Source organism: Lichenostomus cassidix, chromosome 5 (genome assembly GCF_008360975.1).
Source record: "Lichenostomus cassidix isolate B80296 chromosome 5, HeHo_3.0, whole genome shotgun sequence".
Classification (NCBI taxonomy): domain Eukaryota; kingdom Metazoa; phylum Chordata; class Aves; order Passeriformes; family Meliphagidae; genus Lichenostomus; species Lichenostomus cassidix.
This window is the reverse complement of record NC_139486.1, coordinates 8,494,767-8,566,855: the sequence shown is the minus strand read 5'-3', so window position 1 is coordinate 8,566,855 and position 72,089 is coordinate 8,494,767. Positions and strand designations below refer to the sequence as shown.

Here is a 72,089-nt window from a genome sequence, read left to right as displayed (position 1 = left end):
TCCATGCCAGGCAACATGATTGCTTGGGGAAATGAGAGGAGAGGCCAAATTTCCAAAATCCTCAGAGTCATGAGCACCCTCAGGCTTCTGGAGGTGGGTAAATAAACAAGTGAAACCAATCTTAGAGCACTGATTTATGTGCTTGTCCTTGAAACATGAATTAGAAGGAGACAGCATTGTAGAGAGAAGGAAAAGAGTGACTGAGACTGGAAAATCTTCATTTCCTTTCTGGCACAAGCTATGGTGCCACAACACTGCTAGAATTTCCTGCAGGAGGACAGGAGCAGAAAATCCCTAGACTAAGGCTCTGCTCACACTAGGAAACTAACTCAGGAGAGGACATATCTGGAGCTATCAGAATGTTTCTCTTTAGAAGACAGTGCTGATAATATGAACTACGAAGATGCGACAACCGGAAAAATAGACTACTAAAAAAATTTTCCAGGTTCTTATTACTTTAATCTTATGACATTTATAGATTGTCCTGTGACTATTAAGTGCCTGAATTTAGCAGTATTCCTCAAGGTCAGAACTCCTCAGTTGACAGATATTTCAGACTTTTCTTTATTGATGACATTTCTGCCACCAGGACACCTGAGATGGAAACACCAGAGAGAAAAAGATAAGCATGAATAGATAATGCAAGCCTGCTTTTTTCATTATTTTTAATCACTTTTTAAAAACTTTATTATAACAAGGAAAACTCTGATTTTTATGTATTGTACATCAAACTGGTAAAAGCTACCAAAATGAGTGTCAGGAAAGATCACCTTACTGCTTTCATAGGAATTAATGTTATAAACAATTGTAGTGGAGGAGTGAAATTAAGCTGAAAAGTTGTCCTACCAGGGACACCTTCCCCAAACAGTACAATGTGAGTTGTCCTGAAGTTTTGTAGAAGAGAATTGAAACCAAATCGGAACAAATTCAAGCTGCAGCAGAACACAAACCAGAACTACACCAGAAAACACTTACTGTGCCCATTCTGGTTTACCAGTCATCACCCATCCTGACCAGAGAAAAGCAGGAGTGGACAGACAGCCATCCATCACTCATGCACACACACAAACACACACAAACAACTGGGTTATTTTCAGAGCAAATTTTTCCTGTGTGAAACACTCCTTAATAAGTTTCCCAAAAGGTCATCCTATTCCTTATGAGACTTTCACTGTTTACTTGGCATTCAGGGCCATGTAGTGATTTGTTAATGTATAGATCTGTCACAACTAATAAATCTTTACAGTGTTATGGATGAAGTTATTATTTTTGATCAAGATTACAGCATTGGCTGGCTGATGTGGTTGATAGCAAGGCTTACAGGATATCACCTACTCCCTGAATATTAGCTCAAAAAAAAACCCCAATATAATTCAGAGCATGGATCCATTTAAATATTAATGACACAATGATATTGATGGCAACAGTATTCCTGCAGAGGCTGCAGCAAACCACGTTCTCCTCACATGCATTCATGGCATCAGGCAGCTGAAAGAGCACTTGCAGGGGGCTGGCAGCTGATTGCAATGCAGAAACATTCATGTGCAGCTGCTTGTGGGAGGAGGTCGAGGGCAGGAGGGAAACTGGTTCACATATAAGTGTGAATGCAAACACACAAATTGAGTTCCTAGAGCAGAAGTGGAATAAATCCAAATTCACTTGCTGTACTGTGCTGAGGTGACATGTAAGGCTTAAAGAAAAAGACACAACATAAAGCAAAAAATAAAGTAGTGTACAACATAAATAGCATATGTGCCAAATGAATTCTATAATAAAGCAGATGCAGCAAATTATATTTAATAATGTTTGACAATTCCCTTTGCAGCTAATGGTTTGTTAGAAATTAGTCCCTAATGTTTTAGGGACTGCTGGCATTTACAGTCATTTGCTTTGTCTTAATTTACAGTGTTTGTGCTCTGTGCTGTTTAGCCTGCTCCTTCCAGTTTTATGATCTTTCTTGGCTTGTTGGGATTTCAAATTGTGTTATTAGAGTAGCTAGTGTGTTAAAACAACATGTTCATGGGAAGAATTTCATAAAAATACCTTTTTAGGGGTTCATTCCCATTTTTTTTTCTCTTCATTATGAAATGAAAGCCCATTCTGCTCTGACATCCAAACTCCTGTGAGACCTACTTGTTGCCAAATATGAAACTTCTAGTCCCAGATTTCATGGTGTGAGCAAATAGAAAGGGAATGAATTGTGCCAGACTCAAAAGGCAATTCAGATTGCACTGAGCATCCTGCACCAGCAGATTCAAGTGGTACAGCAAACCCATTTTAGCCATAAGTGCCCTTTCATCCAACTGTTTAAATACTCCTCAAAAGCACATGAAATTATTTTGCATCTTTCTGGAAAAATAACCCTACCATCAGGATTGCATCCATTGTCCAGGAGGATGAATTAAGCCACATAAATGAATCTGTAAGCATTACTCACAATGCCAGACACTCCACAGAGAACTGAAGACCAAAAGTTCATTGCTTTTCTTCTAATTCTCCCAACTGTTCAAAATTAAAAGAAATTATCTCTTCCTACAAACTTCAGCTTGACTAAGAAATGGAAAGCATGAGAGCATGGGATCCTCATGCATTGAATCTGGAGTGGAGGGGAGGCACAGGCCATGTTGGCTCAAAAAATAAAAGAAATTGAAAGCCTGATTTCTCCTTGGGAGCACTTTAGCTCTGCTCAGGTTTCCTTGTCTGCCAGAGAGATGACACAGACTCTGGAAGGAGGACACTGCAGAATGCCAGAGGTGCTCCAGGATTGCAGCCATGGCAGGGAGACGCTCTGTGCCAAGGGACAGCCTTGTCTGCCTGACCTCTGAGTGATCAAACAATTATTTTAGATCACAGTTTTCAAAAGTCTGAAGTATGCAATAGCAGGAAAATTAATTTTTTTTTTTTGTCAGCATGGGCTTGTTGAGACCAAACCTCAGTCTCATTCTCAATCTGGAATGCAGCTCTTTCTTAACATTTACCTATATTTCTTTCTCCTGCTAGTTCAGCAGTGCTTGTAGCTGGAGCCAGCAAGCCTGAAAATGGAAATAGGCTAAACCTCAAGGGCTCACAGCTTGCTGGCAGCCAGCACAGCCACTGTGTAGTATTGATTAAGGATAGGGAACCTGCTCAAGTCCTGCAGACTTCTCATAATCTCCTCAAGTCTCCCAGCAAGAAAAATACGAAGCTCAGATCATTGGTAAAATGAAGACAAAACACTTTAGTGCTGGTTATGAATGAATGTGGCTTCTAAGAGGGGAGATAAATGAATGTCTCAGTGGAACTAGACAAATCTGAGTTGACTAACTAGTGTATAATAATAATTCATTCTTCAGTGAAATGGAAAGAGGATCAGACTCTGGTGTGAATTAGTCCAATCCTGACTAAAACAGCTATTTACAATGTAAAATACTCACAAAACCAGAGAAGATGTCAGATTTTGGCTTTGGATTTTTTTTTTTTTTTTTTTTGATTTTTGTAGAGTTCACGATAAAAAGACAAAACACGTTTTGTGCTTGAGAAAAAAAAGAAAAAATGCACCTTGGTGCCCCTTCTCTGTGTGAAGGAGACCACTGCAATTTGTCAGGATGTGGCTGAGTTCAAAGTATTTGAGTGTGAAAGGTAGATGATCTTGATGTATACAGTGAAGCTTCACAGGGGACACATTCCCAGGATATAAGTCAGACTGGCTGCCATCTCAAGCACAGTTTTGATCCACTTGCATATACATTTTAAAGGAGGCATGAAATTCATTCACATACTGGGCTGCTTGAAGGAAATGGATTTAAATGTGGTAGCATAGTGAAAGGTAGAAAGATCTGTCATCTGGAAAGGTGCTTATATCAAGAAAGGTGTCAGCTCAAAAAGGCAAAATCTAGAAGGAGATAAAAATTGCAGAAGAGATAAAGATGCCATTCTGTCCCTCTGAGCAGCTGATGGCTGAGGGGAAGTCCTATTTGATTTTACACCATAGACTTTTCCTTTCCCTCTGAGAGCTGACATGGTGTAATTAAACACCAGTAACTCCAAAGACCTTGACTGTTTAAGTTACATATTGTCTAATTATTTACTCCTTTAGCCCTACCTGGACTGCAGCTCTGAGTCAGATTTTATTCAGCAATCCTCTTCCATCAGCTTTTTGTGCAGAGCCACCACAATCCAGGTTTGAGGTGTAAAGCATTTAATGAACAGTAGAAAGGGAAGTTGTCACTGGCTCAAAACCCCTTCAAGAAAGTTGTTTTTCGAAGTCCAGATCTCTGGGGAACACCAGTTTCACTCAATCTGTTCCTTACTATAACTCTAATTTGAAGCACTGAACATTTATTGTAGCAAACCACCCTGCTAAAAGATGACAGGAAAATTCAATCCCTGCCAATGTCACTGGGGCAACACAATTATCAAGGCTGTGCCTCGACTTACACAAAGAAAGCTCAACTGAGCTTTCTGAAGGATACTACTGCTGCTTAGTTTTCAATTCCCAGGGTCTATCACACTATCTTGATGCTCAAAGACCTTAATTCATCTTGCTGTCATATCCACCCATCACCTATGAGGCTCTTTTCAAATGAGGTTCATCCTGCCTGCTAGCATAACACAGTCATCATCTGTCCTGTCATCTGAAAAATATAAATGTTTCATGCTCCACTAATAAATCTGCTACAATATTTGCTGTTGCCAGTGCAATCCAGGGCCCTGTTTCATGGAATATTTATAAATCACTTGCCTGATGATAATGTTCATTGCTAATTGTGAGCATCTCCCTGCCTCCCGCCCCAGTGTGGATCTGAGCTGCCTCTCTTCCCACTGCCTTTCCTACCCCAGCAGTGTGGAAGAGGGAAAACCTACCGTGTGCAGATAAAGGCAACATCAAAATCTTTTTACCTGATTTCATATTTAATGAGAGAAACTGAAGGAGGAAGATTGCAGAAGAAAACTGTGTGTGATTATTATTAATGACAAAAAGTTACACTTTTTCACCCCCCCCACCTTTCTTCCACCTGGGTGCTGCCTTTAAATGGTCCTGAAAAGCCAGTTACACTGCCTTGCATATTTTCCTTTGTCCTGTGTACATATTTTTCTCTGTCCAAAATCTTGTGGTTTGGTGGTTTGCACGAAAAAAGTTCAAACAGGTCATGAGAAGTCACTGCTTGCCAAAGGGAGCTTCGGTTCAAATAAGTCATCTACTTGTTGGAAAGTAAAAATACTGGGAAAGCTGGGACTGTGAAAAGATAGAATTATGATTGCCTATTTCATTTTGCATTTTTGCCAGAGCTGGAGAAATGCCCTCTGCCCTGCAATTATGTCAGGTGAAGCGTCAGAATTTCCTTTTTGCTTGGAGGTGGTGTGGAGAGAAGGGAGTGAGGAAGCTGGACAGCTCATGAACACACATCATCCATATTTCCATGGCACTCAGATACTTTGGCCAGGATAGAGTTCCTTGGCCCTAATACTGTAGCTGAAAACCTTTGATTTCTTCCCAAATTGCTTAGACCCAAAATGGGCAAGACTGGCCAGGAAAAGGGAGGTTAGGACCCTGAGTAGTCAACTTCTCATGCTCATTATTGCCTAGTATTGCATGAAATAAAAACTTGGGCTGAGCTATGGCCTGAGCTCAAGCCAAACAAGGGCTGTGAGCAGCTCCCCATGGAGGGACAAATCTGAAAATATGCTCCAAGAATTTTGAAGAAACCCCTGCTGGTGCAAGCAGGTGGTGCCTGGCATCCTCAAGTGTGTTTCCAAACTACACCTCTTATTTTCACAGAAATTCTCAGACCCCAATAGCTTTAACATCTTCCACACTGGCTGAAACCTGTCTAAAATATGGTTGAAATTGAGTAGCAGAGTCCATCAGAGAGGCAGGCACACACAACATGAAAAACATCGTTTCCTAGAGAAAACCAAATCAAAAAGGAGCCTGCAACCATCAGTCCCTCCTTTCTTTTGACCAAATCAATGCATCCCTTGGTAGAGCTGAGTATTGATCTATTTTATGCAAACAGTGGAGTTTGAAGTCTTAGATTTATGCTCCCTGCCCAAAGACAAGCTCATGTCTGAAAGAGCACAAGTTGGTGCACTGACTAATGGCTCTTGCTCAAGTCACTAATCATCCCAGTTCTTAAAGATTTTTAAGTCAACCATTGACCTATATTATTCCGCCTTGAAAGAAATTGTTATAAGCTGTACAACAAATTAGGGCAAAAAAGCCTAATCAAGAATGGTTTAAACCTCCAAATCTTCCCATTAAGAGCTGCTTCTGTTTCCTATCATTCATTGTTTCAGGTAAAGAATGTTCATGAGGTATTGGGCTTTTTATCAGTTTCTCCTCCATTTTAATTTTCATTGTTGCACATTTGAGTGATAAAAGATCATGAACCCTTTTTCCCAAGTTATTTATTAACACTCATTATAAAGGGGAATTGAGGGGAAATGATGTGAAACTAAATGGCCCAGATTTTTTCTTCCAGCAGGACCTGCACTGGAATCTATTTTTCACTGCTGACAGGCAGTACACAGCCAACTCTCGCACAGACATCAGGAAAATTCAGGCCCAAAAGTGACAAAAGACTACTGAATCCATCATTATTTTTCCACTTCACCTAGCTAACTCAAAAATCACTGGCTGCTCACTTCAAAGTCAACACAGCTGCAAAATGATGCAAATACCATTAGCTACAAGATGACATTTCTTTCATTCATTTATTTATTTATTTTTAGATAGAAAGTTTGGCACACTGCAAAATCAGGCTACAGGTGCAATGAACTGATGTTGCATCTCACAGGCTCTAGGATAGGGAGATACTGGTGGTGTAGAGTGAATTTCTGCACTGTTAGGAGATGGTTAAACTGATAAAAATGTATTTACAAATATTTCATACTGAGGTGTTATTAATTCTTTATACTGGAAGTTTTCTCTGATAACTATGAATCTTTGTTTTGCTCTTAGGAAATGTTTATTACTGCATAGTAGATGGATGTGTGTTTGCATCTCTTAAAGTGTTAATTGGCTATATGGTGGCTGTTTTAAAAAACATTTAGTGAAATAGATAATATACCCACATCTCAGAAAACCACAGACACACTCAGAGTTGGCTTGTCTGTGTTGTAGGAGCTTTTGTTTAAACATCCATACATCCACATTATTTTGCAGCTGCATTTACAAAAGCTTTTGCTGCTGCAAATATGTCGATCCATACTTCCTAGGAGTAGCTCTGTGATTCATGGACACACACCTCTACATGCTAAGCAGGTTCTCAGATTTATTTTAAGCAGAATCAAGCTTGGAATGGCTGGAAATGATGCCATGAAATGGAATAGAGTAATTTTACAAGCTGCATTTGACATGCCATTACCAGAAATTTGCTCAAGCTTTTAAAAACAAGAAAACCTTCTGGTTTCTCATTTTTCTATCTTGCTAAATTCCCTAACTCAACCCAGAAAAATCATGCTTTCCAAGAAGCTTTGTTCTGAGGCAGTCCAAGTTGTTTGAAACAGCTTCAAATTAAGAAGCAGCAGCATCCCTGAAAATGCATTTCTTGAAACAAAAGAAAGTGACATGAATATTATGGAATTTTGCAAATTTGTTGAAAGAGTCTCTAAGCTTCTTCTGCAGGAATTAATCCATGTGTTTGGTAAATTTCTGTAATTTTGCTGTCTTACACTCCTACTCCTTCTGAGTTGCAATGAATTTCTGAAAATTCCCATTCAGTGCTCTGTATGCTACCTCTGACTAGGAGACAAGAACTGAAGGTCTCAAAACAATTGTTCCTGGCTATTAATGGGTTGCATTTTTCAGGAAGCCAGCTGAAGGCAGGATGAATTTTTTCTCTACCTTCTCCCTGTTATGACTCACACCATGAAGAACCCTTGGGATGGATTAGAGTGAAATGATTCTGCGTGATCAGAGTTCATAAATATATATGCATGTAGGGTTTATTTTAGAACAATTTGGGTGCAAAGGAAAGTGGGTACATAGCCATTTTGATTATTAGTATCCACAGTAATACAGCAATGCAAAAGCATCAAAGGAACACTTGGGAAAAGGTATAAGGAAAAGAAAGAGGAGGGAAGAAAGGATAAGGTCAGAAAAGATCTCACCACCTGTGAGATGACACTTGGTTGTTGCAATCTTTATGTCTGTTGGTTGAAGTGATGATCACAGTCTTGTAGACATGCTGGAGAAAGTCCACAAAACACCAAAATTCCGTGGGGTTTATATTAGGCTTAGGCTGGATGGCAGAGAATTGTGAGTGCAAATTACAGAGAACACACTGTACAATTTCTCCAGTAATAATCAGTCTTTTGTGTTAATGATGGAAAAAAACAACCAAACAAACAGAAAAAGCCTTGGAAAACAGATGAAGTGCATGAACAGTGTTTTGAATTCATTCCACAGTACTCCTCATACACAGATTCCAACTGGGAGGTGTCTCACCACCCTTGTAAAGACAGAGCTGCTAGTACACACCATATCCTGTAGAAAATGGAGTGTAAATGGTTCAGCTGCTGGCACCAACCACCCTCAGCTTCTGGAGATGTCCATACAGCATAGAACTGCCCTTGGCTTCAAAAGCACCCTTTCTGATTTTCCAAGGCCAGTGGCAGGTCACATTCCCACTGTCTGAGCAGCTGCATTGCATGTCAGTCTCACACATGAAATGGCAAAATCAAGCAGTCAGATGTCACATCTTGGCACTACAAAACCATTCATCATTATCAGCAAATGCAAATATGGGGACTTGAAAGGAGAGATGAGCCTGAAGCCTTTTTTCTGAAAATCGAGATTATTCATTGGAGGTCCCCTCCCCCCATAGCAAATTGCACCTCACTCAATATATTGACCTTGGATGGATAGATGAATCTCTTATTGCTCTCATAAGCTTCATTTACATTTCAGTAGGTGTTAAACAATTAAGGCATTTTGGGATACAACTCTGCACATTATTTATGTGTCTCTCAGTGTCCTTCCACAGCAAAATTCTAGGACTTCAAGAAAATAAATAAGACCCACGAGATGAGAAAAATCCATACCTTTTTCTTTTTTTTAATTCACTCTAAGGTACAGCGAGTACTTTTTTTTTAACCCTGAGCATAGCAGGGTTTTTGAATGCTGTGGAAAAGAGGCAGAGTGAGTAAAATATATTTTTCAGATTTCACAAAGGAAATTATCACAATAAAGTAAGGATTTTGCAGGTGCTATTCTATAATCCCACACTGGTAACTTCAGCTCACTAAAAGTGCTCATTTGCTAGCATCTTTCATGGGTGCAGTGAACGAAGTGATCAGGATCCACAAAGATGCAGCTTCAGAAATAGCCTAGGCAGAGATATGCAGGCAATGTTTGTGATTGTGCACCAACAAAGCAGAATCACGGCCAGAAGAGCAGAAGATACACAGTGCCTGGGAACTTGGTGTTGAACCTGTCATATGCATCGTCTCAAACATAAGAAATATTTTTATATTTTCTCAATTGAGATGACACAATGCGCTGCTTTCACTGGACTTTCAGGGGTCAGTTCAGGCACAGTCATAAAAGAAATGGTCCCCGGAATGCACTGCTTGTATCAGCAATCCTCTTTGGCATTAGGAAAGCAGCCTTGGAGATGATGTGTTGCCTGACTTTAATCCAATAACTCTATTGAATTTGTTGTTTGACCTTTTCTTTCCTTTGGATGGCATCATCCATGGAGTAGTATATCATCATCATCATCCTCACTGAAATGATGCATTTCACTAATAGATCATTAGAAAGAAAGCTCACTCTGAAGATATACAGGTACAATAGATCACGACGGAAAAGGGCGTCCTGTTGATGTACTACCCAAAGGATGGCACAGTCCAACAAGGAGGAGGTCCAAGAGGAAGTGTGTTTAATTGAGAAAGAATGACTGCACCACAATAAAAAGCCTTTAATACTTCCTTACTTTGCATTAATGAAATCAGTCACGGTGGATACGTAACGCTTCTTGCTTCTCTCAGCATGAAAGAACCAAAAAATTAATTTCTTTTTTTCCATCCTGTTTCACATTCTGGTCCTTGCACATGAACGCACAGGGACCTGTGGCTCTTCATCAGCTCAGAGCTGTCTCACAGGCTCAGCCACGCAGTGCAGCTAGAGGATGGCAATGCCAGGGCAGGGAGCAATGCACAGCACAAGTCCTTAATGGGAAGGACAAGAAAATCCAGTGAGTCAACAAAGACATCTACAGTGATCAGTCCTACGGGAGAGCTGTGTGAACCCCTGCATTGTAATTGAAGCTGTGACCACATAGATTCCTGCTCATGAATGACTGCCAAAGTCCCTGCTTCCTCTGAGGTTCCAGGTAAGCATCTCCTGGCTTTTGGTCACCTGAAGATTTTGTCACATTGTAGGGTCAGAAGTGTTAAGAACCCTTCCAAGTGAGAGGCATTTGTCTTTGCCTATATGCATTGCTTTTTTGCGCATCTTGATCTCATCTTTCTCAATGTCTCCAAAACCTACCTTCAACTTGACTAAGATCTATATTTTGGTCACAATTTCCCCAAAAACATTTCTAAGATGTTGCTGCCTTGCATGTTTCCAAACAACCATTTATATTTGGAAATCTGTGACTTGGTGCAGGAAAATATCCAAAACACATATCCTCAAATTTTTCCCTGCAAAACTACCCCCTCTCATGTAGAACCCATCTGCCTCTTTCAGCATCATGAACAGGTTTGGAAGCAAAAGGGGCTTTGGTGCCCAGCCTGAAAGCCTTCACATTGGATGTGAGTGTCCCCCCACTGTCATTAGCTCTTTGCCTGCTTAATTATCTCCTCCAGGCTGGAGAGGGACACCTGCAGGGCTGCAAGGGGACAGTGCTCACACAGTGCCACACCCCCAGCCCCTCTGCTGTCAGCGGTAATTTTGCTCCCTACCGTCAAGAAGCCTATCAGGAAAGTAAAACACAATTAATTGTGGTGCCAAATAGTAGCTTAATGCTTAATTGCACAACTCACAATGAGGTCACAATTACTGGGCGATCAGATAAGCTTTCACAGATGTATTATATAATCCATGGGCTTAATTCCTCCAGAGGTAGTCAGAAAATTACTGTTCATTAACAAAGTGGTTCCATTATCTGAAAACTTATTTAAATCCTCATTTTTTTCCATTCTGAAAATAATGCCATTTCTTCTTCAAAGGATAAATATACTTTTAAGAAAAGCTTCAGCTGGAAACTGCCATCCCTAATAAATCCAATGTCAGATGTTTAATGTGTCCATTTTATTCCCCACAAATAACAAAGACAAGAAAAAAATATTTTGAGCCCCATCAGTTTATATCTCATGAAGTACGAAGGCAAGTTGTAGAGATTTGAACTGTTGTTCCCCTCATGGTCACAAGGAAATTCTGCAGATTTTTCTGTGGCATGTCCCCCAGAAACCTAGGCAGTGACTTAAGTAAGGGGCCAGGTTCAAGCACAAAGGGTCAAATGTATTTTTCTTTATCTCCAAACCTTTTAAAAATGATTTACTGCCTCACTGTATAGGACATGAAAGGATAATGCTGTTTTCAACACTCAAACAAATGACATACTGGAACTGACATTTTTTTACATACATTTATGCATCTTGATGCAGCTGTCTCCCCTACCCTGACAAAACTCCCATGGTAACAAATGGGATTTTTACCTGAAAGTGACTGCAGGATTGGCCCCTTTTTTATGATTCTAAAAATATATCGACTCTGAAAATCCAGAATTACTTCACAGAAGTAGTGAAGACATCCAACAATTTCATCAGTTTCAAGAAGTACTAAATCATGGAAATTATTTCAGAATACATCTTTAGTTATCCTTAATGCTTTCTCATATCTCTCTCTGACTGAAATAATATAAAAATCCATTGAAGAATAATAATTGTCACATTTGATGTACATTTTTATTAACAGCACTATAAAAATTCAATTATGTAGCAAAGGGTGACAAAAAATTTCCTTTAAATTATGCAGTAAACAAAGCACTCAAAAAAAAGAGAATCATTTGCTCATGTCATATGTTAAAAAAAAGAATCATTTGCTCATGTCATATGTTAAAAATCTCTGCTCCATTGGCTGAGGAATTTAAACTAAATTCCCTCTTTGTGTCTGGAAGCAGATTTTCCCATTCGTCTACCCCTGTTCCCATTGGGGGTTGAAACTATATGATCTTTAAGGTCCCTTCCAACTTAAGTCTTTCTGTGATTCTCTGATTATCCAAATGCTTTCCTGGGGAAGGTTTATTTAGCCAACAATCTGTGCCTTCCAGACGAAATATTTCCTCTGTCCACTCTGAAAATTCCCAGAGCTGACATTCACCACGGAGGGAGAACATAGCTGCACAGATGGATTAATAACAAATTCAAGATGCAATAGCTCCCACAAACTGTTTCTCCACTGATAAATTTAGTAGAAACCGCTGGCCAAGATATTTGGTAGTTATCAGTAATGTCATTACTTGGGGGGATACCGAAATATTCCTCTGGACTGTGTTTAAGTGGTTCTGCCTCTGGCATACAGAGATGTGAAACCATTTTACCTTGCACAACAGGAGATGATCTAGCATAAAATGCCCGATTTTTATGCTTATCATGCAGAACTAGATTGCTGCTATCTTCATTTGGATGCACAGCAGAGCAGCAAGCAGTTCCCTTCCCTGTCTCGTCAAACCAGGGCTCCACCACACAGAGAGGAAGGGTGCTGATCAGAAATTCTTCCATGTCCCTGTAAGCAAATAAGTAAATGTAAAGGGAAAGGTGGAGATAAACCTAGGTTTTGCAATCAAGCGGGAGAAGGAAATCTGCTATTCTGTCAGTATGCAGTCAGATTTTTTTCATTTATTTTTTTTTCATTTTCTCACAAGAACAGAAGCAGCCAGAGGACCTGTGAGCTGGAGCCTGTGGTCACTGCTAGCCCTCTCCCCTGGCCAGGCAGTAGCACCCTCCTTCCCCTTCCAAAGGAGATAAGAACTTGGGAAACTCAGCCCTGATTGATGACCAGTGTGCTTTTAGACACGGGTGTAAAACACTCAGCTTTTCACTTCATGTATCTTTATCTAACAAATAAACAAAACTGATTTCTGCAGGTTTCACCTCAGCCCTTGGGTTCTGGTGGAGGGGTTTTATTGCTCCAGCAGCCCCAACAGCAACGACAGGAACATCAGTCTCCAACCTGCGGCTGCTTTTGTCCCTCTCTGGTGGTGATACCTGACACCACTGTCCTCAGCATAGCACTGCTCCCTCCTGTGACAGCCTTGGCACAGGACATGGGCACCCCTAAAAAACACTTTAAGGTGGAGCTACAGCTTTATTTCTCTTAAAGCCTTGTCTGTGTACTCCAGCCTGAAATCCCAAAGGGACTGACACAGGATTGATCCTTAAGTTACAACAGAATCTGCTTTCATAAAGCCACTTTCCATCAAGCACTGTATTTCTTTGCAGAAACTCACGGAAGACCCAAACTGCCATCAGCTTCCCACTGCTCCATGCTTGCCTTTCAGTCTTGCCTAACTTTGGATTTATCATCCAGAATTCCCTCCTCCCATACCTTTCCCGGCCGTGCTTCCCTGGGGTGAGCGCCTGCTGCAGGCAGAGATGTTCGCCCAGATCTGCCTTCATCTGCTGGCCCCGAGCGTGCTGCACGAAAATAATTAACACACATAACAAGGAAAGGGAGGGGAGAATAAATTATATGCAAATTTAGTCAAGGAGCTTCACAGAACTAATTAAATTGGATAGGAAAGCTGACAGTACAACAGCCACAGAGACTTTTCCCCCTTCTGCTCGCTAGAAAAAGTCTTGCTTAGATGGGCTTAATATAGTCTGGTGCAGAGCAGCTAGCTATAGGTTTGGGGTTTGGACTTAAAAGCCACATTTACTATGGACAAAATTGGTGTACGTGAAGCTTATTTAGAGTGTGTGTGAGGAGATTATTTAAAACAGTTAAAAGCAGAAGGCACAGAAGGTGCCTGCATACCTCTATTAGCAAAAGCCAGTCATAGCTGGCAGCACAGATGGAAAAAAGCTTCTAATAGGAGATTGTCACCATGTAGAAAGGGCTGGAAAAACCCAGTGGCAATTCTCTTTGTGAACTAAAAATGAGGGCAGAAGAAGAATAAATATTAAATATTCGGAGACACAAAAGAAAATTTCCCCACTCACAAAGTTTCTGAAGAGCATCAGCAAAGCCCAGTTTTAACACAGTGGCAGGGCAGAAGACATCCCTTCCCAGAGCCCACTTTCACCCTGTGCCACCACACATCCTGTGTCACAGCTCCACTTGCAGGGTGCAGCTGGGGATTTGTGCATCCCTGCAGAGCAGCTCCAGTCTGGCTGCTTTGGGAATCAGTGTGCTCTGAGCATGCACTGTGATCCTGCCTCCAGGACCTTTTTCTGGTTAAATACCTGTTCTTTGGAGTTTTTACAGAGCTGATTTCAGTCCTGGCTATGAATTTCATCAATTCCTTGAACCTGAGATGAGCTGCCCAGGTGCAAAACTTGGATGCTTGCAGGGATACATCAGCTTTGGTGTAGGGTCAGAAGATATCTGTAATACCTGAAGGATGCTGTGAATCGAGCACTATTCCTCACCTGAAAAAAATCAAGGCAGTGGCATTTTCTTACCTTGTAGAAATGTTGAGAAGAGGGTGTTAATAAAGAGTAAGAGGTGCTCAGAGTCTGAAGCAGCAAGTACCATAAAAACACCTTTAAAAGATTGATGTGTGACCTGCCTTTTGCATTGTGACAAGGCCATGCACAGCCAGCCTTTTAATGAAAGGGTCATCGCTGGGGGCTGACAGGCTTTGAGTTGCACACTGATGAGGGTGAAGTGATGTGCAGGTGGCTTACTGAGCTGGGCTGACCAATTGATAATTGCATCAATTATTGTACCAGGAGAATGTGGCAAATCTCATGGTATAGACTGAAAGAAGAGGCTGTAGAGGCTGCTATTTTCACTGTCCCCAGGCCTGTGAGTCTCTGGCACTGACAAAGACAACTTCCCTGCCTTTATGTCTTCCATTGAAAGGTTTTTCTCTGTGGTCAGTCTTCAAATTCCCATTAATAAGTAAAATTCTATCAGTCTTGTCTGCTCACCTCACTTCTTCCCTTCACATCCATCAGTATCCTGCAGCATTTTGGGTACTTTCAGTGTAAGCCACAGGTGCCCAACTATGGCTCTTTGGCTTGTGCCATACTGGGAGTCCAGGACAGTGCTCTGAACCACCACCTTTCTGAACTTCACATGGTCGTTTTCAGAACTGCGTGCCCTAGAAGAAATGGGAAGGTCTTCAGAGTCAGAGTTTGTGTTATGTGACATGAGATCTGTCAATTTGCCTTCAGTTCCTCTGTTTCCTTGACAGACAGATGGAAACAATAATCATGGGAACTCCTCTACATGACCAGTGAGTGCCTTCGAAGCTCATCCTAAAAACAGCACCATTCAACTCAGTACCTCTCCAGGGGTAAAAAACCCCAGCATTTTCACTGCTCAACCCAATAGCCTTCTCATTGAGACAGCAAGAAAAAAATTTGAAAATTTTATTTTAGAAATACTTGGCACCAAGCAGAAGTCAAAGACAGAAAGATGCAGCTCTTCTTGGACTTATCTCTCTTTTTTCCCATTCCTATCGTCTTCTAATCAAACCAGCATGAGATATCAAGCAATTACAATGCTATTTGCTCCCTGCTGGATACAACAATTAGCCTAAGATATCTAATGAAAGGAATTAAATTCTACATGTTTTATAGCAAATAGCTTTAATTTTAATTACAAATCCCAAATACATCATCTTCAATAATGATCAGCCCATCACATCTGCTAGGGGCTGATGAGGATTTGCCTTTTGTATGATTTGGACTGAAAACTAAACCAGACTCTCCCCACATAAGAGCCCTAGTGAAGAGAATGGAAATTAGGGTACAGCAAGGATCAGAGCCCACAAAATCCCTGCAGAATTTCCCAGAGACTTTGGCTGTTACCAGAAGGCTCTCCATCCGCAGCTGTGAGAAGCATCCTTACACATCAGATCTGCAAAAGTTGCTCAGGGTTTGGGGATATAATTCCCTGTTGAGTGGCTGTTACAGCTTCCCATTTGGACTCCGTCCACATAGTCCATTACATCTGCAACTGAAGCTCATTTTAGCAGTTTTATTGTGCCAGGTACCTCTCCCTGAGCACAAGGCACCCCTGGGCATGCAGACAACATCCATGCAGAGCAGGTGAGGCTCAGGGCAGCTTGTCTCCCAAGCCTCCCACCTCTGCCTAGGTGGGGAATAATTGGGGGTGAGAGGTGAGGAACAGCCCAGAGCCAAATGCTGTCTGCTGGTCTTTGAGACCACCAGCCTCTGCCCAAGAGCACAAAGCAGAGTCCAAAAACTGTCTCCAGATCCATGCTGATGACTTTGGATTCCCTATTCCAGCAAGTTAAAAAGTCTCTGACAGAGCTTGCTCTGTCCTGATCCAGTTTTGCTTTTGTTCTGAAATCTTTGCAGGCAGTTTTATCACCCATTACATGCCTAGCAGTAATTGTCAAAAAACCCATGTCCATTCTGAAGATAAAATAATGCTTTTCTAAGTCGCTCATACACTTAGGAATGTTTTACCTGAAAACAGTTCAGAAAAATGGGTAAAGTCTCCTCCTCAAAGTTGCCTTTTTCTTCTTTGAACAAAGAAATAAATAAAAGAAATTAAAATGTGTATCTCTGGCTGAAAATCAAGCTGTGTTTTCGCAAAAAGATCTGTAGAAATGCTCTATTGATTTTTCTGGTTTGATATTTTTATTCAAATATATTTTAGTGAAATAATTTAGTGAAAATAAGCTGTGTTTGCACCAATACAAAGACAAAAGTTTTATTTTTACCACAATTTGAATAGAAACATCACAAAAAGACTGAGTTTTAATTGCTGGGGGAGATTCACCAGTTCCCTTCAACTCTCCTGTTCCATGTTTGTTAAATCCCAGAGAGTTGTACTACTGTGACAAACACCCAAAGCAAACATCTCCTGCCTGACAGCTACACAGAAACCAACCCCTGGAGGGGGCTTGTGGCTCTGCCCCACCCTGCACACATCCCTGGCTCTCCTGGGCATCACTGAGCAGCCCTCTGACCCTCGATGGCTGTGAAAGATGGAGTGTTTCTGCTAGTTCCTAAAGACTCTGTAATATACTGGGCGATCACTCCATGTTCATGGCATTGTAGCTGACCTTCATTTTCATGTTATGATACCTCTTATTCCCACAGGCCTCCTAACTGCTTGCAGGGGCTACAATTTATACCTGTCACTTACTCACAGCCGCCCCTGAGAGAGCTGCTGCTGCACAGGCTTGCATTTTCAAATCCATTTGTTGCTCAGAAGCAGCAGGAAATAAGAAATAAGGGTGAATCCTGGTTTCTGTGCATGCATGTCCAACATGACCACATCACCAGATCTCCCCTGCTCCACCAGTGGGTTTTGCCTCTCTGGCTGTGGGGCTTTCTGACCACACACAAATCTCAGGCAGTGCTGCCATCCCAGAGACAGGCAACAGTAATCCATCATCTCTAATCTTCGTGCTGCACATCCACACTCCATCCACACTGATTTGTCTCCTCCAACATCCCAGCATAACTAATAACCCCGGCATTTATAACAGCAGTATCACGCTGTGTACCCCATCTCGCTCCATAATTCATACACGGTGATTTATTTGCTGTGGACACAGCTAGAAAACATATTTGTTGCTTCCCTCCCCTCCTACATGCAGTGTAGCATCACTGAGGGATGTGGAAGCAGTGCAGAGGCACCCAAGGCGTGGCAGCATCCCCATGGCACAGCCCAAGGCAAGCTCAGCTCAGGGTCAAGAGCCAGGCAGCTGTTTGGTGTCACACTGCAGCAAACAGGCTCTGCTGGGATTTAGCATATTCTCTCTACTTTCTGGGCAAGTGCTGGACTGATCTGGAACTTCACAGTGCAGTGATCTGCTGGCTGGGATGACAGATTGTCAAAAGAACCAAAATGTCAAGAGGTAGAAATGAGCTTTGGGAGATCCGCTGGAGAGGACTGCTGTTGAAAAGAGAATCACCAGTGTCTGAAAATCCTTCATAAAATGTTTGCTTTGCCCATATTTTAACCTCTTCTGCAAAAGAGACCCCAGAGTTTCCAGCAGCCCATTGAGGTGCTTTGCCCTGCCTCCATTTAATACAACTCCTTTCTCATTTCTTCTGGTTGTGTACAGTGGCCATGGGCAACAGCTAGCCACTGTTATGAATATACCATATTTATATACATTATATACCACATGCATATTTCACGCAATGAAAGAGTTAGGACATAATCAATTCCTTCCTTTTTCTAAACTTTCTCTTGTCCTGTCTTTTCCCCCTTTCCCCTGGTGGGTGCACACCTACAGTTTCAGTGTGCTGGGAAACATCACCCAACATCTCACCACAACAATAATCCAGTTCACAGGAATGTCCCACAGCAGCACACATGCAACACAGTGTCTTTGTTCCGTAATCTGTTCCCCAAATTGCTCTGCTCTGCTCATCCACATGACCATTATCTGAACATGGAGCAGGGAGTGGTTTAAGATAGAACAGCTTTATCCACCATCACCAGAAACACCTGTCTTGGGGGTCTGGGATGTTTGGATTTCTAATGATTTAACTGTCTCCAGAAAGCTCTAGAGGTTTGTTGACTCTCAGGCCTTAAGGTTATGACAGTGATGTATGGAAAATCTATCTCTGAAGAACTAAAGGTTTTTAACATTTATTCTGTCATCCAAAACATATAGGTAGTGACTAGGTCAAACTGGGGTTATAGATAGTGAAGTGGGTAAAAAAAAAAAAAGAACCAGTAAAGATATTCTACAATTGTAAAGGAAAAAATTCCAAAATATTATATTTACAAATCCTCAGTAGTATGTCTTCTTGCATGTGTAATTTTGACCATCATGGAAATGAGAAGTTTTATATTGTGATTTTCATGGTGATGTCTAAACAACACAGGAAAATTTTCCCAGAGGGAATTACACTGCCTCCTGTAAAACTTTTTCAATAAGGCAGATAAAAAAGATGAATTTTTAAAGCAATGATTTTCTAAAACATCCATTTTTAAAGCACCCATTTTCATATCTATTTTTAATAAAGAAAATAATTTAAACAGTTTGGCAGACTTTCTCTGTGAGCAAGTTCTACTGATATGTGTTCATGGCAAGCTGCTACCCTCATTTTCCAACCTTCCTCTGCTTTTTCTGATTAGACTATAAATTCTTTGAGAAAAAGATTGTGTCTCGGTGTGGGAACTCCCAGAGACAGGGACTCTCTGGGTGCCTGTGCACTGCCCAGCACTATAATATACTACTCTGACAGAGTCCAGTTATGTACTAGACTTCAGAGCAATCACAGGAAGAGAAATATAATTCCACTTTATAGACTTACTGTTGACCATTTAGCATTTGATTGTATTTTATTTGGAAGATAACCACTGAATGGTAAAAGGGAACAGATAGCTTCTAATAATTCCCCTGAACCTACTGACTTTGGCAAAGTGGTCAGTGGAAAAAAATGTCCATGTCTTCATCCAAGGAGATCAAAAGATTCCTGAGGCATCTGTCCATCAAGCAGTCAGGAATGGGAAAGTGCATGCCAGCTGGATCCAGTGGAATGCAGCCTGTGTTCTGCTGGAAGTTTATCCAAATTAAAGCATTGATGGTGCTCGCTTCAGCAAATGAGTGAATGGCAGAAAACAAAGGTGTTTCTCACAATGTAGACACAGTACAGCTCCCTGCTCCCAGTAATATCTTGGGAGATAGAGAGGATATTGTTGTTACTTGATGCTGTTGCACAAAATCTTTACGAAAATATTTACACAAACTTAAGGTGGTCTTTGAGTTTAGTGTGTTTCAGGCTGTGCCATTAAGTTTTGAAGTTTCTCTGACTTTCACCTCTGAGTTTTTTGTATCCCTGCCTGTGCACTTACACAAAGATAAGCACTTTTCCCCTCTCTTTCCATACAATATGGCAATGTCAAACAACTTGTGCATCCCTGCAAAACAGGCAGTTGCTGCAGGCATGATCCCTGCATGTAACTATTGTCCAGGAAAAGTCTTTATATATCTCTTTCTATGCGACCTTGATAAATGTGGCCTGCTTAATATGGCTGAGATGAATGAGGCAATAATTTCTGGACAAGACACCAGACAGGCAGACTGGTTTGATTTACAAGGCTATGTTAATAAATACCAGTGGCATGTTTTGTTCTCCAGGTTGCTGGATGTGAGTCTCTTGCTCCTGGGCTGTTGTCAGTGCAAGGCTGTGCATTCACCTGCTGCTGTTGCTGAATTATCAGGGGGGAAGCACTGCAGGGCTGGAAGGAAAACAGGGTGAGAGTTACCTGAGCCATGCTGCAGGTGCAGATTTTGTCATTGAGGGAGGTGCTGCAGTTTGTGGTACCAGAAAGTTACAGGGACTTCGGTGTGTCTCCAAGATGATTGATGTTCAAATATCCAGTGTCTCAGCAGTGCAACATTTCTTCTGCATGTGGTGTTTTCTCTTTTCTAAGGAGGAGCTTGTGATGGTGTGGAAAATGCTGGATTTTAGAGTTATGGCCACCAGAGGTCAAGTTTTCCCCAAACTTCCACCAATGTGAAGTACCAGGAGCAGTGCCTGCAAGGGTTTGTGACACTCAAAGGGAGCTGTGCCCACCACAACCACCAGAAGCAAATAAGGACTGTTCTCATGTCAATAAATGAGACCTCTGAGCAGCAGAGAAACTCTGCACCTAAATTAACAAACTACATCAGGTGCCAAAGGAGAGGGACATCGGCATCTGTCCTCATGCAAATGAGAATGTGGTTCCTGAGTCCCCACAGGGGTGTTTTTGTAACCCAAATCCCAACAGCTACCCTAACTTTCTTCCTTCAGCCAGCTTTTAGAGCTTGGAAGCCTTTAGTATAGCTTATCAGTCAATGCAACTCTATGTTCATAAAATATAGTAAATTATTATTTGGTCAGACAAGACAGGGCGGAAGTTTTGTGTGTAATGAGAAATAGAGCCAGATTCCAATCTGCTATACACCAATCACAAACCTTCAGTTTTGAATTTGTAAAAATAAAACTGCACTTTGGGAGAAGTGGGAGACAGTAACATGAAAGAACAGGCAGTGACTGTGACTCTCCTACCCTTTTCTCCTTGCACATGGTGTCAGCAAAACATTTCAACACAACTGCTGGTTCGAGTTTACAGAGACAAAACCACAGGAATAGAATGAAAATGCCTGAAGGCCAGAGGCACATCAGAATTCCTGTGGCATCATTGCACCAGTTCATAATTTACAGAGAAAAATACAGACTGATTTTTATTTCTGTGTGCTCTCTGTAGCTGCCCTTTGCCCCTTTTTTAAGCTACAGTCTTATTTCCTTCCAGCCCTTCGAATTTTTTTCATGGCCTCCATTTCTGTATCATTGATGTGCAATGGATGTTAGTGCCATTTATTGGAAACATCAACCTTTCACTTCTACTTCAGTAAGGCTAACTGGGAATAGGAGATCATGAATCTTGTTTTGGTCATAAAAACCCAGAAGTTAAAGAGGGTGCTGAACCACCTGGCATTTGTGGATTTCTGCTCACAGGTGCTTCTCTCTTGTGGCTGGAAAAAGAGGATATTTTTTACCTTGCTGTCTTTGACACAGGGAGTGCAAATTTATCTTGGGGGGAAAAAAATTCCTCCAAGTGGCTTCTCCTAGCAGAAAATTACACACCTCTACCATTCTCTTTGTGAATGGTAACTTCTCCAAGATGTTTACCTTGCCTCTGGTTTTAGCTGAGGCTCAGGGTATGCTGACAACCCCATCACTGCTACTGGACCTGATGTGGAGCATTTCTACCTTTGCATTTCTGAAGGAATTTCATGTAGGCTGAGTTTGTAGAGCTTAAGCTTGGAAAGGGCTGTCAAAAGCTGTCACTCTTATCCCCTGTCTCACCCCAGTTTATTTTCCACCAGATGTTACACAGATTCAGGGATTTATCCACAGTTCTTGGGCAGTGGTAGACATCCCATTCTGGGGTTTTCTGCCTCTCTGCTTTGCATGGCTCAGGAAAGCAAAACAGTCAACCAGGTTGCAGTGTAAGGAAATTCTTTCAGCAATTGATATCTGTTAATTGAAGGAATTGGAGCAAGGGACAAAGCAACCTATCACCTGAAGTGGTAGATGGGATGTCCTGGACATGAACATTTCTCTTTTTGTCTTCTCCAAACTCCCAGACTATAGAATAACCATCATCATTTTAGAATAAATATGCTCATTCTCAACCTTTCCAACTGAATCAAATGTATGACATACACCAGGATTTATTTTATTTTTGCATTCTGAAAAATAATCCACAGTTTCAGTCCAGAGAAAATCTCCGCCATCACAGTCAGAGACTTGCTCACAGGCAGTACCTCAGCTGAAATGGGGCATATTTGGAATCTTGTTCTACTCCCAGCCAGCACAGCAGAGAGGGACTAAATTCTGGAAAAAGCTGTCTGTACCTAAGGAAATAGTTGGGTCCCAAACTTGCACCAGATGCAATTTAATTCCATTTAATCATTGAAATTCTCTGTGGTCTTCAGGAGTCTGGAGTGTTGTGAGCATGTAGAGAATCAATGCTGGCATATTTTCACTTTCTCAGACAGGAGTGACAGTAACTCGGTGACAGTGAAGGACAGTCAGTGAGACTGGGATGGTGGAGAGGAGGATAACGCTGTGGTAGGAACAGACTGGCAAAGGTGCCTGTTTACTTCAGTTTGCCAAGCACAGTTTGTCAAGGTAATTGCTCATCCCAGCCCCAGAAGTGAATATAGCTGTCAAGAATGTGATACCCATGTGTTTCCATGAAAATATGCCAGTGGTCAAAATTCCCTCTCCTTCCCTGTTTCTCCCTCTTCTCTCTCTCTCTGCCCTCTCTCCCCCTCTACATACTAAGGTGTGTAATGACCTCAGTGCATCTTAGCAATCTCCTGTGGAGCAGCAGATCCCCAGCAATGCAAACTCCTAGAGAGGGCAGGCACAAAGTAATTCAGCTTATTTCAGCATCCACAATGTACTGCAAGGAGGAGTTTCTTAGCTTAAGTGCACACTGGCAATTAATTTTTTTTCAAACCTGTTAATCTCACCTCTGCTCCCCAGTTCTCCAGATGGGAAAAGCACAGAGTAACTCCTCCCTAGTTGCCCTGTGAATGCCATCCTTCTTTTGTAATCTTTAATTATATCCTACCTGGACCAAACCTTCTCTGAACTGTTACAACTAGTCAGTGTAACCATTCTTTCCCCACACATCTGGGTATCTGTGCTGCCTTTTTCCAGCTCTTCTCTCTCCCTTCAGAGATGAGCAGAGCCAAGATGCACATAGCACTCAGCATGTGGTGCATATCATTTAACTCTCTTTTCTTCCTAATTATTTCTAGCCTGTAGTTTGTTGATTTGATGATGATTGATGATGATAATCTGATGATTGTACCCTAGTGTTTGTAGAGAGTTAACATGTTGGGCACCTTGGCATTGCTATCAGATGTGAGCCCTGGCACTGGTGGGTGCAGGCATGGAATTATTCTCTGAAACTAGGGGAGCTAAACAGATTTGCAGTCAGAATGTAGTTAGCAAAGAAGTCACCAAGCAGGAAAACAGACTGGCCAGGGCTCAACCAGAATATGGGATCAAGCAGCAACAAGAAATTGGTAGGGAGTTGCAAACCTATCAGAAGAAAGGAAGGAATCTTTCAAAGGCAAGAACAAAGCAGAGTCTGTCGGGAGCACAGGATGAGTTAATTGAAGCATCTCTCCTCGCTCTCCTCCTCTCTGGCTGCAGGAGCACCTGCTATCACTTAAAGGCAGCTCTCACTGTCACTTTCTCCTTTGCTTCACGTGCACTTGTTCATCCTTTGAGCTTTAATCTTTTGCTATTGATTTCCACCCTGTTAGCTGAAATATTGTTCTGCTCCTAGAGAAAAGCAATCGTCCAGTCCTCGCTATTGCAAATAATATGTACTTTGGAAAACAATGATTGAATTCCCATATTATCCGCTGAAGCAAAAAAACTCTACCCTGCCTAAAACAAAATGCTCTGCAGAGATAAGATCATAGAAATTCATCAAACTGGCTTCAGGGGTTTTGTGTGTGTGCATGTGTTGCTTTTTTTTTTTTTTTTTTTTTTAAATTTGCACCGCCCTGGAGAGATGCTGAGATTAAAATGCATTATCTTTAGCTATGGGGACTAACCAATGCAGTGAGTTCTGTCACTCAGAATTCAAACTATAATTCACTCTCTGGAAATTGCAGATCCACCCTGAGATAAATTTCAGCTAGAGTGCAAAAGAGCCAGCTACAGTTTTACATGCATATTTAGTTTGTATCTATGTATATACAAATCTTCTGATAAACTGCCATAAATCTGCTACCATATGTTTGAGTGATTCAAAGGAGAACTGTGTGAACATAAGGAGTTTTATTCCTCCCTCAAAATGTCACATGAGAAATAAAATGTATCCATGTCTTATCTGTTGATCTGTGGAACTTTAAAGGCCATCGATTTATTTTATTATTATTATTTCACTAAAACATGGCACATTTGATAGCAGAAGCTACTGTTAAATATGATCACCCCAGATTAGATACCTAAATCTACAGCCAAAGGTACTTCAGTAAAGTTAGGTTCAGCTTTTTGGATAAGAGTTCCCATTTTTTTGGGACATCTGTACTATCAGTGTAGCATTGTCCAGATTTTCATTTCGGGACATGTAGGACTCCCTTGCTCACATAAGCAGCAACTGCTTTCCCTGGTGAGGATACCCCAGCATAATTTGGGATGTTTCTGTTAAAGAGAATAGAAAATCAGCTTGAATTACCAGCTCAAGCTCCCAGGAGGAAGAGCCATCCAAGGGGGGTTTAGGCAACAGGGCATTAGGAGCAGTAGAAGTGAAATAAGTGAGCTCAGTCTCTTCCACGAGCCCCTGGTTTGCCACACAGAGGCAGTTTTTATCTTTACACATCGTGCTCTGAAGGCACCATCACGAGGAAATCAGAGTGTGGGTTCAATTTCCTGCTGGTCAGGCAACCATCACTCCATCCTACTCCTGAAGTTCATGTGAAGAACCAAGAAGAGAGGATGCACAGCCCAAGCTCCAGTGACATCTCTCTCTTCTGTTTCCTCCCTAGGATATTTTTCCTCAGTTGGAGGTCACCAGGCTCTTTGGCTATTTGATCTTTCTTGTCTTTATCACAAACAGATCCTGTTTTGATAGGATTTCCCTCATCCTCATGCCATTTCCTGGCTTTTCTTTTGTAATTATTTAGTAGAAATGGCTCTTAAAACTTTCTACAAGGGTATTACATCCATAACAACAGCAATTCCATTTTAGTAGCAATTCAAATATAATGGAAAGACATATTAAATTGGAGGTGATGTTACAATAAAAATCATACCATTATAAAAACAATAGAGCATTAAAACCAGTATTATAACAGAAATATTTTAATAAAGGCACTAAATAAACCAAACAAAAGAAAACCAGGGATGAAACAGGGACAATAAGAGTTTTTTATTGCCACACTGATTTTGCTTTGTTTTAATGTATTGATGGAATATTTCATTGCAACAGCTCCATAATTTTATCATAAATGTAAGCCATAAAACATGCTTATTGCAGGCAGTGTAATTATTTAATTTCCTTTCCAACAGTAGGAAAGGGCATGTGCAATACATGGAAAAAGCAGAATGAATTATGGACTGGATGGAAATCCCTTCCTGCTATGCAGGAGGCTGTATTTCCTGCATTTCCTCTGCCAGAGGAGATGTAGAGGGACTGGGGAGAGCTGATCCACAAGGACCTGCCTGGGAGAGTGTATGGCATGAAGAAAACTGATGGCAGCATTGCCAGGAGTCCCCATAGTGCACCAAAAATATAAGTGTAGGTAAGAAAATCCCTTCTGGGGAGAAGTAAATGACTGGTAAAAAGTTGTGCTCCATTCCACAAAGATGGAGCCATAAAATGTGGTGCTGTGTCAAGCAGCTGCAACTTTACCTTCTTCTTTGGGGGTTCAGAAAAGTCTCAGGAAAAGTCTTCTTGGAGATTTGCACACCTAACTTCAGAATGAAGATGAGCTCAGTGTAAAAGAGATGGGGCCTGGAGGGGGGAGAGAAGACTTTTTAAATTGTTTTCAAAACCTTTCCAACAGTTTATTTTGAAATTTTGTAAATGTGATTGTACCACAGAGCACAAGTTGTGAGTTTTCTACCTCAGTTTTGGGGTCCTGCTCCTGGAAATCCCAGCAAAGGTGAGGCTCTGGGAATTTGAACTTGAAGGAAACTTCCCTGGCTCCCTACTAGGCTCTAAAGTGCTGGAAGCCCAAACTCCTGTATCCCCAGCTGGATTCTTATTGCCCTTATCAACTTCATTACCCTTTTCCACACAACCTCCAGAGATTCCATTATGTCACTGCTAAGCTGGGTTGAATGAAAACTTTACAGTGTGGAAAATTGTGCAAATCATGTGTTCACATACAGTGTTTTGCAGTTCTGATTAATGATTTCTGCTTTATTTATTTAATCAACAATGGAAATATAAGCAATTACCAGTGAGTCTAACCATGGGGATGGCAGCCCTTGTGATAAGCTTTATTTCAAATGAACTTCTTTCCACCTCAGCCCCTAAATTTTTTTCTTTAGAATATATTGTAGGAAATACTAGTCCTTTAAAAGCCTGGAAAGCCTAAGAAGCCACTGGAATCTGTAATTGAAATGCAAATGGAAAGCCCCTGGCACATCAAATCAATTTTTCTCTTAATAAGAGATGGAAATAGAATGTGACACGGAAAAGTCCTGATGCCCTACATAAAGACAGAGCTTTCCAAGCGGTCTGGTGCAAAACAGAAATTCCTGCTTGCTGTAGTCACACTTTGAAGTCTCTCCATTATCGAGTGATAATGTGACACAATTAAGAAGCTGCTGTTTGGTTACAGAAGCCATTTTCTTCAAGGTGCAAATCTCCCTCAAAACCAGAAAACAAGCATTTCCAAGCTCACATCTGCAGTGTCTGGTGTCACTGTATTTACAGCTCCTCCAAACTAATTCACTGCAGGGTGAGTGTCAGTTCTGTGTCTCATTGCCCTGCTTTTGCCCTGTATTGGGATACCTGGACCAGAGATAACCTCACTGTGCCTGACTCATTATCGATGCTCCACTCGCATGATCGTGTTTCAGTGTTTGATCCAAAGATCACAGAAGTTAATGGAAAGATTCACCTTGACTTCTGTCCATAATTAGGGTGGAGGAGAGCAGAGAGCATTGACTTTTTAGGAACTGAATCATTCATGTAATCAATAAATAGATAGAGTTAGCATAGTCAAACCAGGTATTCTCTGGAAGAGTTTTAAAGGAAACTTAACCTTCTACGGATAGAAAGTTTTGAACCAGAAACAGGGTTTTTTAAATGGTTTTTTTTACTTTCCAAGAACCATTCTCTCCAGTTTCATTTGAACTAACTTGACTTAAACTGATCTACCATAATTCCATTCAGAGCACAAACACAAAGGCAGGCAGTGATATAGATTTTCTGGTGCCTCCAATCAGAACATAGATTATTCAATTCCTAAAAATTAGGAAAACAATCATTTAACAAACAAAGAAATATTTTTTGATTGCAGAAGTGCTTTCTGCTGGATCAATGTAAGAAGCAGGGGGTTGTGAGGGTGAGACTTCTGGCAATAAGGATTATGTGTGGTCAAAGAAGGGTCAGGGGAAGCATTGTGATGTTTGAAACCTGTCATGGGGTCAGCCCAGCAAAACCTTCCCAATTTCTATCCCCTGCCCCTAATTCTGCTCAGGTCAGACGTGGTGCTCATTCCCCATGTGCCCCAATGCCCCCTCTGCCTGAGGTACAAAGCATCTTCTCTCAGCTTTTCCATCAAAGCTCACCTTGAGTGGCAGGAAGGAGGCAGTGCTGCAATGCACTTCATGCATCTTTATGTCTGGAAAAGAATAAAAGCTCCATACAGGGCCATTTAAGATGCTGAGAGCTGGCTGGTGTGTGTGACCTTGATGCACAAAATGCCATCTCCACTTTTCCATTTTCCTCCTTTAGCAGAGAATAATTACATTAGTTGGGGATTTCAATCCGAGAGCAACCTGCTCCACTGACACGAGTAGGAATGTTCTGGTGATTGATTTCAGTGGCTTTTAGATCACACTTGGGAGTGCTAACCCTGCACGATGCTGGAGTACTGTCCACTGTGGTTAACTCAGCTTACATTTCTCATGAGGACTCTGGGAAGCTCCACAGCTTTGGGGACATGAGTCTCAGAAAGGATTGAAAGGTGTTGCAGAGGAAAGTGTGACAGCAACACTGGGGGCAACATGTCTGGCTGAGCCAGGAAAACACTGACACAGATTTTTGGATTTCTGTACATACTGCTGCTATGCACTCATCTGATCCTCACCAGGACAAAGGGTAATGGTTTAAACGAGCAGAGGGCAGGTTTAGCTCAGATAATAGGAAGAAATTCTTTACTCAGAGAGTGCTGAGGCACTGGCACAGGGTGCCCAGAGAAGCTGTGCTGCCCCATCCCTGGGAGTGTTCCAAGGTCACACTGAATGGGCTTTGAGCAACCTGGTGTAGCAGAAGGTGCCATGGGAAGAGGGGTCAGAACTGAGTGGTCCTTAAGGTCCCTTCTACCCCAAGCATTCTATGATTCTATAATCAGCATAAGCTGAAATCCTGGCTGTTATCCTGGATCCAGCAAGATGAGTCTGCTTTTATCCATGTGTGATTGTGCCTTTCCTCACTGCACGGGCATGTTTCAACTCTGTCATTTATTTCATTCCCCAAACAACACAGGAAAAAATCTTTATTTATTGGTCTTGCTTCACACTAATTTCTTAATTATAAGGTTTAGCTGCCATATGATATAAATTTGTATAAATTGTGTAAAAAGGTTATGCAGGAGAAAAGGAGAAAGGAGGGAATGAAAATGCCATTGTTTCAATCCTGCTGCATTTCAATATAAGCAGTATTTTACCTGGTAAATGACTGCCTATTATGAACTGTGTTGTATAAGTTTTTCCCCTCCTAGTACCCATTCAACAAATTAAATACCTTGCTGTGGGTTAAATGCAATGTCAGATCATGCTGTCTCTCAAGAGAAATATATAAATGGGCGGTTATTTCCCAGGAAAAAAATGATTCACATTCCCAGGCCATTAGGGAAATACCAGCAAAAGTTATATGGTATAAAAAATATAGGAGCTGGGTTTGCAAGCCAGTGTTCAATCACTGTAGCCTTGAACAGCAGGTTAAAGTCAGGGAGGGCAGTAAATCCAGCCATGGCTCTTTAACCAGTAGAGCCAGAAGCATGGATCTTGTGCCAAAAAAGTAATTTAAAGGGGAGAAATTTCATTTCCAAAGCTTATTCAAAGATAAATAGGAAAAAAAGTGACTAGATGGAGAGGTTCCAGCCCTTGTGGGTTGACAGGTATGGATGTGGCTCTGGACAGGCTCTGGGATCTGTGGGTGAGACAAGACCAGGCACAGAGCTGGGCATCCTGACATGGCTCTGGCTTCACACATCTGCAGCATCCTGGGCAGGCAGTCCAGGGCAGAGAGGATTTTTGAAAGAGTAAATGCCTTTCCCAAATCAATGTTTAGCTGAAGTATGTGAATAAGCAACATAAAGACTCCCTCTTCTGTGAATAAAACCTCTAAACTGAGAAAAAGAAGATCACAGGGAGAAAGAAGAGTAAAGCAATTTTTAGCCCATTAGAATAGCTGACCCACACATATTCCTGAATCCTTTGCTGTAGGCAAAGCTTTAAGTTGGCTAGTCCTCTGTTTTTCTTTGTGAGGACTTGCACCTCCCTGTCATATACAGCACAACCCTGCTGAGTATTTTTAAAAACAAACCATGGCTGATCTTAAATTTCCGAACAAAAGTGCATCCCTTGCTCCCCCTCACCCCTCACTTGCTCCTGCAGGGTGATGTACAGCTTGGGGATCAATACAGGAGGGGAATAAAAAAGTATTTACCCATAAAGAGCAAATGTGAAAATAAACACAGAAGAAAAGGAGGTGGATAGCTGCTTTCCTATCACTGGATTTTGTATTTACCCCACAGACACCTCTGAGGACCATCTGGTCCAAGTCCCCTGCTCAGAGCCCAGTCAGGGAGAGCAGGGTGCTCAGGGTCATCTACAGCCAGGTTTTCATAACCTCCAAGGACTGAGAATCTACAACCTCTCTCTTCCAAAATTTGACCACCTTCTTAGGAGCAGAATCCTGAAAACTACCTCCTGAATCACCACATCTGGTTCCTACATCATGTAAGATCCTTCATCAACTGGTACAAATCCACTTTGGCTCTGTACAACTCTTATTTTTATTACCAAGCTGTTCCACTTTTTCTGATGGCAAGAAATCCTCTTGCAATTTCCAAGTCGATTTATCCTTAGCCCATTTGCTCCTATGCCAGCACTTCTGCTACTTCTTCCCAGGTGAGGATAACAATTTATCATCATAATCCTTGATCATAAAGGCTTGAAGTTTTTGTTTGTAATTAATTCAACATTTTCACAGGTCTATTTTGGTTCAAGTGTTGATTGGTGGTTTTCCTCAGTTTTCTTTTTTTAATGAAATATTTTTCTTTTGCCCCTGGCAGCTACAGCTCTGCTGGAAGTACTCTGCAGTAAGTCTGAATACAGGTACAAATTATGAATGAATTCTTTTAAGGAAAAAAAAAAAAGCCTATTTATTTAGCTAAACCTCATCAAAAGAAGCAAGCTCAGTTCTAGCTTCATAAGCATATACACAAAAAAATATAATTCTTTCTCTGGCAATACTTGGAAAATCCTGCAGACCTGCAGCTGGAAGCAATGCACACTGAACTCAGACACAAAGCCAGGCTGCAGTAGCTGTCAAACACCAGCAAGGGGAGATGAGACTGCTCCAAAGCACTTTCCTACTGCTTTCCAAGCCCTGACAAAGTCAGGGTTTGTTTGCTTGTTTTCCTCTCGAAAAAGAAATCCTATGGTTTGCACAAAGACTCCCTCTTGCACAGGCATTTGACAGGAGTGTAATTGTAGCTAATAAACAATGAGAGTTATGTGTTCTTTCCTGTATTTCTGGGTTCCCAGTCCTCTCTCTAAGTGGAAAGCTTGTCAGATCTCACATGGGGAGGGTGACACTGTGCCTCCCCAAACATCCTCAGCACCCCAGGCACCTGCAGAGGAGAGCTGCTGCTGCTGCTGTGTGCCAGAAGCATTCCTAGCACACACAGAAGGACAGAGGGTCACTTATCCCAAATTCTTGTCCCCAAACCATGCAGAGCTTTGGGGCACCTGTACAGCCACACACAGCATTGCAGGGCTGTTCCACCAAGACTGTCCCTCCACAGAAGCAGCTCCACTGGACACCCAGGGGACAGAGCAGACACAGCCCCTGCCCCTGGCCACACACCTCCCCAGCCTGGCCAGGGGTGCAGAACAGCAGCAGCTCCATGATCCCTTTCCCCACCAGTGCAAAACCCAGTCCCTCATGCACCTGAGTATGTGAATGAGATCAGAAAATGCAAAAAAAATACCCAGTGAAACCTTTTTAACATGCCATGGGCTTCCTTGGGTCGGGCACCACCAAAGATGTGACAGAGTTGTGAGTCAGCCTCTGTCCTGTGGCTGCACACTGCTGAGCAAACCAGGTGTAGAAAACCTTCACCTGCTCCTGATGCATCTTCTTGTCATTTCTGACTGAAAAGAAGGCAGAGAGGCCAACACCTCTCACTGGTTCAGCCTAGTCAGAACCCACATTGCTCTTCATCATCTAACTGTGATACAACAAAACCAGCTACAGACAGGATTGTGGCGCCTCTGTAGAGTTTATTCTGCAATTGTTGACAAAGCCCTTCAGTATTTTCACCCTCGCTGATCACATATAAGATTACACAGGCAACAGAGAGGCCTGAATGGCTTGAGGACAGCCAAACAGGAGGCTGGGAGCAGCACAAGTTCTTAAACACAGAGCCTCAACTTTTATGTGTAATCAAAGAATCCATCTTTGGATCGATCCTTTATATCAGAGTTGCACTGTAAAAATATTGAATTCCATGTCAGCTTGCAGTCTTCATTGTTTGATCAGCACTGATTGTGTGCATCATTGCAAGACCAAAAAAAAAAAATCAATCGTTCATTGCAAGACAAAAAAAAATCCATCAGTCAATGCTGTATCTTTCTTCCCTTTTTAATAATGGGATCACTTCATCTCCCCCTCAGTGCTTTAAGATGTCTCATAACAACTGCTTGTGAGCATCTCATAATCTTTAACACACATATCTTGCAACAGGCCAGTGAGGTGTGACAATATTATTATTATTATTACTCCCATTAGAAGACCAAGCACAAGAAACAAAGTTTTTTTATCTACCAAAGCCATTTAAAACCTTCCCCCTAATAGTCAATTCCCAGAGATGACAGAGGAAACACTATCAGCAAAGGGATATCAGTGGGACTAACTTACAAGCAGAAGTCAGGTGTCTGAGTTACAGATGGACAGAACTTCTCCAGGCCCCAGCATGAAGTCTCTGTGGGAAAAAACACTGCCCAATGTCAGGCTCTAGGTCTTGTCCACCCAACCATCTTCAGAAAGTTGGGTTAGCAAAATGCTCTAGCATGGAGGAGAAGGGATATGGAACTCACTCTGCTTCTGAAGACACCTAGAACTGCAGCAGCATGAATATTGCCAGCAATTTTAATCAAAGACTGATGATCTCTTTTTGTCCAGTTAGCATTTTTGCTTGTGTGAAGTTCTGGGAAAACAGAGGAAATTTCAGAATTGTCAGCATTTGTCACCATTATTTTAAAAAGTCTCTTCCCCTTGTTCCCAAAGCCATACACTGCTATGCTGCACTTGCCATGTTCCCACCTTGCCACCCTTCTGAGACCATTTGGTTCCAATGCAAAGCAAAGTCCAGCCTGAGCACCAGGGGAGGGGAGCACGGGGGACAGGGAGCAGGTTCAGTGGGTCAAACCTGAAACAGGAGTCCAGCTCCTCATCCCTACAAATGAAAAGCAGCAGAGTGCCCATCTAATGGGACACCAGAGCTACCTTCACCCCCAGGCAGGAGCTGCAGTCATGGTTTGCATACAGTGGCATGGCAGAGTAGCCTGGTGTCTGTCTCAGTTATTTGTGTGACATCCCTTGTAACAGAAACTGAGAAGCCTCATGATCTTTCATGTCTTTGTCCATATATCAGCCAGGTTAAGAGGTTTAATTATGCTATGTTTCATGGGAAGGAGCACCAAGGATAAAAGATATTGAGAGTATGTCCCCAGCAATTGATTCAAACACAAGCAAGTTTGAATTTTCTAAATCACACACTTATAACTATAATTTCAGGGGTGGAGTATTTTATTTACTGAAAGCCTACCCAGTAGTCCAGGTGGAAAATACATTAAGATTTATGCTTGGATGTAATGCCAGTAATGCGAGAAGCATGGAAATATCTTGGTTGGATAGATGTTGGAAGAGTCTCCTTTCCAGCAGGCATGTGATTAGTACAGCCTGCTCTGCTATGGCCACTCAAACCAGATTAAATCTGTTTACACAACCCTAGTCCATCTCTGGCTGAATGGAGACAGTAGCTTGCCCAGGACAGAAGTGAAATTTTCAATAAATTGGACAATAGCTCTCAAAGCTTCCAAAATATCTGGACACCTCCTGCACCTGGGCAGAACCAGACAAACTCCTACCCATTTCCAGTTGTAGGTAAGAAGTCCCAAAGTGCTGTGTCAGATGCTTTGAATTCTCCTTGCTGAATGAAGGCAAGTTCTTAGTGATTAACTAAGTATTAGATATCCCATCCAGATCACATATCTGGCCTGAACAATTCCCTTGAAGCTAACCTTGAATATCACAAAAATACTTAGGTCTCCTTGACTGAGCTATATTGTTTAAGATGATAATATGTGAACAAAAAATTAATGGGCTGGTTGGTTACATGAATATTCCTCCCTTAAGTATTATGGTGACATTTCTTCTCTTAATGCCTGAGTGATTTTGTTGAAGTTGTTGAGTATTGTCTTATGCATTAATTTGAGATTTGAGGGGGAGAAAGAAATGTTAAAAAAAGAAATCAATTTCTCATTCAGGCCTTTCTGTAGCAACCTTACCAACTCTCTGAGGACTCCACAATGTGCTGAGAAAAAAACCACTTTTTGGGAGTCTCTGGTTAAAATACAGGCAGCGGTCCAGTCATTTTCTAAAAGTTCTGGGAGGAACAAAACAAATGATAAATAGGTACACCAATGTTCTGGATGTAATTTCTAAGGCTAGAGCTAATCAATCCTGCACACATAAGATCCAAGTAGCTCACCAAGTTGGTGCATGTATAGAATCCAACCCTAATTAACTGTGTGTGTGAACTTTGGATTGCTGAAAAAATATGTGTTGTTAATTTAATAAATCTTCATTAATGCGGCAGGTAGCAGTGACCACCACAAGAACCATTACAAATTGACCCTTTTCAAATCCTCATAATGCTGCACCAGAGACATGCACCTAATTGGGCTCATTAAAAGCAAACATTGATTGGCAGGACCACTGGGATCCTTAACAGGGCTGTGCAGTTGTAAAGAATCACTGCATTCCTGATATCCAGAGCAGCAGACATTGGTGCTTCTGGTCCACAAAAGCATCAGGAAAACTGCTGGCAGCAAGTAGTGCACCAGGCAGCAAGGAAGGATGGGGTTGCATTTGCAGGTAAAAGGCCTTAAATACATTAAGAACATTAAGAACATTACCACAGTCAGGTCACTTTAACCTTCATGTGACTGGTGGGGGATGCAGACCACAAAAAAAAAAAGTGGAGATAAGGGAATTAAGGACCTCAACTGTGATTTATTCTCGCTAAGACTTTGGGGCTGTTTCTCCAACATTTTATGTTTTGTAAGTCATTAGCAACTGCAAAATGAGTGTAGGAAAACATGGGCAAATCAATAGTGTATTACATAGGCATCAGTAATTACATAGCAGTGGGGAATTGGGCCTTGGGACTTTTCAATTATTTTCTGTTGCAAATGATGTACAGGCACCATTTGGGAAATCATGTTTTGGTCAAACACTACATATTTGCTCAGTGTGAGTCAGTGTTATGGAGGTAATCAAATAATATGAATCTTTCTGGGCACAAAAATTCTATCAATCTCTAAGCCTCCATTTCTGAGTCAAAGCCAAAACAAAAAAAAAAGTTATTGGCTTATTACATAGCTTGAACATCATCTGGCTGGAAAACTCATGTGATTGTGAATGCTCATACATTGCCCTGGATACCCAATTCTTTGCACACTTTTCAGTGTGTAGTTTGCCTGCTTTTAAAGTCAGTCTCCAACATTTTCTTCCACAGAACATGTAAACTTAATTAGTCTTTCTGTGTTGTAGAGCTACAGAGACATATATGCCCTTCGATGACATCTCAAAACCTTACTGCACATCAGGTGTGTTCTGATAGCAGTTTAAAATCAGAGTTCCTAACCTGCAAAGAAAGGACAATAGTGTGACCTGGTGTGGATCTCTCAGCACAGCATCTGATAGGAAAGTGACATTTTACATGGGTAGATAACGATAGGACAAAGAAAGACAGTTTTAAACTAAAAGAGGAGAGATTTATGTTAGGATTTTTAGGAAGAAAAGTAGATGTTAGGAAGAAATTCTTCACTGTGAGGATGGTGAGACCCTGTAACAGGTTTTCCAGAGAAGCTGTGGCTGCCCCATCCCTGGGAGTGTTCAGGGCCAGGCTGGATGGGACTTTGAGCAAGCTGGGCTCAGGGAAAGTGTTCCTGACCATGGCAGGGGGGCTGGAACTTGATGGTCTTTAAAGCCACTCACAACCCACACCATCTGATTCTCTGATAAGCTGAATCATCCCCATTGCTGTGATCAGTGTGAGCACACATGAACTTCAGTTTACACTGCTGATGTGCATTCACTTCCTCAACTGCCAGAGTCGCACGGCTTGTCTGAGTCCTTTGCATCATCTACTGCCCTTAGTTTGCTGTGCCAAAAATCTCATGGGTGGCTAGGAGCCAGGTGAGGCTGTCCCAGTTTGTCCCATTGCTTCTCATGCTGGTGTCACAGACATTCATGAAGCCCAGATGCAGAGAATTCCCATGCAGGGATGTAGCAGCTCTACCTCCTCCAGGACATCAGGAAAATGCTTCTGAGCAGGCTGAGGTGGAAGCCTGGCAGGCACTTCATGTTTCGTTGGAGCTTGACTGCAGTAAAGAAGTAGAAGTGTCAAACAGGATTAGTGTGTCAGTGGTTAAAATGATTGTGGCATGAAGGGACTGAGGGCTGCCAAATCCAAAATAACAAGAAAGTGTCTCTGAAGGCACTCCTGATGCATTGCTTTGACAGATGTGCAGCTCCTCACTAAATGCCAGGAACAGTGGAGAGCAGGCTTCTCTGCAACAACCTCTCTGGCCTGGGACCAGGAGGAGATTTGGGGTGGATCCTGCAGAAATTGTATTCAAAACCAGCTCAGCTGGTAAGAGCAGAGACATTTCTGCCACTGCACCATTGCAAGCAAAAGGGATGGGGGCTGAACATGTGAACACAAAACACATCTTTTGCATTTTTAGACCTTAGCAGAAAGGAGGTGTGGTGGGTATCAGTGATTCAGTGGCCTTCAGCAGGAGAATCCAGACTATCCCACTGCTGGAGTGTCTGCACTGTCTCTGGAATCTATCTTGCAAGTTTGGACACTTTTGCTGGTAGCTCACAGAGACCCACCACAGGTCTTGCTAGAGGTCAGCAGCATTCCTTGACTCCCTTAGCTGATGAAGGAGAAGGAATGTTTTATTCAGAAAACACCCTTAATTCAATTCACCCTCTGAATTAAACTCTTTCCTTCCACACCTGCATGGGGAGCACCAGAAGAAGAAATTTCCACTTTGAGCATGCAGAAATGCTTTTCCATTCCTGTTTCCTCCAGTTCACCACCCTCACAGGGATCCTGCTTCCATCCAGCATCAACTTTGACCCAGACTTATCTCTTTACTCCTTAGGCTAAGAGCTGTGGGACTGTGAGCTGTGTTTGATAGGGGAATCTCTGTATTGCTGCTGCAAGTCTGATGTGTGCTGTGCATCATGCTCTTGTTTTCCATATCTTTACCTGCCTGGCAGGTGGGCTCTGGACCACTCACCAAGAATGTGTTAGCCTTGAATGCCAGCTGGGATAACTTACAGCACTCAGACAAGCACTTTGCAGGATTTGGAAGAGGAAATAGTAAAAAAACCCAGTAAACATGGAAAGATAAATGCAGTTTGTTATTATCATAACTTCTGTTTCTGCCTGATTTTTAGAGCTGTTTTTTTTCCAGCAAAAATAGAGTGAAACCACAATGTTAAATGTGCAGCATAGCCTGTGTAGTGCTTGGACTGCCTGCTGCTTCATATTTATTAATTGAGAAATCCTTGGGCAAATTGCCACTCCAGCCACAGTGTTGATAAATTCAGGAGCTTCTGGCACTCCAGCAGCATGCAAAGAAGCTGAACAGGACTGATTACAGTGTGCAGCTCTATCTGCAGAAGGTTGATTATATGGTTTGCTTCCTAATTAAATATCTAAGCATCCGTTTACTGAGGAAAGTGAAATTGAGGAATCGCCATTTATGGCAGCCTTGTGTGGAATAAGAGAGCCAATGTGAAAATTCCTGGACCACAAAGACACTGCATTGGCCAAGCCCTCTCCAAAAAGCTGGTTGGAGCACAAATGCAGTTTTGCATAATGAACACATCCTAAACCTTGTCACTCACAAGAGTGAGATGAAATTGCACGTGGAAGAAGCAGTAAAATCAGCTTCTGTCTCAGCTTCTGGTCTGGGCTGGGATGGAGCTGTGCTCGTGAGCAAGAGTTGCCACAGCATCACTGTCTGCTGGCACATCACAGAGGCTGCCCAGAAGACAGCAGAGGGACTTTCTGAAATGATGCCTTAGGGGATCAAAAATCTCAATTCCAGTAATTACTCCTGAAGGATCGCGTGCAAGAGGCTCACTGTTTAGAGGAGGAGAGGCAAGGGGGAGGAAGGGAAAATGTCTTTAGCAATGTGTTTTCTCTTGTTCCCTCACTACTTTGTCACTCCCTCTTGATGCTGAATCAGACATTTACAAGCATACCCAAACACAGAAATTACCATATGGGCTCAGCAGGATATGTGGGAATGATTTCCCCCTTCACAACTACACATTAGGTCTCATCCTGATCTTTAGCATTTAACAGCATTATTTCTGATGTGAATAATTAAAAATTAAAGTAAAATGGCACTGCAGTATCTTCTGTAGAGGAGTTGTGGAAGCTAAATGATGTTGCCATGAGAATAAATTACTATAAATTAGCCATAAATAACTTTACACATGATGATTAGAATACAGGAAATTCTGAAAAAGGTTTCTGAAGGACTCTGGGTACTGAGAGTTGCTCCACTGTGTGAAGTAAACCACATTTAGAAATGAAATTGTATAATGCCTGTAACAGGGGGCTGGATTTTATACCTACTGCATCTTTTCCCTTCTCAGTCAGCATTTTCCAAGTCTCCAAATTAATTTCTTCTTTGTTGATTTTAAGGATTGTCATTTTGAGACAATTACAATCTCCATTAATGACGTCAATATCCTCTCTGGTCAAACAATGTCAGGGAAGAAAAGGTCACTAAAAAGTTTGAAGACCAGAACTAAAACAAGCTTTTATTTCATTTTCATTTCACTTGGGTGAACCCCTGCCCTGTTATTGTTGCTATATTTCAGCTCTACTCAGCCTGATATAGTTGATAGGAAAAGCATGAATGAACAATTAATGGACAGAAAGGCTGAGCAGGACCAACATCACTGATGGTGATCCCAACAATGATTATTCTGCTTTATGATCCTACTCAAGTTCATGCTAGGCCAAGTTGGGCCAAATCAACAACTTTCATTGCATTTAACAGAGCTATTTCTATTTGTATTTGAGGCCAGGTGAGGATATAGTGAACTGCTTCTCAAAAATTCACCTATTACATCAAACATATGACCTAACCTCCATTTTCCTTATAGCTCTTTGGTAGAAAAAAGGCCACCACATAAACACAGCCCATCATCACAGTGTCTGTGGCACAGCAGATGGTATTTGCAAAAATTAAGGGAATTACATCAGCACAAAATATTAGGAAAAGGCACAATCAATACATGGGAAATGCATACAGTTTGGCTCCAAATTTAGAGGTGAGAAGAATCTGGCGCACATGAGAGATGAAAGAAATTACAAAAATAAACCAATTGCATAGTACTGGACTGTTAAATATTATTCCCCTACCCAGAACCCAAAGTAAGTAATACTGAGGGTTGACTATATGTGGCTTTCTGTTAAAAAAAAAAATTGCATATGGTTTAAAGGAAACCATAGTCACATAAAGTTAGCAAGTTTATGTAAATAAAGAAAACAGATGCAATAGATACTTAAGAGCAAGTTTCTCTAAGAATAAGTAGAGGCACAGAACCACAAATTGTTCAGTAATTCCCAAGGAGCTGGTTGGTGCTGATTGTGCTATTTAAGTGATGTGTTTTGTAGGTTACTAATGTGAGCAACAGCCTGCCTGCTGCATTTTAAATTACCAGCCACTACCAGCCCATTGTTTTATGTGATTCCCCATCTGAATAGATATATTTATTCATAAATAGCTGGCTGTTCACTGAGTCTCCCTCTGCTTTGTGGAACTCACTGAACTGTGTATTTCTTCAGTCAATTTGTAGCAAACATTCCCTGTAGGAGATGCTGGGAGCTTCATTCAGTGACCCAGCAGAGGGTCACTGTTTGGATTAGATGTTAGGAAGGAGTTCTTTACTCAGAGGGTGGTGAGGCAGTTGCCCAGAGCAGCTGTGAATGCCCAAGCCCTGGAAGTGTGTAAGGCCAGGTTGGATGAGGCTTTGAGCAGCCTGGAAGGTTGATGGAAGAGGCCACTACCATGGTGGGGAGGTAGAAATTATATGGAGTTTAAGGTCTCTTCCAACCCAAGACTTTCTATGACTCAGTGACATGTGAAGCCTGAAATAGGGTCAAAATTCCGTCACTAAATGTTGCTGTTGATCACCAGACCTCTGTCAAGAGCAGAAGGGCTCCACAGGGGCATTGGAAGAAGCAGAAGGGTTAAAATTCCAGTGTGTTTATTGCATGCTGCAAAATGCTGTTATCTGAGGTGATTTGCTGCACCATAGGCCTCACTGGCTTTTTTAAAAAAAAATTAAGAAAATAAATGGGAGGCTTTCATCAAATGAACATTCTGGTGAAGGAACAGCTGAGTTGCAGAGGTGACCTAGTGGCTCTCTGCAGATGCCACCAGAGCTGAGCTTACTTAAGCATATTGAACATGAAGAACAAGTGACCCACATGGTCTTGCAGTCAGCAGTGGTGACAGAGAAGCAGAGACTGGGACAGGGGATGTGACCCTGCTCTCCCTCTGTGCAAGGGCACCGTGCTGAGCCCATGGACCAGAGCAATGCCAGGTGCCTGAGAGCAAGAGACCAGAGACCACTTCCCCATTGCCTAACTCACCAGGGATAAAGGCAAGAAGGAGGGTCCATCCTTCTTTTAATAACAAGCATTGTAGCTATTCTGAGGCCTGGAAGCTGGCAAAGCCATTGTGGTTGTGATAGGACATTGCCAGCTAATGTTTGCCATGCTGTGAGAGTGCATCAAACCTAAACATTTCATCACACAACATCACCCTCAGCCATGGGACCACACCAGGAAAAGTTCAGGTGAACAATCTCGCAGCCTGCACTGAAAAACACCCAGAGATATCACAGGGCTGGTAAGGCTAAGGATTAAATCCCATTTTTATTCTCTTTCACTTGTGTCCTGCATTTGAACAAGAGTTGAATGCTTGCTAAGATGAAGGGTTCAGCATACATTTCTGAGCTGAGTTATTACCTCTGGTGCCTGGAGCAAAAGTGCCCCCTGGGATGTTTGACAGGATATAATGTCTGACTTGATGATGGAAACAAAAGAAGTCCTCTCCATGGCAGATTTAGTCTCTTGAATTTACTGGTAATGCACTCTCCTCCAATATATCAAAATTCCACTTCACCCACTCAGATGTCAGTTCTGTGCACTGCTGACATACGTGGAAATGCAAACCTCCCATAATAGTAAAAGAAAATGTAAGTTACATTCTGATAAACAAAGAGAGACTTCAGAACAGGGGGAAAAGCCTTGGTTTACATTTAAAATTAAGTCTCTGAAACACAGTAACAGAGAGACTGAAACAGAAAGAGGCATTGGTGCAGGGCTCATGCAGCTCACCTGGGTAGTTCTGCACAAAGTCTTCAATATGGGGTCAGTTTTCCCTTTGGTAACCCCTCCTTGCCTTTCCCCTTGCAGCCCAACAAACTCACCCCAGAACTCCCATTCAGTGCAAGGTCACCCTGGAGAGATCCCCTGCCTCCCAGCAACATGTATTAAAATATCGTTCCAGCCTTCAGGAAAAGCAATTTTCTCTGCCCTAGCATAGGGTAGGTGTGATGCACCCATCTGGATGGAGACATCTGTAGCAGAGCCAGTCCTTCCTCTTATGGAGAGAGGGAAAACCAGCTACCAGATAGGATTCACCTGTAGCTTATTTAATTTTAGGGTTTTAAATTAGGGTGGATAAATTGCCCCTTAAAAGCCCTTGTTTGTCTCCCTTGAGTGTAGTGGGAGCCTGGGGTGGTGTTCTGAGCTGTGGGGCACCTGTGTGGCAGCAGATATCTGAGCAGCTGCATCCTGACTTTGCAGTTAGTGAGAAAATATTTCCTGGGTTGGGGAAAATCCTACACAGAATATGAGTACTCAAGCTTTTACTCCATCCAGATAAGCAAGGATTTGCCAACTGGCTGGTATGAAGAGGAGATTCTTCTTGCATCTTTTCCAGTTTTTGCAGGTGAGCTTGGGAAGGGGCAAGAGAGAAAGGAAGGGGATGCTGCACTTACAGCATGAGAGCTCATGTGTTATAAGAGTTGTGGGAAATATCCAGAAGTCCTGACCCATGCCTGATTTCCAGACAGAGCACATGAACCCTCACAGCCTGTAGCTCCCAAGGCAGCTGAAGACGATGTGTGCCCAGCAGTGAGGCCACAGACACTAGCTCCTGCACTAACCCATCCCACTCAGAGTAGAACCCAGTCCATGTGTCTTCTCAGCTCCATAAAACTCAGATATCTGACCTGAGGTAGCCATCGTGGCTCCCCGCAGAAAGCTATTGACTCCCCCCCACCCCGGAAGGGGTTATCAGCTCATCTGTTTTAGAGCTCTTGGAATGGGATGAGGATGGTGCTCTCTCACTGCCTCCACCTCTCCTGGCTGCTTATTCCATTTGCTGTGGAGGATAAATGCCTCTAAATGAAACTCAGCAGAATACCGAGAGCACTCTGAATGCCCCCTGTAGAAAGCAGACTGAGGGCAAATTTAGCCCATGCACCCACAAGATGGCAATCCTTGCTTGATGGGGAAAGACTCTATTCCTTCCTCTCATGTCAGACCTTGCAGGGAGTCTGGCAGGTGATGGGGGCTTCCCAGCTCTCAGTGAGGGGTGTCCAGAGCTGGAAGCCCAGCAAAAAGAACAGATTGAAGAAAACCAGGCTGTGTTAATTTATTCTGGGGTCTCAGCTCTCCCTAAATCAGCAGTCTGTACAGCCAGCCACAGCCTGCTTGCATGTTCCTACATATCAAATGAGAATGAAATGTTGACAGAAGAGCTGAGTTTCATGCACTAATTCAAGAAGCAGCCTGGTTGAAGAGATGTCAAATGTCAGATTTAAGTGTCTCACTTCCTCTAGCTCCCCCATTCCAGTGGCAAACAGTCAGCTTCTCATGACACAGGGGTAACATGCAGGAGCTGGGATGATGTGCAGACTCAGGCTGCTGGCCAGGCACAGCCAAAATGCAAGATGCTCTGTCCCTTCCATGCACTTGCTTTGTACGGGCAAGGAGCTGTTGTGTGTGACAGACAAAAGCTGCAAAGCAGGCAGGCCAGCACTGTGGCCAGGGTCAGTGCTATTTCAATGGCTGGAGATGCTCTAATTATAGTTTTGGGAAGGCTGGAAGCTGCCAGGTTTGATAGGGGAATAATGCGACAAGGGAATTGCAGAGTAAAGACACTTTTTGTTTTGTTCTTGGTCACTTAACTCAGGGACAAAGCCATTGAGGAAGGAAAAGCAAATTTAAGGCTATAATTCAGTCCCAGGAATACTGAACACATATATATAATTAGACAGAGGGGAAAAAAAATCAAGGCAGCCTTGTGTTTATTGCACTGGCTCCATCTCCTGTGCTTTTGGCACTGTGTGTTTCCAGCTGAGCTCCAGCCAGTTGACTGGGTGGTTAAATATCCTTCAGCAGGATAAACAGCTGAGGAAGCCCTGCTGCTCACTCTCACACAGAGCCTTTGGTGGGTGCTCAGGCAAGTACATGGCTTTATATATATTGCACTGCTCCTCTCTGCTTCTTGCTCCACACCCTGCTCTGCCTCCCCAAAAAGCTTTCGCAGGGCTGCTCTTCGGTGTTACAGGATTTATAGCAGCATTTCCCACAGGTTTTATGATCTGATTATTGTTTGGGTGCTTTTCCTGTATAGTTGTGAGCTGCACAGCTTGCAGAAGCCTTTGCTTGAGGCATTTCAGAGCAGTCACCTGCCCCTGGTAGCAGGGGAATTTTAGGAGGAGGGATGAGCAGTAAATTGACCCCAGCACTCAGCTTTGCTCTTGAGTTTATGAGAGGATGAGTTGCTCTGAAACCTTGTGCCTCTGCTTCCCATCCTGATAAACAGGAAAAGCAGTACAGAGCCAGTTGGGTGAAATATTCTTGGACACTTTGAAAACACAGGAATCAGAAATGGGAAGCAGATTCTTCTATATCACTCACAGTCCACCCCCTGGGCCTGCTGCTTGTCCATGCCAGCTTTCCCCACACCTTGCTGCTCCAGGGTCTCCCTGTTTCAGAGATCCTCATGCCTCCACGACACACCTCCACCTCTCCTGTGCTTCAGCAACCTCTCCTCCAACTATCTTTTTTCACAAGCTCACTGGAGCATGCTACCTCCATTTTCTGACTTCTCTCCTACAGGGATTGCTCCTGTTAATTACTTCAGCTTAGGCAGCTCCCCATCCCCTCTCCCTTCCCCACCACAGCAGCCAGGGTACTCCCTGCTCCCCTATGGGTAGCTCAGTCAGTGATTTCCCCCAGCTATTCCTGCTTAGGAGAGAGGCTGTTTATTTCCCCTTTTTTCTGTAGTTATGCAAACTTGCCCACCATGCACAGTGGTGATTTTTTTTCTTTCTTTTGAATTTAAAAAGTAGGACAGAGCTGGGAATCAGTATTTGGTGTAATGCCAGAGCACTGGAGAAGCACTAAGGACAATTTTTGATCTGTTTACTCGGATACTACTCCTCAGGCAGGGATCAATCACTTAAAATCAGAGACACTGTAAACAATTTATAGTAAATACAGCTAAAATCAAATATACTGATGCCTTTTCATTTTATCCGAGACAGGGTTTAGTCAAGTCCAAGCCAAATTTATCCTAGATGTAACTCCAGTAGCAGCAGTGCACACTGGACCAGAGAGAAACTCAGTTCATTTGCTTTAGCTTACCTTATTTGTTGGTGTTTATCTTATTTATGTAAACTGCAAAACTGCTAATGCAAGTAAAAATGCAAGGGAGGGTACAAGCTCTTAGCAATCCTCTCTCCATGGTCACCATGGCTATTTGTGCTTTGTTTCACTCTATTTACAAATTATTAAACATATTGACCCCAGCTCCATGTTTTGAAACCAAGAATGCAAAGAATCCATTTTTATTACTTTATTAACCTTTTTTATTTAACCTGGTAATAAAACTACTCAACTGTGTGGAGAAATCTCAATTAAAATTTGCCTTTCCAGGAGTCACAGAGTCAAATGCTCCAGTAGTTATTGAAGTTGGTTTCCCTGTGAAAGCTGTGCTCTGTTATCAGATTCTGCTATTCAGTACATAGATCCCTGCTTTCCAGCCAGCATCGTTTCAGGAGGTGCTTTGAAAGCTTTCAGGCTCTCCCAGTGATTGCTTTGCTTTTCTTTCACAGCAATTACAGTCACTTCATTTAATTTCAATGGAAACTTTAGTGTTTTAGACCTTGCCCATGTAGCTGAATGCTCACCTCTGGATCTTATTTCCAGTCCTCAGGAGGACTGGTTTTGATGACCTAGTCTGATTACAGCATCTTTGACAGCTTTAAAGGAATTTGCCCTGGGGAAGAAGACAGCTGCTGCTCTGATGAGGGATTTTTCTGAGCAGGCCTCCCAGGCTGGACATGTCAGTGTGAGATGCTGCCTACATTTTTCACCATGACCAACAGGTAGGTCTAAAAAAGGTTGTGTGCTCTTGGCTGCAAAGGCCAGTGTGGGGAGAGCCTCTGTCGTTAAACTGCTTAACCTGTTTCTGTCAAAACACTGCAGCTTCTTGGCTTCTTTTCCCTTATTCAGATTCTCTGAAAACTGTGGGCCAAATCTTTGTTCTGGTGTAAAGAGGCATTGCTTCTTCAGTTTATGCAGACTTCAGTGTAGGAATAGTCTCTCTGCCAGTATCTGCAGCTCTCATACAGCTTTGGTCCTTAACAAGGCTGATGAATTTTAGCCTATTATTTGTGAACAATAGTAACCCTTATTAGGAGCTGCAATAAAATATCTGATCAGACCTTTCAGAATTGAGTCAGTATAAAAGCAATATGATAATCAGTTCCCCCACAGCCCATTTTTTCCTGAATATTGAAAACAAGACTAACAATATTTCAAATTCCAAACAACCATTTTACCTCCAGAAAGGAGGTATGATTTGCCTAACATGGTCTGAATCAGGAATGCTCTGTGTTCTCTTCCTAATGACATTCCCAAACCCAGGAATTAAACTCTATTTTGCTCAGATAAAGCACCTAGAGTGAATGGGTCATTATTCAGACAGGAATGTTTTGCAATAAAATATTTTGACAAGTATCTGAATTAACCAAGTTCTGTGTCTTTATCCTGGAGCAGCTACTTTACTTTTTGGAGAGAAATGAAAGCAAAAATTTCAGACAGAAAGGCCAGAACTACCACTGCATGAACTGTGGGGTAGTGCAAAGATTTGGGAGAATCCATCCCCAAGACATCTTCAGCCTTGGTTTTTTAAAAGAGGGTATTAGATGGCTCGAAGGTCTGAGAGCTGTTTGGTACCCTGGAGCAGTAACTTCTCTCCAGTGCCAGTCCATTTCCACCACACATGCTGCCCCAAAATCTAGCTCTGAACTAACAAGAAAAGGTGACAACTACCAGTGCCACCTGCTCCAAATTTTCCAAACTACCTTTCTTTTTCCTCCTCTGTATTTTTTATGTTTCCTACTCCCAGGGGGACAAAAATAAAAAAAAAAAAAAAAAGGAAGACGTGCCATTTTGCTGCCTTGCAGTTATTTGATTTGTATTTGGTAAAGGCAAAAGAGCTGAAGGTGTCCTTTGTGAAATGACAATGGGGAGCACAGAAGAGAGCAAACCCACCAGCTTTGATTGACCTGGCACTTCCTAGTTTACATCTCTGACACTGATGCTGGCTCACACTGGATCCTCCTGAAAGACATGACAGAGTGGTGGCTCCTGGAGCATCCCTTGCTAATAACCTTTTGCTTTGGAATGTCAAATATACCATTGAAGAAGCTGACGCTATTTTCCAGCTCTGGCATTATCCACACAGCAAGTGACAAAGCTTGCCAAAAGCAGGAGAGTCGGGAAAAGGTGTTTCAGGTCTACAGCATCAGAGGTGTCACAGAGGCAGGAGAGAACTTCTGGGAAGGAGTGGCAGTGTCACTTTTTCATCTTCACTTTAGAGCTGTAAAGAGCCTTTTGGCCCAATATGCTCCAAAAAGGATCTGATATTTTCCCAGAGTTCAAATACATAGGGAGAAATGCTAACACCAGATAGGAAGTGTAAGAATATTCCAGTCTCAATAGTTCTCCCAGAAATGCTTGCAAGAGTGTGTTTAATGCATGAAAGAGAGAATGCAGGATACTGAGCTAGCTCTCTGTACCCAAAAGTTTTGTCTTTGTCAAGGAACAACATGACAAACAGTCAGAATCACATAATAGACTAAGAGCTCTGCTCCTCCCATCTCACTATTATTTCAGCATCTCCACAGCTGTCCTGTGAAGCTTTATTCCTTGCCTCTGCATTTCTCTGGCTTTAAAAGAAAAGGCAAAGTAATTTCCATTGTTTCATTGAGGATGCTGATTGTAAGGCTCATACATTTGAGATGATGAAAAATATGCTGATGAAAACATTCCACATCAGAAAAAAAAATGCATTTGTTGAAGCAGAGATGATCCTGACCAACATAATAATTTAAGCTGAGAGGTTTTCTGGTCCAAATTTCTGATAAGAGTGAAGGAGAGAAAGAGAGAGCTGAGCTGTTAGAAGGCAGCTAACAAGAAGCTGCATCCTAGGGGTATTGCACTTGAAGGTTTTGGTTCAAACATGCTTGGGATCAAGGCTGGACCCTGGTTTCCCACTCTGCTCTAAAATCACACCCTGCTCTCAGCTACCCCATTGTAAGACATGCAAATTGTCTTGGTCAGGACCCTCCAAATCTCCTGAAGGAATGCCAAAGGATGCTCTGCTTTGGAATGAAAGCACAACTTAAATCTTCAGCTTGCCTGTGCAAAACATAACCAGCTTTCAACCTGACTTATCTATACAGCCTGATGCCAACAAGTGTGCTTTGATGTTCTGCCTGAATTTTCCCTTGCTTATTTTCCTTGCCTCAGCTTAAATTGAGACACAATTGAATATAGGCTCCAGAAGCACTCAGCCAGTTTTGGAAATTGTACCAATTACTCTTTGTTAAACCTACTTGTTTTACTCTGAAATCACCAGTCTCCAGGGCTTGCAGAGGTGGAGGAGAGAGACTTACACACTAATTAGAAAAACAAATATCATCATTAATTGACTTAACATTAATGTAAAGTGTCTGCCAAGGACAGAGGGATTTGTCACTTGCTTTTTATAATCTTTATCATCCTATATCACCATCCAAACTCTTTCCAATTTGTGCATTTTTTTACTCATTTGGGCTTTTGTTACACTTCAATCTGCCCTTTTCTCCATTTTTCTCTTCTTCTTTCATGTCATTAAGCTAATCTAATCCTCTTCCAAGGTGACACTGCAAATGGAGCTGGGGAGCATTTACTTCAATGCCCTCAAATCATGTTATGTAGTTGCCTGTGCCTAGGTGCTTTGTGATTCTCTGGGCTTCTTCCCTTCCCATTGCTTTCAGTCCCATTTCCTGCCCCTCTCAGGGCCAGTTTGGCATTAATGGCTGCCAGGTTTCTAAAATCCTTTCAGGAGAGACAGTGGCTCACAGGAGTCAATTGGAGTCTTTTGATATCTGGGATTTAGACAAGACCACTAATCCCCTTTTGAGGCTACATCCTGCAGTCATTCTAGCTGGATTTCTCCTCAGGTCAAAGCTCACCTAGGAAAGCAGGCAGGAAAGCCCCAGTGAACAACATCAAGCACAGAGTGATTACTGCTAAAATAGAACTCCTGAAGATAATTCCACTTTCCCCATTTCTAAGGCATTTTCCTTGCATGTCTTTTCTCTTTTATGCCAGCTCAGATGTCCTCCTGCTGGCAATGGGTTTCTCCTTCTCATCCATCTCATGGCTGATGGCAGCACTGCCATCAACAGCAGAGCACATGCTTTAGGCAGAGGTTCTGGTTCCACTGCTTTTTGTTTCTAAAATACAATGAGTGTGTGACAAAAGCTGACTCAGAATGACCTCACTCACTCCAGCCCTATCCATCTCCTGCATCCCATATCAACAGGACTGACTGATTTGGAATCAGTGAGCTAACACCAGATATTAGCATTTGGTTACCTGGTAACTCTTATTCGATCAATACATGCTTTACATTTAAGGTCCCAGCAATAGGATGATCAGAACAAATTAGAAAACCTCAGGTGGAATAAACCTAATGGCTATGGGACATTTCTAAAATAAAAATGCATGTTGAATCACAAATAATAACTTGGCTGCAGTCTCAGGAGTCTAATTATGAAGTGGATGTGGAATCATTCTGTAATTATTTAGAAAGTTCATTTCAGCAGCCAGAAATTCTCTCTCTGTTTACTATATATCATCACAAGTCCTCTGTGGTTATTTGTAACATCTACTTGGAAAGACTCATGAATAAGAGAGGCAATTTTAAGAAATGGAGACAGACCCATGCCTTTTATAAGGCAATGGATTCATGCCAGGGATGAATTGAGACCAGATTCCCCAACAGAGTTAAATCATTTCCAGTCAGTCCAAACAGAGCAGAGATTGCTGTGCCCTGCAGCAGGGATGTTCTCACCATAATGCTAAACCCTACAACACTTCTGCTCAGTGCTTCTACATTTGCCTTAAAAAAAAAAGCCAGTTGAAAACCAGTACAAATCTGTGCACATTGTGGATTTCAACCTGGTGCCACGTCTCCAGGAAGATGTTCACTTGGAAAGACCTGCTACATGCTTGCCCTGTACTTGGCACTGGTGAGGCTGCACCTTGAATCCTGTTTTCAGGTTTAGGTCCCTCACTACAAGAAAGACATTGAGGTGCTGGAGAGAGCCTAGAGAAGGGAAAGGGAGCTGGAGATAGGGTCTGAAGTACAAGTCTGATGAAGAGCAGCTGAGGAAGCAGCTCCAATTTAGACTGGAGGAAATGAGGCTCAGGGGAAACCATATCATTCCCTACAACTACCTGAGAAAAGGTTGTAGATGGGGAGCATTGGCCTCTTCTCCCAGCTCACAAGAAATAAAGCAAGAGGAAGTGGCCTCCGATTGCACCAGCAGAGGTTTAGATTGGATATAAGGAAAAAATTCTTCACCAAAATAGTTGTCCAGCACTGGAACAGACTGCCCAGGGAAGTGGTTGAGTCCCTGAGGACATGATTTAGTGGTGGCCTTGGCAGTGCTAGATTAACAGTTGGTCTCACTGACCTTAATGTTGTTTTCCAACCCAAACTATTCTGTGATTGTAAATCTGCAAACAAAGCCGTGGCTCTGCCTTCAGAAGTGAGTTCTGTTTGGCATCACAGGAACTATCAGATATACAGGGAGGAAACTGGTTGCTTTCATCCTGGCTGGCTGCACACAACAAGTGTTACCAGACCATCTTCCCATTCAATGTTCTGTTTCCATTATGCTTTGTTGTCTTTTTTTTCTCCAACTCCACAAAAATGCCACATTTTGGAGTAAAAGCTGGACAACAGATTAATCATGACCCTTCTGGATGTGGAATGGAAACATGCAGTCCAAAGAGCAGATTTTTGTCTTGAAGCTGGGATTTACGCAGTGCTTCCTTTACCAGAAGGTTGAGGAGTAGAAATAGTGCTGTATGACATCTCATGGGTGTCCCACAGCTTTCAGCAGTAAATCTGTTTCTCCAGAGGCAGAAAAAGGAAGGAGGCAACAGCTAATTATACTCTGTGGGGCAATTTGCTGTTTTATTTCCTGATGTACTCCCTGACTAGTGGAAAATCACTCTTGGCAAACACAAAACTTACCCTGCTTCCAAAAGGTGCATGGCTAAATTATTAATCAAGAGTACACAGAACCGCGAAAGGTGGAATATTGAACAAAGGCTCAATTGACACTCTGGAAGTTGAGGAAGATATGGAAGACTCCCCTCTAATTTATTTATTTCCTTTCTGTTCTGTTATCCTGATATGCTGCTTCCAGTTACCACTGCACCCTGCACTGTATGGTATTACGTGATTTTGTTTTCAGATTGTTGGAGATAAAGTTACTTCATTATTAATATATATGCACTGTGCATATCCATAAATATTGAATATATATGTGTGTGTAAACCTACTGGAAGTGTTAATAGTTAAGATAAACGAAGTCCATTATTGCAATGAGTGACTATTTCTATGACCCTATTTGCAATAAAAGCAGATTCAATGATATGAGAAAATTGCTAGGTTTCAGAATAATTGAACCAGGCCAGATGAATCCCCACAAAGGCATCATTTACCAAGTACTTTGCTTGTCTAAAATATTTATTCCCGCAGAAGGAAATGGAAAAAGAGTTCATATGGTTACATGGCTATCCTCTGAGTGTAAAATTGTTTTATCATGTTATGTTTATTTCCTAGACATCTTCCACTGGGGTATTGCAGAAAAAATACTGGCTGTGCAGTTAATTCCTTTGTGTGGACTGTTCATATTTATTCTCTGGGAAGTCAATCGTGTTTGGTTCGGGCTTGTTTTGTTTTTCTGCTGAGCAAACACTTAAGCAACACTTTTCTTGTAGAAACTTATTTGCATATACAATGTGCACCATTCAATGTCAGTACTACACTGAGAGTTAAAATGTTTTTGCTTTCCCTCCTACGTACCACGGGAAGTAGTGGAGTTCTTGATGAAAATGTTGGTGTTGCTCTTTAAGACTGCAGTATATTGTTCATGTTTAAGGACTACATCAGTAGTTATAGATAATTTTAGTTTGTCTTGTATTGAAAGCCTGGATAGATTTTTACTATTAAATGTTCACAGCAAAATGCTTCCAAGCAATCTACAGACAAAGAATTACTCCCAGCAATTATCCACTGAATAAATCTGAATAATGAATACATTCACAGAAGTCACTATCTATTTGTGAACAATTAGCTGAAAGAAATAGAGGTGACACTCACAAGCTAAATAATTCATTTATGAATTATTTGTCCAGCTTTGTTTCTGACATATGTTGCATGAAATGAGATCAAAGCTTAGATGAAAAATTACTTTAAAAAGAAGAGCAATATTAAAGGAAATTCTTCCAGCTTCTAATGCAGAAATCATTCTGCTATTGTAACTACCATTTATTACCAGACATTTCAGAAGCTAGAGAAGTTATTTTCCTGGATTCTCTAACTTTAAGCATTAAGCTGTATTTTATTCCTAACATATATCCAATTTTAGGTTGTTAAACTACAATCAAAAGCACTTAGTATGAATGGAGCTGTCCCTGTTATGAGATTTGAACTCCTGACATCTTTATCCACTGGAACTTGAGTGCCCAGGTAACTACTAATTATTCAAGCATTTACAACCATTACTAGCATTATAATTAACACATCTTGAGATAAAATTGAGAATGCCCCTATGAAATTATCATTCCTGGCATTTAGATAGCAATTTTTCATGAAAACATTTATAAGCTGCCCAATTATTCTTCCATCAAATGAACAAAAAAAAATGTTTACATTTAAGGGGAATCTAGGACTGAAAATAAATGGTTTCTGGCATCAGAAGATATAAATGTTGTCTCTATATGTCCATTTCTTGAAAACAACAAATTCAATCAACTTCTGCATTGGTTGAGGAGTTTTTTTGAGAAATAACCAAAATGTTTTTGACCAATTACCTAGAAAACTGTAAGAGCTTCCTTTCAACAAATCCAGATTCAGTGGAAAAGACAGGAACAAGCTTTTTCATTCAGGTCTAAAAGCTGACAAGTTCATTGCCACGTTCTGCAGGAATAAGAGGTTGCACAAAACCCTCTTATGTGCCCTGTTGGGTGACACTAGTAAAAACAAATGAGACAATTCCCATGGAGAAAGTCAAAGCTAGATGAAGACTAGAGTTTGACTTCCTTCTTCCCACCTCTATCAGTTTTGCTGGCCAAAACAGGCAGGTAAATTCCTTCTTACATTAATTAGTAGTAAGTGTTTATCACAATAGGAGGAAGAAGGAGCCAGAGAAGTCAGGGACTATGGTTTGACAGGTTTTGTTACCTTTCTGTCTAGGATCTACTATGAAAAAAAAATTTGAAGAATGTCTTTTCCCCACCAAAAGACATCTTAGATATTCTGAAATAACTTCTGTGGAACACTTGCAGAACACTCCAGAGAAGGGATTTTGAAGGCATTTCACAAGGTCTGCAGCTGTGAGCTGGTTTCAGCATGAGGAAAAGCCCTCCATCACCCCAATGCACAGGAAAGAGAAGGTAAGGTAACTTCAGGGGGCTTTTAGATATGGTGCAATCAGTGCTTTGAGAGCCCTAGACCAGCAAAATCTCTTCTCCGTGTGGATACTGATGTCACTAAGGACAGGCTTGAGGACAGTAGACCCATGCAGAGGCTGAGCTGCAGGAGGGTAGCAAATCTTGAGGGGTCTGCTGACCCCACATCAGCCAGAGAAGCCTCCTCTTCTGCTCTGGCCCAGTTTTCTCCAGGGGAGGATCCCTTTCCATCTGCTCACCCATTCCCCACATCCCTGGAAGGAAGGTGAAATTGGTGAAGCCCACAGAGCAGCTGTGCCCTCTGGTTCCCAGTGTCAATGTGGGCATCTTGCAGCCCTCGCTGCACTGCAGAACAAGGGTCAGTCTGAGCATGCCATGGAGAATCCATCCAACCACCTGCTAAAAATCCAAACCATATACATTACACACGGCACAGCAAACAAATAGCTCCAGGAAAAGGACAAAGGAAAAAAAGGCACAGATTTGTGCTTGCAGGGAGAGTAAACCAGTATATTTCAGCAGTTGTGGCAGGTATTTCTGACTAAAAATTGTATATTTGATGGTGCCCAGCCGTCAGCATTTGACAAGGGGCTGTTAAAGCCTCTTGAACAGTAAATCATGTCTCTTTCTATCAATAATCTTATTATAATATCAGTAGAAATGTCAAATGTTTAAATCCCACTTTATTACTATAATAATGGGTTTAATTTGTAAAACATATAAAGTGAGGCCATAACTGTTCTGGAGGGAGATATCTGTCATTCCACTATATTTATATAATGGCTTTACCCACATATTTTGAATGGAAGAAGGATTAAAAGCAATCCCACTTGCAGTATTTCTGTGATTGGAAATGGATTCTGGAAAGGAAACCAACATGACCACAGAAATGCAGCAATTATTTTTTTAAAAACACCCTCATCTTCATATACATGCAAAATAAATATGTAGTTGTTTGTCTGTGACTTGCTCCATTCAGGCCCTTTCCCGCTGCCAGAAAAGCCCTGCTTCCAGCTGCACAATCACTATTATCACTCCGTGCTATTTTTGGCTCCTGAGTACATCTCTGAGCGTCATCCTTCCCCCGCCAGCCCTGGTATGAAGGGCGGAAACTCTTCTTTCCCCTCCTCTGTCCTCCGTCGCTGCTCCCATCTGCGTGGTGCCGCTGCCGGCTCTGTCCTCGCTGCACAGGGGTCTCTGGACACGGCTTTTCCCTGGCCCTACTCATTTTCCTGGGCAAGAGGCTTTCCATCCAAAGCTTCATGTGGGAGGCTTCATGTTGGCATCCAGAGTACATGTCCCAAATATGTCCAGCCTCACTTTCTGGTCATAGCTCCGAGGAGCTGCCGGTAAGTAATCTTCTGGTGGGTGATGGAGTCCCTGTGTCCAGTGCTTGGAGCTGGTTACAAATGGGTTGTTTTTAGCGTCATACTATTTCCAAGCTAGGACTTTGGTTGGTTTCCAGCTCTTGTCACAATATGTTAACACCAGGTTTCTCTCTGAGAGGACAGTGCTTTGTTTGTTCTGACACTGTGTAGCTTTGATTTCCATAAGTTATTAAAGTCTAGTAAAATCACTTCCTTTTTAAGGTCTTCCCTGGCTAGGTGCTATCTAACCAGCTAGCTGTTTACTCTTTTTGTCTTCTGATGTGATGTCACTGCTAAGTGTTTGGAAAAGCTCATATGGACAACAGCTGCATTTGAAGTTATAAATCTCTTCAAAGATAAGGTTTAGTTTCCTCAGCTGTGCCACAGGAGAAGCCCTATAACCACCTCTAGCCTGAGCTACACTGTGTCTCCCTAAACCTGTTTCATTTTACAGAGAATAATCAAATATTCATTATGTGAGTGTGTGTGTCTGTTGCAGAGTGATTGGGGTACTCACCTGGTAGATGAGACCCTGTTCCCAGTGACCGCTCCAATGAATATTTAAGTATTACATATTAAGTATTCATTGGAGCAAGGATAGGAGCAGACTTCTGTCACCCCCAAGGGAGCACCCAAACACCAGGCTGTAAAGCCATTCTTTCCTTCTTTAGCTCAATGAATATTTAATTATTCAAGGCCAAACAAGACAGCTTCAGTGGCAAAACTGAGATTCCCTGCTCCCATGTGTGCACCGCAGCTCTGATGATGAGGGTGTGTATATAAGAGATGTGGCTTTGTATTTCCTTGGACTGGGAAAGAAGTTAAATCCAGGTTTCCCACACCCAGAATTGAGCTTCCAGCTTCTTACTTGTTCAATGAAAAACACAGAGCTCCAACACACACTGTCCACAGTCATGAGACAGAGGTGGTATTAACCCCAATATCAGAGAAAGCATCCTTATCAGTGATGAGATAGGTTTTATGAATTTCTCAGGAGGAGGAATCAAAGCTGAAGACATTCCTCACCCCATGGCAATTCCTGCTGGCTATGTAATATGTGTTTCTGAGATTATCCAGAATGTGATGCATAAGAAAAATGATTTATCCCCTTTCCTCTGGGGTCTGACACCCCCAGACTGTAGTTAATGGGACTTAATCCTGCTTCTGCAGTCCAAGGAGTGGGTATGTGAAATGGTGAGTGTGGAGAAAATATCCAAAGAGAAAAGGCAAGGCAAGGGTATTTGGGTCTAAAAAAGAACAAAACTAGAAAATTGAGGAGTAGGAATATCAAAGGAGAAAAATTGGGGTAAGGAGCAGGCAACCACTAAGTGGGGAAATAAACAAGAGGAGAAAAAAGGAGCAGCAACAGTGACCAGAAGAAGAAATAATACCTTCACTTAGAAGAAGAACAAAGGGAGAGGGAGAAAGGGCTAGAGAAGATTACTTCAATCCTAAAAATAAAATGTGAAGAATCTTTATCCCTCACTTAGATCTTTGAAATGTAGAAAAATTGCCATCTGCTCTCCAGTTCCAGAGGGTAGTGGGTGTCTCTGAACCAAGATGCTTTGGATTCACTTTGGGCAGTTGACAGTGGGAGAATTCCTATGCAGAACAGTGACTTATTACTGTTATTGCAGCTCTGTCTCTCATAATTTCAAAGAATAGACAGCATTATGATTCTGTTGTCAAAGACTAAATGTGGTTTCCAAGCAAAAACTAGAACAACAGCATAATTGTGATATCAAAGTGCAAATAAATTACCATCTTGTACCCATCAGGAGAGTGTCCAAACCCAAGTCAGCAGCATAGTCCTAGTTGTTGAAATGGCAACACTGCATTCTGAACAGAACTGCTTAGCTCAGAACATTTCAAAGGTGCTCCAAATGACATGGTTCATATATTTCATATCACATTTATGTTCCTCTAGCCTAAGGCTGTTGAGCAGCCACCTTCAGCAAACGTTTACTACAATTTAGAGAAATCCTTTCTGAACACTTTGCTGTCCATTGCTTTAACTATCCTTTTCCCTGAGAATACAGTTTTAGAGTACTGCAGATCTATGACAAAGTAGGAATAACCCTATTGTCTTACTGTAAATATTACAGTGGTCTCACTCTGTCCAAGCAGATGTGTTACACATCATTTCCTTTGAGGGGCATGGTGACATATCCACCACAGCTCAAAACTTCACCCAGATACATTAATCCTGTTTGAATGGCCACGTGTTTTGTGTTTTGATCAACTCTTTAGACAGATGACAGTAGCTCTCCTCCTTCCATACTGAGGAAAAGGCCTCCTGTGGACCAAGCTGTGGGGGAAAAGCGGAAAGCAGAGAGAAGGGTTCGATTTCGTGAGCCAGAAGAAGTCATTGAACATGGTATGCTCAAGTTACTAGGAATTTTGGCATGACTTTTCTAGCTTTTAACATCCACTCTGTCTGTCCACACCAGCTTCCTCCTCTGATAACATGATTTGTGATTTTCAGCTGAGCACAGAGCAGAGGATAAATGAGTTTTGCTCTGTGCTCTACAGAACAGCATCTGGTCCATTTGCCTGCCTGCCCTGGGAGCAGTCAGGCTCCTGCACCACCCTCAGCTGTTGGCTCAGTGACCCCTGAGTTAGCCCAATGGGGTCATTGTTGACCATGGGCTTGGCTGAGACCCAGGGCTGCCCCAGAACAATGTTTCCACCCAGACCAAATTTAAACATAATGGTGTCACTGTGGGTAACTAGGATGCCACAGAATACAACAGCAGAGGTCTGAGCCTAGCAGCCAGAATGTAATAACTTCTGCCAACAAAGGCACGCAAGGACTGACACAGCTAAGAAAACGTCTGGTCTTTTTGTTCATGAGCCAAAATATTGCAGGTAGGTCAGCTGGGAGTGACCTTCAGCAGAGGTGTGGCACAAGGATCCAGTTTGCACTTCTGCATGTGCTGTATGCAATACCAAAAAAGAATTGGTGTTACCTTCTGACTTTCCTAAACTGACCCAACCAAGAAAATTGCATTTATTGGTAGAGAACTAAAATTGAATGGGTTTGATACGCCAGTTAGTAAAAACACAGTGACAGAATGGTGAAATTTCTATGTCAGCCACCTGTTTGGACTGCTAGAGCTTCTGAAAATAAAGTTTGGCATTTGCTGATGTGTCTGTAAACAGAACCCTCACTGGTTTGGCAATACATGGTTTGGGATGCCTCCTGATGCAGGAGGGGAAAGCTGTTTCTTGATAAGCTTGTTGACATGGCCTGGGCTTTCCCATCCAAACTGAACTCCTGGAAAGACTCAGTGAGTCAGCCCTAAATTCCTCAAAGCTCATCTGACTGCCCAAGAGCAGGATTTCGATGGGAGTTACTAACTCCCTCAGCTCCCTGCCACAGTCCATGCCTCACATCAGCACTGGCAATCCTGCAGCCAGTCCAGCCCAGGGGGACCAGGACAGCAAAGCCACGCTGGAACTCTTGCAGGGAGCTGCAAGGATGGAGGAGACTCTGACTCTTTTCCATGAAGATGAGAGAAATGTTCCAACCCATAATTAGCAGACTGCTGTAAACAGTCTGTGATTTAGATTATTTTCTGTTTGTCCACACAACATTATTAACATTAAGGCTGGTAAGATGAAGGTTTCTGGCACCACTGAAATTTTTCCATTCTATGGACTTTTCATCCTGGATTGTGTCTGGGCACTGGCTGCCAAGCAGATGCATTTCCAGGATATTGTTGATGAAAGTTAGTCTGACAGTGCTTTCTTAACATTCATTCTTTCAGCCTGCTGGTTTAAATCCTTTCCTTTCTAGGAATTATGTGGAATTGGGAGGGTTTTCAGCAGAGCTGTTTCCTGACCTCCCTGCAACAGTGGCAATCCTGCCTCTGAATTCACCCATACAATAACTTTTCCTCACTTTTGTGAAGTACCTGCATGTTTGCATGGAGTGGACAGGTCCTCATCCAGAGCCAAAAGTGGTGTAAGAGGTTGCCCAGCATCCCTAAGGTGACAGGCAATTTCAGAGACACTGCTTGGTTCTGCCTTTCTTGCACACCTGCTGCCAAGAGACCTTTCCAGGCGTGTAAGAACATTTTCATTCTGTTTTCCAGTCATTTCCTGCTGTGACTACGTAGTGGGTAAGTTGAATTTTTCACATTATAACTGTGAGCCATCCATAGCATTAACCTGAGTTTGCTTTTGCAGCTGGTGGGATGCACTGTGCAAATGTACACTCTGTACACACAGAATTTTGTGCTGTCAGTGGCTTTTGCTTTTTCTCCTCAGCATAAGCAGCACAAGGTGCTGATGAGGTCTGGTGCAATTTTAAACAAGACATCTAGTAAGACAAATAGTGGAAACAAAAATTAAATCCCTGAAGCTATTTTTAATTTAAATATAATTAATATCTTTTATGGCAATAGAATAGGTACATGTTTTTCACTAAGATATGCAAGGAAAGCACCCCAAGCAAAACAGTGGTTCTCCCTGCTGAGTTTCATATGAGAGGAAGAGACAATTCATTTATATGTTGACAGCAGGGTAGATAATAAAAATAATCTGGTTTTTCTTTTTCTTTTTCTTTTTTTTTTTTTTAAGGCCCACCAGCCTCACAGACCCTCAAGCAATTGTGTGTATCTGGATATTCTGATGATGGTGGTCATTTCTAGGCCCTGGCCAACATTCAGCCCCTTCTGTAGGCAGAGCAGTGAAGGGAGAAGGGTACATAAATACATGTACACACACACACACCTATAGAGGCCAAAAAGCCTCCCAGGTAGATGTCCCCATAGCTGTTGCTATTGCCCAGGAAGAGGGGTTGTATTCTCATGACAATGGAAGCATCAACTATGGCAGTTATTGGGCTAGAAACAAGTACTGTAGCCAGAAAAGGGCCTGGTGGAAAAGCAAAGGTCAAACACTTTTCAGGAGGCAGTGGAAATGTGTTTCCAAGGCAGGAACTGAAACAAAATCTCCTGTATCCAGGTCCAGTGCTTTTCTCAGATGAGTTGCCATGAGGCTGGGCACATGTCTGTGTCTGAGTGTGCTCTTCCAGCAAGCAATTTGTGAAATTTAAGTATTAAAATTCTAATTGCAACATAGAAAAGCAAACTTAAATTTTGGCACTTAACTGTAGTCATGTTTTGAAGTTGTTGTGAGCACAGCTCATCATTATTTGTGGGTGGAATTATTCTACTATTTTATTTTTTTTCTCTTCATGGATTGAACACATTTCCTAATTGACTGAATATAAGTAAAGCCCAGTTTCACAACTGAGATCACCCAGAAATTTCACGTGGGGAGTAACTTCTGCAAGGTTGAAACAGGCTACAAACGCTTCATATAAAAGGATTGATGTGAAAAGCTGCTCAGCTTCCACAGGAAGGTTTCCCTGCTCCCTTGTGTGCTCATCAGCAGAACCCCACACTGGGAAAGGCAGGTGGGCACCCAGTCAAGAGCTGTAGCCTGTGGTGTGGGAAATACCAACTCCCAGCTCACAAGTCTCTGCAAAACCAGAAAGTGGTGAGCAATTCCCTGGCTAAACACCTTCATATCAACCATTCATAGAATAATGCCAAATAAATTTATAAAATCTGAAGTCTGCACATGGATAATTTGCAAACAGAAAGAAGGGCTAAATTCAAATGAATAAATTACTTGCTGCAAATAATTCACTCAGATCTATTATGGGACATTGATTTGGTTTCTGGTTAGCTATAAAATGACTGCCTATTAACATTTTACCTTTTCCCCATACACTTTTTGATACATTATTATGTGTTTCTGGCTTGGTTTTATGACTTTTACCTTCCTCTCTGTACATCTGTATGACAGTTTAATTGACTGGTGTGTATTCCAGGGCTCAGAGTGGAAGCTAATTTAAATATGTTACAGCTAATGTTGGCCCTTTACCCATAATAATACACTCCACATTTTTATCTCCTTATTGATTATGTGCATATGGCAGGAAAATAGCTGCACACTATGGGTTTTATTCAGGCATGAATTTGGCTTTATGCTGCATGTTTAATACTCGAAGTGCTTTGTGAAATAGTGCCGACTGTGCAATGGTTGTGCAATCAGACAGAGCAGCCAGATCTGAATCCAACTGGATCCCCAAGGCCCAGGGATGGATGTATGCAGGCAAGGACTGGGATACAGCTGTCAGCAAGCTGAATGCAGCCCTCTGATTTCCACATGTGTGCTGTGCCTGACCTGTGGCGCTTTAAATGTACTTGAACTATATTTTGAAGGCAAGAAAAATGTTTACAGTATCCTCCTGCTGAAGAGCAAGTGCAGAGGATGTTCTGGTGTAATTAGCACATGTAGCACTCAGAGAGTGCTTAAAACTGCCAGAGTGTCCTGAGCATGCCTCTTGGTTAAAGGAGTCATGTTTGGGTTCTTTCCATAGCTAGCAGGAGTCCCAAACAAGCTGAGTTACCAGGGAAAAGGACAGAAATCTATAGCTTCTCTCTTTCACAGAGCATTTGTGAACATTAAATAATTAGACAAAGTAACTTCATATTCTCCTTGTATTCAACTTAACACTTAGTGTAAAGGTATAAAAAATAATTGCTGGAGGGGAAGTTGAGATCATGCATTAGCTATGCTAATCCTGTTCTTATTGTACATAATTAAACTCTCTAAATGATCCATTAGATGATATCTTTTATACTCACCACCCTCCATCAGGAAGTGTGACTCACTATCACTTAACTGATGCCTACAGAAGTGCTCACCACCAGAGCCCTGTGTACCCTGCTGTTCCCAGAAAACTGGGACAAAGGCATCAGCAGGAGATCAAATCTGGGAAGTGTTTAAGATGGCACTAAAATAACGCTGCTTTCTTTTTTTCTGCTCGTCACCTTTCAGCAGATGACAGGTCATCATCTGGATTGCCTGTGCTCCTGTGGCTCTCGTTTTGTGCAGTGCTGATCCTGGCTGTGAGTCTCTACTACACCAGCATGAAGCAAGATGTCAAAGTCCTGGAGGAATTTCAATCCCGACTTGTTATCTTCTTCCTTCATATCCGACACGTTGCTCAGAGATGCTGGACTTGGTTTCTGAGGCAGTAACCATGTCCTCCAGCCTGACACTGCTGAGAAACATCAGTGCAAAGCTCCCAGTCTGCTGCAGCCACATACAAGGAACACATGAGCATCCACCTCAAAGAGCAAGAAAATCACCCCTGCTGGGCACCATCCAGCAAATACTTGTTCTTTTTCCTTCTTGATTAGTTTTCTTTTTCATATCAATGAACAGTCATACTAATGCCTTGAGGTTCCACCAAACTCGTGCTCCATCACCCTGAACAGCAAACAAGTATCTGGATTTTGTCCCCAGAGCTCATAAGCTGCTGATATGAGGAGCAAAAGTAGAGAGAGAAATACACTGATGTGTGCAGGCAGCAGCAAGCTCTGATAAAAGTCTTGTGAGTCTCAGGTCAAGGCTTTAGATACAAACCATCTTTCTCCTCAATTCTCCTAAGAGCTATTCTGCAAAAGTTAAAATAAAGCTGAGCTATTGCACAGACACTGCTCTGGTGGCCAAAGGCTTGGAAAGCTGCTATATTTATACACCTGAAATGATTATTAGTAAAACCCCAGCAAATAGCTTTCTTGTTTCCCTTCATGCATTTTTTTCCTCCATGGGCAAAAGCTGTTTCTTAATGCTTCACTTCACTCCCAGGTGTGAAAAAGAACACAGAAACTCATTTAAACAGAAAATAATTTATTTTCCTAACACAATAAGTAGCAGCATTGAAACCCAGGTTAATCATCAAATCAGTAGTTTAATCCTCTGGGTCTTATTCAGTCCATAAACCCTGCAAGCTGACATAACAAGATTTATGATAATGCTTGTATTCAGATGGAGGTTTTGACTGGGTGTTCAAGGCTTTATGTCATGGCAATATGGACTGCTTATGAAGGCATGGGATGCTAAACACTTTTATCACTCCATTGTCCCACCATACTGTGCATTTCTCTGAAAGAAATCCTTTCAATGGAGATCATGTGAAATGGTGCTCTGGGTATCTGACCAGAGAACAAATGACTGCAAGTTCATGAGCTTCAAAGAACTGGCAAAATCAGCTTTTAGACCTTAGATTCTGCTCAAGTAGCACCTGATGTGTTCTTGGGGCTATTTTATATGGTGAGATTGATATCAGAACCTGTAAGAGCTGAAGAAAAAAACACTGCAGAAAAGATGAAGAGACATCTGCAAGACCTTGGCTTGGATTCCCCTGCCATTGCAGCCATCCAAAAGAAAAAATGGTGCTCTATTTTTAGTTATTTTTTTAAAAGAGGGTCATACATCTGCCCCAGCAACCTTCTCCCAAGCAGCCCAAGGACTTTAACCAGGAGAGGATAAACAGAAACACAACATGCAACCTCCTCTCAAGAGGAGAGTGAGCAGCAAACTTGACTGAGAGCAAGTGAGAAAAACTGCAGCCCAAGACAGAAAGTGCCTTCAGTGGCTACTCTTATGCTCCTCTTAAGCTGTCAAAGCCACAAGCAGTGCATTGGACGTGTGCTGGCCTGGGAAGCAGAGGATGCTGCAGGAGCAGTGTTTGGCTCAGGGTCTGTGTGCAAACCACTCAAGTACCCCAGCTCAGAGGGTAAGTCCCACCACTGCTTCCCTCCCCTCTCTGCTCTCTCAGCCCTGCTGTTTAGGTAATAAAGAAGAAAGGTTTTAAACCTGTGTGCTGGTGAATCTCTGGTGAAAATGTTCAGATTGGTACCTGCGTGGAGCAAGGGGGTCATTGCAACTTCTGTTTGCGTCTTTTAAAGTTTATGATCTTTTCAATGTCCATGTTGGAACTCTTTGGCAAATCAGTGGTGTTCCTTTTTGGGAACATGTCCTCCCAGTAGGCAGCAACCAGCCCCTTCCCAAGAGGAGACTGTTTGAAGGGACAGTCCCCTCGCTCCAAGTCACGGCACAATGCAGCAAAAATGCAAAGGTTGAGCTGATGAGAGCAGCCTCAAGAGCAAGAGGAGTGAACCCTTCCAGTATGTTAGCAATCTGGTTACAGAAACATTGAAAATGCTGAAGGTTAAGGTAAAACTGGAACTCCTCTTAGGACTGTGAGGGAAACTGTGGAGGTGGTATGAAGACCATACATGTGCTCACCTTCCTGCACAGCTCCCCAGGAGATGGCCACAGGACATTTCCACTGAGTCTATGGAAAATGTCCACATTCCTCTTGTTGGGGCCCAGCTTTATTGGTGTGAGTGAGAACTGCCATCGCATCTGTGCTGTCAGGGATATTTAGCAGAGGAACAGCTATTCTTGGCTTTGTGTTGGCTCTGTTTGGGACAGTTTTGGGCCTGGGAAAAAGGAGCACTTGTGTTATCTGTTGAGGTCTCACCATGGCTTTACAAGGTCTCCTGGGTCAGGATTGTTTACTGTGGTCAGCCAGATACTTGGCAGGCTGCAGGAAGCTAAATTAAATTTGCCTCGAAGCCAGAAGGTTTGAAATAGATAAAAACTCAACCCTGTTCCTGGCAGATTTGTGGCACTTTGTAGGTGAAGAAACTGAAGCTAAGAAAGCCATTGCATGTGGGAGTGAATGAACTAGGTCAGTAACATGAATGGGAATAGGAGGAAAAAAATTCAGCTCCTGGGCATGCATTTCTTTACTGCAGCACAACTTCACTGTGGACTTACCTGGTTTATTTCCTTCTCACACTGAAGCTCTTTTTCCATTCATCCATTCTGCTTAAACACACAAAATCCTTTTCCCTCTCTGCACCTTCATTCCATTCTTTAGCCATCACAGCTTTATCCTCACCACTGTGAGCTGCATGTGATTTTTCCTTATTCTTGTTCTGTGGTGTTTTTCTGGGTGTGACACCTTTGTGAGTTTGAAGCTCTAAAGTTACATAAAATCATCTGTGTTGGGTAATAACCCCCTTGCTGGCCATGGTGAGTAATATTCCCTTTCAGTACAACACCTGAGAATTTCTCAACAGAGGTAAAAAGGAGAAGGATAACATAATTTATTGTAAATAGTAGAGGTGCTCACCTGAATTCATGCTGGTGCCAGTTCGGTGAATTGCTTCAGAAATCAAAAATCCTGCAGCCAAGCAGCTCTGGGCAATTATTTAATCCAGCTTGGAAATGGCCATATTTTATATATGAAGGACTGAAAGAGGCAGTGATGTGGGACAGGACCCTTGCAGCAGTTTTTGAAGCAGACAGGGGGTAGGAAGGATTTCTGGGAGCAGTGTCTGAGGTGGCAGGAGACAAAGGGCCAGGGGAGAGTAGGTCTGTGCATGACAATGGAGTAATGACAGATCCTAAGGGCAGAAGTGTTCCTTAAAAATCCCTTATGCAGTGAGTATATAACTAATACACAACAGAAATAAGCAGAGCACAACAGAAGGGAAAGTGTTGTTTTGACAGTGTTCAGTACATTCCTGCAGTGTGAATGGATGGAGAGCAGCTGCCAACACCCTCTCAGGCACACCAACAGCACCTGATTGCAGGAGCAGGCATATCCATACCCACATGATTAGAGAAGATAGAAAAGGACCTAGTGAGATGGCACTGGATGTTTTTGCATTAACCTGTTGATGCACTCAGCATTAGCACTGGTAAAAGGCAGCTGCAAAGACTGCTTCGAGTCCCACTCCATCCCCTCGTCTCTCCAACCCTGATAGTCTGGAAATGAGCCCATAGCAGCAATTGTAATTGTCATTTCTGCCTTTTGCCACTTAGAAGCAGGCAGAAGAGCTGGCAGCTTGTGACTATAAAAGGGTGTTACCAGCTGCCCTCAAGGAAGAACTCAAGAAGCTCTAAGATAATAGTGTGGACTTGTTTCTTATTAATTCCTTGCTCCAAGATAGCTGTTGGGAACCTCTAGGCCCACCTCTGAAGAGAAAGACTGATGCTACATGAAGAAAATTAACCAGTTGGCATTTAGAAAATTAGCCTGTCTGTGTAGCCTGTGGTCCCCCCTTACACTTGGTAACAAACTGCCTTTCAGCTGCATGTTGACACAGGACTATTTTCTCCTTGTCTCCAATGGCATTAGGATGAACTGCTGGAATATGCTACCAAAATGACTAAGGCAGCTGAGGATGGCAGGGCATACCCTTGACCATACAAGTTGTGGCATGGAGAGGCTGGGTAATGAGTACAAAGACACCATCACTGACTTTGAGAACATTTTTTTTTTTTTATCTCATATTGTACCAATTTTAATTCACCCTCAAAGAGCAGGCACAGAGACATTGACTTTTCAAATAATTTATTTTCATATTTCACCAAATCATAAAAAGCCGATGCACTGTTCAGCAAAAAGCATCAATATATAAAACATTAACTCATTATCAGTAATGCTGGAGTGTACCATGTACACTGAACCCAGTTCAGCTCCTACTAAAGCCAGAGGAAACTGTCAGTGACTCCACTAGCAGAAGGATTGGACTCAGCTTTTTTTTTTTTTTTTTTGCTGGGTGTTTACAAAGGGCTGTATTAAAATGCTAGTAAAAAGCTTCCCTTTTGAGACCGTATCAAAACAATAATAAACCTCACTCCCTTTCTGGTTTTGTCAAACACATGCAATTAAAGCTCCAAATCAGCAGTCATTACACTGCAAAAGACCACACAAATCAACAGAGATAATATTCAAAACAGGCCAGGCTCTACCCTCAGCTGCTCACAGGCTAATCTATATACACTGGTGAGGTATCTGCTCCTCCACTGCTTTCAGTGGTTAAACAAATTGTGGAAAAGTGTTCAGTTTTCTCCCCAAATACCCATTGCAGGGACCTCTTTAGCAGCATTAAAAAAAAAAAAAAAAAAAAGTAGCTAATCTAGACTTTTATAAAGCTTTTCCCAGGTGGCTATAAGAGACAGTAGCTCATGAATACAAACATCAGAGGACATATATTTCAGAGAAGCTGAAATGCTTTCAGGCTCTGCACTGACTCAAAAGCAAAAAAGATCTGCTTCAGATCTTTGCAGGTGGTACCACACAAAAACACTAAACCTTTTAAAACTATGGCTGCTAATGAGCTGCTTTCACAAATGCCAAATCTACAGAGATTTTGGAATGGTCTTTCCTTCCCCACACAAGTCACAAGCTGCACAGGACAAAGGGCCAGTGTAGGATATCTGGATCTGCTCTCCTCCAAATCTGGTGGCAATGTCAGCACCTTCCCATCAGATACCTGCATGGCTGGCACAGGTGGCTCTCACCAGAAGCTGACTTTAGGTCAGCATGTTTTTAAGGGGATCCTCTGAAGTTTGTGAGGCCACATAGGCAGGCAGGGGCTGAGCAGGCCAAGCAAAGGCCAAAATTGGTGTCAGTGCCACTCAGATCCCTCACATCACAGCCTGAAAGCTGAAATCCCTCACGGGAAATGCACTAACTCCTCATTACCTATTTCTGTTCAGATTGATGCCACTGTCCTGCACACCTCAGCTGTCCTTCTCTCTGGTAGGAAGAGATGTGAGAAATAAGGCCCAATCAGCTTAACAGCAATAAAATCCTCTCTGAAGGTTGCAGGAATGTTTTTGAAGATTAAAGGATCCAGAGGGAGGAGATTGCAGTGGAACTGTTGTGGGTTTTTTGTTATTGTTGTTTTGTTTATAAACCTTCAAAAAGCTCCCAGGAGTGCAATTCAGATCACAATATATTGACTTCTCAATTGTGTAGCTTGGACCATTTTTAATCAGAGAGTGTTTGACCAGAATTGCTCTGATACCATCAGTGTGCACTGGCTGTGGACCCCACTGCTGTTGTGTCCCCTTGGAAGGATGTTTTCAGCACAGAGCTTCTCAGCACCCCTGAGCAAAGGCACTGCCTGCTGCTCTCAAAGACTGGGGCTTAATAAGGAGGCTGCCAGCACCTTATGCAGCCAAAGGCTGGACCCTGTTTCAACAATCATAGTTAAAAATGTTGCAGAAGCCTAGGAAGTGGAATGGAGTAACTGATGCAATCCAGATCCAGAGAGTTCCAGGAAGATGTGCTGCATTTCAGACACAAACTGTTGGACTTACCAGCATTAACAGGGAAAAATAATTCTCTCTGCTGCAGGAGGGATGGGGTGAAGAATTCTGGACTGTGTTATGTGGGATACCATGACAGTTTTCAAACATTTCCCTGCCTTAAAATCTATGGTTTAACATTGCACTCATCTAGCTCCACCAGGCTCCTGGAGAGACTGCTGGCACCAGCCTTGGAAATCTCCCAGAGCAACACATCACCCAAATCAGACCTGGCTTATGTAAAGAGAAGGGTTTGATGTCACAGTCCAGAGAGGCTGAATGAGAACAGGGAAAATCCTTGACTGCTTTCCTTATTTTTTGACAAACTTTGTCATAGAGACTGCAGTTTTTCTCATATTCATAAATACTCTTCACAGCCTGTATACACACTGGAGTCAAACTTGCCCAAATCCAGGGGGGAAAAAAGGGGAAAATAAGGAGTAGATGAAGAGTAGTTTAGTCTCAGGACTGTTCACTCACTTTTGTGAGAAATCATCCAAGATATCAACAGTATTTACAAATCATCATTCTCACCTCCTGGCACATTGTCTCAACCCTTGCTTTATGATACAGTTGAGTGGAAAGGGAGAACAAAACCTTCTCACATTGGATTTCCACCATATACAAACAATTCCTGCTATTTCAGTGAGCAGCTCTTGCTTCCAAGTAGTTTATCTCCTTGATAAACACCAGAGCTAGCATAATAAGTCATTGTTATTTAGGATTTTCAAGCCAAGTAGAAGAGCTCCAACAGGAGGATTTGAGGGAGATCGAGGATAACCTTTCATGTCAAGCAAATTGCAGTTGGCTTTTTATTTTGGTGAGGAAAAAAAAATTAAAAATCCCAAACCAAAATGAATCATTATTTGACCAAAAGGGCTATTCACATAGGCCTTCTTGGGTACTTATGCCTGTTTTTTTAGCAATAATGGTCTTACAGGAAGCTAATAAGCATTAAACCCTAAATGCTTTAGCTGTCTATGGAAATAAGATTTAGACTCTCCCATGGATTCAGGGTTTTTTTCTGTACTGTGTACAATAACAGTTCAAACAGTTATAGTAGCTATGATAGGTAGAGAACTTTAAGCACACAGGTGAATACATTCACATTAACCTATGTTTGCAACAGCAGTTCAATTACACTCCTTGGCACAGACAAAAGAAATTAAAGAGAAACCATGGCTGTGTTAATACTCTTCCCAACAAAAGGATGGAAAGACACTATTCATTAAGTGCCTGCACTGAAATAAGCAGTACTTGCTATTTATTAAGTATATTTTATTCTAGCCTCTCAGAAACAAATGCTAATTTTTCTGAGAGAGTGCAGTTACCTTCCACATCAGGAGAGCATCAAAGAGCTCTTCTATGTAGTTCTTAATTTCATAAATCACTGAGTTGAATTTTGTCATTTAAAGAAAAAACATTTAGGTGCATATCTGTGAGTACTAAAATACAACTCAGGAGTTTTCCTCCTTCTGATGGAGGACAAAAATAGAAACATCTACTTCAAGGCATTAGTGCCATGAACAGAAATTGTTCTAAAACAATTTCTGTGCTTATGAAGTTATATGAGCATTTTGTCACTGCAGGTAAAACCTTGTTCTCTTCTCAGATTGCTTAGGCAGAAGGACATTTGTGGTCTCCAAAGCAAACATTCCAAGAGATAAAAATGGACTATTTCCATCAGCAAAGGAAATGGTCTGAGGCACAAATTTAGGATCTGGACACAGCCAGGATTCTCATTCACTCAAGGATACTTGGGCCATTAATATAGAAGAAAAAAAAGTTTTCTCATCATCCAGATTGTTTTTTCACAAAATACTGTCAGTCCTTCCAGTATAAATTACTGTCTGAATTTTTGTTAAAATTATAATTTCAATGGTAAAAGTGATGTTACATGCAATATGTTTGGGAAGGCTCTAGAGAAGGGAGATGACAAAACCCACATACATGACTGTGGAGTGTGAGCTCCTCTTCCTCACAACTCTGCTTCCATCATGAACACTACACAGGTTAAATCAACAGTGATCCATGCCAGGGAATAAAGACTGTGAAGGGAACTCTGACTCTCTTCCTAACTGGACTAATTTAGGCTAACAATAGGACATTACCCAGATATAGGGGAGGAATTAAAACACCTGCAAACCTGCATCAGAAACTCAGCCTTTGGGAGTTGTGCACTGGCCACTGCTCTCCTATTCTGCTCACATCAAATCCTCCTCTGGGTATCATAACCACTGTCATTGCACAAGTCCTAATGCTAAGTAAGCAGAAGGAAGTGTAGACATTTAAGGCATCCTAACAACTACTCCAGCCCAAGCTGCCTGTTACGAGAAGAGCCTATATCCACATCATAGAAGTGCAGTGCAAGTATTTCTGGCACTTACCTGTGTACATTGTACATACACATAAGGTCTGTGCACTCAATCATCCATCACTGGTTATTATAACAACCCCTTTTTAAATGGACCATAGAATCACTGCTACAGCACCAATGTGTCCTTCAGTTTTTACAGTAAATCATCAACGCTCTTATTTTTGTGATTCCTATTGAAAGGTCACAGCTGAAAGATGCCTCATGAGTTAGTGGGATAAGATGTTTGGAGCATTAATGCACTCATGAGGAAGTTGTGTTCCAAAAGGTGGCTTCAATTGTTTCTCCATTATAAAAATAGTAATAAACAGCATTGATCTAGAAGCTAACATAACACTTGTTGGCTTAGATTCTTCTAACCTAACTAGGACTGCTGGCAGGGAATTGGGGGGGAATTTAACCACAGATGGTAGCCAGGTAATATATTTCATGCAACACAGTAATGGTGTGGCAACATCCCAGTGCCTTGGAAAGGCCACAAAACTTTTTCCCCTTCTACCATGTGACAATAAGTAAATAAAAGTATAACTACCACACAGGGTTCTAGTTCTTTAAATACAACTCTTGCTATAGTGTTCCCAGAGGCCTGCCTTTGGACATGGCAAATTAAAGGTATTGAAATGTCACAGAAATGCAACATTTGACTCAGAGAAACTCCTGCTGCAGCCACATGATGTGCTGCCTGGCAATGGATGACTAAAAGCAGGTGTCAGATATGTACAAAAGAGAGAAGAGCGTGAGAGAGAGCTTAGGCAGGTAGGTATGTGTGTATAAATTATACCACAGTTCTAGCACATTTTCAGCCTCATAGAAGTGGAAAGGAGGGAAAAGACCTTGAGAAAGGAGAGGCAGAAGAGAGCATGAGCTCCAGACAACCTCACCCATAAGCAGCATCCTCTCTTTCAGAACCAGAGACAAAGCTTGAGCCCTGGAACCTTAGGGCATGAATCACAAGAAGACACTTGTTATCTTCTGCCTTGTGGTTCTTCAAACCCTCAGGGAGCACCAGAACAGTGGTCCCAACCCACATGTTACTTCAGCCTAAGCCTGATTTGGCATATACATAAAATATATTATACAAAGCAGCAGCATGGTTCCACATGGGGACTAAGGCATGCACTGAAGTAATTTGTGGGAAGAGACATCACTGCTGAGTGACAGTGAGACTGTCTTTTACAGTTGGAGAAACAAATGGGAAAATACAAGAAACAGGCTAACTTACAGGACCCAAGCTCTTTTTCAGAGTAGGAAGAGGAAGGTCATTCCCTCATAAAGTGCGTAGGTACTTGCAAAAGTGTTATCTCTTACTAGAATCAGAGTCATCTAGGGTGAAAAAGACCTCTAAGATCATCCAGTCCAACCATTAACCCAGCATTCACAAGGCCACCACCAAACCATGTTCACATCTACATTTCTTTTAAATACATCCAGGGATGGTGACTCCACCACTTCCCTGGCCAGCCTGCTCCAATGATTGACAGCCCTTTCACTGAAGAGATTTTTCTTAATATCCAAACTATTAGATGAAATTTAAAAAAAAAAAAAAAAAAGGCACTCCAATAGTCCTCATATCTGAATTTTAAATTTGTATTAATTAACTTGAGCCCTGATTCTCTCTCTAGGAGTCCTCCTCTGATGTCAATTCCCAACTACAAAAAAAGTCACGGCTGCAGAGCTTTCAGAGGAATTGCATTCTCTTGTGGGCAGAAATCATGCTGAAGAGCAAGATCTCTCACAGAGTGCTGTGGCCAGCTGGGGCTGTAAGCAATGTTCACAGGGCTGGCTCACTGCTTAGGTCCCTTGGAGGGCTTTTTCTCTAAACCTATGAGAACATTTTGGCAGTTAAATACAATGTCAGACTTTATGCCCTAAAATGCTTAATGATTGAGAGATTTGTCATGACATCAAATTCTGCTTCAATGAAATGCTTAAGCTGGTACTTAACTAAGCATCAGAGTCCCCAGAAGACAACAGTAAATCTGCATGGTTGTACTAACCCCAGGCTTGAGCTCTGCCATGGTAGAAGCCTGCTGTCTTCTCTCCCCTCCTTCTGATTTACCAGGTCATATAATTGTGTGTGGTTTGCACTTCTGTTGAAATAAATTCAGTCTCAACTCAAACACAGGTACCACAGGCAGTGTCAGTGTACTCCCAAAAAAATCTTCAGTCAAAACTTAGCTGTTTGCTTAAGTTTTCTGCTGATTTGGGGGTCTTCTGTGTAATGTGTACCTGGGGATAAATGTTTAATTCTAGTTCAGCTTTACTTCTCTGCCATGTAAATCTCACACTCCTCTGACTGACTCTTCCTAATTATCAGAT

At 42.1% G+C, this 72,089-nt stretch overlaps 2 protein-coding genes across 6 annotated transcripts in view; one reads left to right on the top strand and one right to left on the bottom strand.

Annotated features, from left to right (window-relative positions):
- The first annotated feature begins 43,153 nt into the window (after positions 1 to 43,153).
- C5H14orf180 (chromosome 5 C14orf180 homolog) lies at positions 43,154 to 63,096 on the top strand. 5 transcript variants are annotated; one of them, XM_085061236.1, is made up of 7 exons: positions 43,154 to 43,443; positions 45,263 to 45,388; positions 52,004 to 52,104; positions 52,831 to 53,030; positions 56,663 to 56,789; positions 58,510 to 58,536; positions 61,271 to 63,096. In XM_085061236.1, exons 4-7 carry the CDS (start codon positions 53,013 to 53,015, stop codon positions 61,471 to 61,473), a joined length of 375 nt encoding a protein of 124 aa, XP_084917362.1. In that variant the 5' UTR covers positions 43,154 to 43,443; positions 45,263 to 45,388; positions 52,004 to 52,104; positions 52,831 to 53,012; the 3' UTR covers positions 61,474 to 63,096. The 5 variants fall into 5 exon arrangements, with proteins under 5 accessions (XP_084917362.1, XP_084917364.1, XP_084917361.1 ...); XM_085061238.1 differs by lacking the exon at positions 43,154 to 43,443 and having other exon boundaries at positions 44,939 to 45,388; positions 52,923 to 53,030; XM_085061235.1 differs by lacking the exon at positions 43,154 to 43,443 and having other exon boundaries at positions 44,939 to 45,388.
- A 2,538-nt stretch (positions 63,097 to 65,634) lies between these two features.
- Positions 65,635 to 72,089, bottom strand: part of TMEM179 (transmembrane protein 179) — a 14,779-nt gene continuing 8,324 nt past the window's right edge. The window contains exon 4 of the mRNA XM_085061232.1: positions 65,635 to 72,089. This exon is cut by the window's right edge and continues 1,351 nt beyond it. The gene's annotated coding sequence lies outside the window, so the exon portion shown is untranslated.

What these genes read in the sequence shown, in the direction of transcription:
- C5H14orf180 (XM_085061233.1), top strand. Translation starts at nt 54,308, where the DNA reads ATGTGGGAGGCTTCATGTTGGCATCCAGAGTACATGTCCCAAATATGT. An exon ending in ATAGCTCCGAGGAGCTGCCG is followed by an intron (nt 54,395 to 56,662) that starts GTAAGTAATCTT and finishes TCAACTCTTTAG; the next exon opens with ACAGATGACAGTAGCTCTCC. An exon ending in CTGCTGTGACTACGTAGTGG is followed by an intron (nt 58,537 to 61,270) that starts GTAAGTTGAATT and finishes GTCACCTTTCAG; the next exon opens with CAGATGACAGGTCATCATCT.